The 72,089-nt window shown below is 37.0% G+C and overlaps 2 protein-coding genes across 2 annotated transcripts; both read left to right on the forward strand.

The window, feature by feature from the left end:
- The first annotated feature begins 40,497 nt into the window (after positions 1–40,497).
- LOC139854257 (uncharacterized) lies at positions 40,498–43,404 on the forward strand. Its single transcript, XM_071843573.1, has 5 exons — positions 40,498–40,543; positions 41,694–41,789; positions 41,898–42,055; positions 42,578–42,880; positions 42,982–43,404. The coding sequence occupies exons 1-5, from the start codon at positions 40,498–40,500 to the stop codon at positions 43,402–43,404; spliced, it is 1,026 nt and encodes a 341-aa protein (XP_071699674.1).
- An 899-nt stretch (positions 43,405–44,303) lies between these two features.
- LOC139854258 (uncharacterized) lies at positions 44,304–49,688 on the forward strand. The gene is made up of 8 exons (XM_071843574.1): positions 44,304–44,746; positions 45,197–45,385; positions 45,601–45,693; positions 45,778–45,960; positions 46,127–46,229; positions 46,307–46,492; positions 46,904–48,717; positions 49,125–49,688. The coding sequence occupies exons 1-8, from the start codon at positions 44,531–44,533 to the stop codon at positions 49,686–49,688; spliced, it is 3,348 nt and encodes a 1,115-aa protein (XP_071699675.1). The 5' UTR covers positions 44,304–44,530.
- Positions 49,689–72,089: the final 22,401 nt, after the last annotated feature.

The following is a 72,089-nucleotide window of genomic DNA, read 5'->3' on the forward strand; positions in this document are numbered from 1 at the left end:
CTTCTACTCCTCCTACTATCGCTGGTATTGCTGCTTCAACCACTGATTCTGTAGTGGTTGAGGAGATGATAATGGAACCTCCTCTTGCACTTGATAAGGTCATTGGTAATATTTTTAAGGAGGTTCTTGATATTGATATTTCTGGCACTACCACTGTTACTTCTCCAACTGCTTCTATTGAGGAGATTATCACAGGTAGTGACCAAGATGACATGGTGCTTACTGATGAGCTTCTCGCGGCACATGCTGCCTATACTGCACATGTCACTGGTTCTACGGAACCCACTATGGATGCTGGTACCTCTGCTACTGCCACCATTAATTCTTCTCAGGCTACTGCTTCTGCTGAAAAGAAACCATATGTGTGCCAAGTACCAGACCCTGATGAAGTTGTACCTAACTTCATCTATAGGGGAGCTTCCATCACTCCCAGAGGTGGTGGATCAGCTGACCATTGATCCCCAAAGTGCTATAGTCTTAGCGAGCTATTATCTCAGCTGGATCGACCAGCAAGAGATGAGATATATGAGAGGTTAGCCACACTACAACAAGTTAATGAGCAGCCATACTATCACTACTTTGGTATGGCTCCAGCTGCTTCTCAATGGCCTGGTACATGAAGGCCTCTCAAGTTCATCATAGATCCTGCTACTGGTAAATGTGTTATGCAGAATGTCCCTGATTCGCCAGTACTTTCTGATTCATCAGCTTCTTCCTCATCATCTTCTTCATCTAATGGTGATGCTGATAAAGGTACTGGTAAGGGCGGACCAGTCACTCATGATAATGTGACTGGTTCCAAAGATAAACCAGTGGATCTAACTGATGATGCTGATAATGATGCTGACAAGAATACCAGTGGTTCTAAACCTTCGGGTGAAGGTAAAAATGATGGTGATCATGGTGACGAGTCAGATTCTGACCTTCCACATCCACCACCCCACGGAGGTACTTCTACGTTAGCTGCTAGTGATCGTCCCTCAACCAGCAGTTTTAACGCTGATGAGGTAGCTGCCATCTCCACTCTAGCTGTCTATAAGACATTAGCCGAGGTTACGCTAGATCTCAAAAGCACCATTCGCTCTGCTATTGTCGATAGAATGACTGAGGCCATACGCAGAGCTGGGGAGGTTACCACTTCTACCATTGAAAACCAGCTCAAACAAGTATGTGCTTTTGCTGATCTAGCGGTGGATGCTATTGTCAAACAATTTGAAGAAGAGGAGGACCTCAAGAGGCGAATCATCTCTCACAATGAATAAGCTGATCATATTGCCTGTCTTCAAACTGATCTTGATGCTGCTAATCGAAGGAATCTTTTTCTGAATGAAGAGAATCGGGTATTGGCAGAGAGGTTGGATTCGCAGGAGCAGCAAATGGCTAATATGGTTCCTGTCTCTGCTTATTTTCAATTGGTGGAGACTATGCAACAAATGGCTGCCCTACAAGCAGATGTTAGGGCCACTGTTAATCAAATGGCCATGGGTGTTGCAAGAAATGAAGTTAGAACTTCAAATCTATGTCTCCGACAATATGGTGTAGATCCTGGTGCCCATCTTTCTCCTGCTGATGCTGACTGGAACAACTTTGCATTTTCAGTTCCTGAGTCAGATAGTGACCTTGATGCACATGTTTCCCCTGATCACCCTTCTGCCCCTGCTGATGACAAAATGGGGGAGAATAAGTCTAAAAAGAAGTCCAAAAAGAGAAAACAGTCTGAGGGGGAGCATGAGCATGAAAAGGCTCCTAAACAGCAAAGGAGAGATGGTGATGATGATGGTACTGGTACTGATTAAGGTGCTGGCACTAAGCCCAACAACGCTCAAACTGAAGCTGGTCTACAGGCTGCTGGTGAATCTCAACCCAGTGTGTCTACCACATCAGTGGATGATATTAGTTCTGGCAGTAAGCCCAGTGATATTTCTGAGCTGGCTGTTGCTGAATCTTTTGTTGTCTCTCAAACGATTGAAAGGAAAATGAAAAGAAAACTGGAGAGACATCAGAAGAGACAGCAAGATTTAAATGATGCTTTTAATGCCAAATGGGAGGCTTATGTTGCTCGTAAACATCACAGAATTGAACATAGAAGAAGCCTGGAACCAGACAAGTTAGATATTAATGATGAACTAATCAGCATTAAAAGGTACAAAAGAGATGCTCGTAAAGGAAATGCTAAGTACATGGTTAAGTATGACAAGAAAAGGGCAAAGCTGTATGCTGAACGAGCAGACAGGATCAAGAGAATGACCCCTGAAGAAATGAAAGATTATCTGCAATCTACTGGGTCAGGAGGAGTAAGAGCTGACGTGTTCATGAAATGGCTAGATGCAATATTAGAAACTAGCTCATCTTCTCGACCAGCATCTTCTGCTCAGCCAGCTACACAACAACAGCCAGCAGAAATAACAGACCTTGATGTAGATGATGTTAAGGGGGAGCATCTTGCTATTGTTCCCTATCTGCCTCCACAAGAACCATCAGCTGAACCCATTCCAATCGACAGACAAAGGGTAAAATCTGCTCCTAGGGACAACCAGCCCCTAAGGAAAGGACCCCTATTTGAGACAGCTGATGAAAATACTGTAACAGGTGTGCCAACTGATACTAATCAGTCAGCTGGTACTGAAGACATAGCAAGGAGTGCTGTGATAGAAGATCCAGCCAGTAGTGTGCTGCTGGGTGGAACAAGTGTTGAAGACTCGGCAAAGGTTGTTGAGCTGGGTGCTAATCGTGTTGATGATACGGCTAATACTGCTGACTTTACAGTCTGGGGTAGAGGAGATCACTTATTTGTTCAATCACCTATCTCTCCCCGGACCCTCACTTATTTTAACATAACACAGGATAATCGTGTTAATCAGTTTCCAGTGAGTTCTTCTGGCATTGCAGAATCAATCATGTATCCTCCATCTTCCCCAAAATGTCATGATAAACACACTACTTGGGAAGATGATTCAGTTGTCAGTGGTGAGCCATATCTATTTTGAATGAATCCAGATGAAAGAGAGGCTTACAGGCTAGAGATCACTGTACTAGAATTTCTTAAGCAAAGATAAGTAGCTATTAATGAAAGGATACGCCAAGTTAGATTGCTACATCATCCTCTTGATCAGCCATTCTACATCACTGCATTGACTTATGGCATTGAAATTGGTGTATATTTAAATAAAAGTGGTCAAAGGCTCTCTACTGATGAGGAGAAAGCTCAATTTCAAGAGGCTCGTCAGCTGGGTATGGATCTAAGGCAGTATCGTGCTGCCTTTAGAATTAAAGAGGGTAGAAAGATGATTGAAACAGCAAAATCCCTGAAAATTATTGCTGATGATTATCTGTTGGGCTTAGAAGCTTAAAGGCAAAGAAGGGAGGCTGCTGATGCTGAACTCGCTGAGAGGTTAAGGCTTCAGGAAGAAGAAGACAAATTGGCTACTGATAGAAAGTAAGAGGTTGAGTCCCTCAAATTAGTTAAAGCCATTGTCAAGGAACAGGATAAGGCCTTTGATAAACTAGAAGCTGCTGAGAAAGCACCTGCTACTGCTCATATAGAAACTGACCGAACCATAGAACTATCTGATCATTATTATAGGAGCAGGTATGGTGATGTGATGAACAGAAGATCAAATCCCAGGAAGATCATCAAAGTGCACAGAGGCTCAAAAAGAGCTTTCAATGTCAGCAGGGAGAATAATGTTCAAGAAAGGATAAACTATGATGAGTTACGATCCTTAGGATTCAGTGAATGGATGGAGATATTGGAGCACTTCATTGGTAAAGCTAAAAGTGGTATTAAAAAGACATTGAAGCCAGAACTCCAAGAGCTCTTCAACAAAGCAACAAAATTTGGGAATGCACCAGTAGTAATCGTAGAAGAAGTACTTTCTCAAAAACCTAAAGGAAAGAAATCTACTGGTGAAGGCCCACAAAAAAGAGATCCCATCATTCTACCTCCTCATATCCCTGTATTTAACCCTGCTGATATACCTATCCTATTTTGTGACGCCCCGTACTAAATCATCATGTACGGACCATCAACAACAGGATCATTACAAGGTTAAGTACTATATGCGTTTTCAAAACAGAGTTTACATTCATAAATAAAAGTGACGTCATAACATACGTCAATTGTTTTACAAATCAAAAGTATGCTTCGCTAAGTAGAAGCATTTAATAAGTGTGCGTGACCATAATGGTCGTTACATAACATAAGTTCATAAGTAAAAAGTTTGAATGCAACAAAAGTAGTCATGCGATAACAACTCTAGGCAGCGGGTTCTACAGCACGACTAGTAAGATAGCGGAAGCGACTTCAAGCACCTGAGAAAATACATGCTTAAAAAGGTCAACACAAAGGTTGGTGAGCTATAGTTTAAGTATAACAGTAATGTAAGTAGGCCACGAGATTTCAGTGCTACAACGAGCGTTTCAAAAGTATGTAAAAGTATATGCTTAACCGTGGGCACCCGGTAACTAACTTAACGTTTAATGTACCCCCTTAAAGTGCACTTGGCAAGTGCGTATAACCTCGAAGTATTAAACACTCGTTAAATGCTAGCGCTACTAGCCCGAGTGGGGATGTCAAACCCTATGGATCCATATCTAAGATTCGCGTTCATGGTTCAAAAACCAATGATTAAACGTTACCGAGCTAAAGGGAATGTTTATGCCGTTGTATAACCCACACATATATAAGTTTAAGTACTCGTGCCTAGTATGTAAAACATAAAATCCGCATGTATTCTCAGTTCCCAAAATAAGTTAAAGTAAAAAAAGGAATGCTATAACTCACAATGATAATGTAGTCGTAAAGTCGGTCCGGTAAAGGTGTGCAAGTGAATGGTCCGAAGTCCTCAACCTAAGTCAAATAGCACTAAGTCAATAAGTCGTCTCAAAAGGTTTATAAGTACGTAATTAAGGTCATAAGGGTCATCATCAATCATCATTAAACAAAAGGTAACAAGTAAGACTCGTTTATGAAAATCGTTTAAAACAAAGGCTGACTTCGGTCAGTCACCACGGCCTCTACCCTTACTGAATTAAGGTGAGACCAGTGGTCATGGCTCCGTCTATGAGTCCCTTAAGTGTGGTAAAATTTACAGAAGCAAACTCGTCTTGGTTTGACCGTGGCGACGGTCTAAGTGCGAGTAGGTCAGAAATTTCTGCACAACGTTAAAGGACATGGTAACGATCGGAGGGCCGTAAATCCTAAACCGTAACTCGGATTAAGACGAGTCCTATATGAAAAGTTATCTACTCGAAAAGTTCTACCTAAAAATCAAGTTTAGAACAGCCCAGGTCTGCTGGTCTGTTCCAGAAGCATCAGGTCAGTAGGTCTTGGACAGAACAGTGGGTTTTGGAGAGTTCCGGTTGTCTCGGTGCTTGATGTTCATCACGGTTCTCATTCTTGATGCGTATAGCTTCAAGTGTACAACTCGTTGATGTGTTAACATCATTTTGACCAAGGTTTGTCCATCATAACTCAAGTGTAAGTGTTGTAGGTGTTTGATGAACCAAGGTTACATGTAAGTTTATGAACAAGTTCATGAACACTAAGAAAGATCACAACCAAGTGTTGGATCCATGATACTTGCACCAAAGTGTAAGCTCTTGTTGTTTTCATGTCCTTGTTCAAATGTGTAGTAAGCAACTAACAATAAGAAATAAAGAAAATGAATGATAAGCCTAAACCAACCATGAAGGTGGTATTCTAGTAACATACAACAAACAAGAACACAAGTAACAATTATAAAAATTATAAACTTTAAATCTTTGAAATAAATAGAGTAGAAAGCTAACTAAACAAGAAGATGATTCATAGTTGCTCTTACTTTTAAAGATTCAACCCAAGTTGATCTTTAAGTGAAGTAACTTCAAAGTTACTTCAAGAACTACAAGTAAAGAGTTTATACAACTATGAACTTTAATCTTTTGAAACAAAATATGTAGAACATAACTAGATAGATTATGTTCTTGAATGTTCTTGATAAATACAAGATATAAGTGAAGAATCAAACTAAAGAGTTGATTCTTGAAACATGTAAAGAAAGACAAGTAAGTAAGTAAGTAAACAACTTAGTAATCTACAAGTAATTAAACTACAACAAGATTAAGTAACAAACAACAAAAGATGATGATGATTATGTGATGTTTAAATTCAGTTTTGGGACAAAGAAAAGAGAAGAAAAGTTGTTCATAATACTTACAATCTTTAGAGAAAAATGAGAGAGAAAAGAGAGAAAAGTATGCAAGTAATGTGTGTGTGTGTTTGAGTGGGAGATTTCAAGTGAACAAGTAATGAAGAAATGATGAAGTGTGGACTCCTTTGAGCCCCCAAACCCCACGGCTTCTGCAGCAAAAAAAGGGGGGAGAGCTTTGTTTTATGGTTACATGCATGTTAAAGTTCAAAAGTTGGTTAATAAGGGGTGTATGCATGGGAAGGTGTTGTAAGTATCATGTAACAAGATTCCAAGTCTCAAAACTAACTAGTTAGGTTCCAAGTATGATACTTGCATTAAGAGGTGGGCTAAATAAGTCCACTAAAGTGTAGGGTGGGCTTGGAAGCCCAAGTCATGAGTCCATTTCATTAATTAAAGCCCAAGTTCAATAAATCCAATAAAAGTCCAAGTTAAGCCCAAGTAACTAACTAAAAGCCTTAGTTAATTAAAATGATTAATAAAATTAATCATGAATGTAAATAATATCTTAAAATATTATTCGTGCAAGTTCCGGGTGTCACAAAGACGTTTCGGGCATTTAAAGTTCAAGTACGGGCAATCAAAGCAATATGTAAATGTAATAATATACATTCGTTTAATCACACGTATTAATAATAATAATTATTAATAAATAACGTTGGAAAAACCAGGGTCGTTACATTACCCACCTGTTAAAGAAAATTTCGTCCCGAAATTTTAAGCTGAAGTAGATGGAGGAGTCGGGAAAAGGTGAGGATATTTCCGCATCATTTGATCCTCTCGTTCCCAAGTAAACTCAGGTCCTCGTTTGGCATTCCATCGTACTCGTACAATCGGAATCTTGTTGCGTTTCAAAGTTTTGATCTCACGATCCATAATCTCAACAGGTTCCTCCACAAAGTGGAGTTTGTCATCAATAGTAAGTTCTTCCAAAGGTATGATGAGTTCGGGTGCAGCAAGACACTTCTTCAAGTTTGACACATGGAAGGTAGGATGAACTGAGCTCAATTGTGCTGGTAGATCCAAACGGTATGCAACTGGTCCAACACGTTCCAAGATCTCGAATGGACCAATGTATCGTGGGTTCAACTTTCCACGTTTTCCAAAACGGATCACACCTTTCCAAGGTGCAACCTTCAACATTACACGATCACCAACATTAAATTCAAAGTCTTTCCGTTTAAGATCGGCATAGCTCTTTTGGCGATCACGGGCAATCTTAAGTCTAGCTTGGATCTGAGCAATCTTCTCCGTGGTTTCGTGAACTACCTCGGGTCCGGTGATTTGCTTTTCACCTACTTCGGCCCAACAAATAGGAGATCGGCACTTACGACCATACAATGCTTCAAAAGGTGCAGCATTAATGCTTGAGTGATAACTGTTAATGTACGAGAATTCGGCGAGTGGCAAATGCCTTTCCCAGGCCTTTCCAAAATCAATGACACATGCACGCAGCATGTCCTCCAAGGTCTGAATCGTTCGTTCACTTTGCCCGTCAGTCTGAGGATGATAAGCAGTACTCATGTCAAGACGAGTTCCCATGGCTTCTTGCAAAGAACGCCAAAATCTGGAAGCAAAACGGGGATCGCGATCGGAGATGATTGATAAAGGTACACCATGACGAGATACAACCTCTTTGATGTACAGCTGAGCAAGTCTTTCCATTGTATCAGTTTCCTTCATCGCTAGGAAGTGTGCAGATTTGGTGAGGCGGTCAACAATAACCCAAATAGTATCGCATCCGCCCACCGTCTTCGGCAGCTTAGTAATGAAATCCATTGTGATCCTTTCCCACTTCCATTGTGGGATTTCCGGCTGTTGAAGTAACCCAGAAGGTCTCTGATGCTCGGCTTTAACCTTCGAGCAAGTCAAACACTTACCAACATAAGTCGCAACGTCCTTCTTAAGATTCGGCCACCAATACTGTTCTTTAAGGTCGTGGTACATCTTACCTGCACCGGGGTGAATCGAATATCTCGATTTGTGTGCTTCATCAAGTATCAGGCTTCGTAGATCTCCATAGTAAGGTACCCAAATTCTTCCGGCATAACATCGGAGTCCAGACTCTCTAACCTCGAATCGAGAGACAAGTATGTTCAAATGCTCGTGAGATATGTTCTCCTCCTTGAGAGCCTCAACTTGGGCTACTCTGATCTGGTTGTTGAGGTTCGAATGGATGGTGATGTTCAGAGCCCTAACACGGAGAGGTGCCGTCCTCTCCTTTCGGCTTAAAGCGTCAGCTACAACATTGGCCTTGCCAGGGTGATAACGGAGTTCACAATCGTAGTCGTTGAGCGTCTCGATCCATCGACGCTGTCTCATATTCAATTGCTTCTGATCGAAGATGTGCTGGAGACTCTTGTGATCGGTGAAGATAGTGCTCTTAGTTCCATACAAATAATGTCTCCACAATTTGAGTGCAAAGACAACGGCTCCAAGTTCAAGATCATGTGTAGTGTAGTTCCGCTCGTGAATCTTCAATTGGCGGGAGGCATAGGCAATAACCTTTGATCGTTGCATCAATACACAACCAAAACCACTCTTCGATGCATCGCAATAAACAACAAAGTCGTCACTGCCTTCAGGAAGTGATAGGATAGGTGCGGAGGTTAACTTCTTCTTCAAAGTTTGGAATGCTGATTCGTGTGTGGGTTCCCAAATGAATTTCTTGCCCTTGTGAGTCAGTGCGGTCAAAGGACGCGCAATCAGAGAAAATCCTTCGATAAACCTTCGATAATAACCGGCGAGACCTAGAAATTGGCGAATATGCGTTGGAGTAGTGGGGGTCTCCCACTTGCTGATGGCTTCAATCTTGGCGGGATCAACTTTGATACCCTGGTCGCTCACCACATGACCCAAAAACTGTACTTCCTTCAACCAAAATTCGCACTTGGAGAATTTGGCGTAAAGTTGCTCTTGTCTTAAGAGTTCAAGCACTAGCCGAAGGTGTTGCTCATGTTCTTCTTCACTCTTAGAGTAGATGAGGATATCATCTATGAAGACGATAACAAACTTATCCAAGTAAGGCTTGCAGACACGATTCATGAGATCCATGAACACGGCAGGTGCATTTGTCAAACCGAATGGCATCACGAGGAACTCATAATGACCATAACGGGTCCTGAATGCAGTTTTCATCACGTCACTTTCCTTCACCCTCAGCTGGTGATATCCGGATCGCAAATCGATCTTTGAATAAACGCTCGATCCTTGTAGTTGATCAAAAAGATCATCAATTCGTGGAAGAGGATATCGATTCTTGATAGTCAATTTGTTGAGTTCACGGTAGTCGATACACATACGGAAGGATCCATCCTTCTTCTTTACAAACAACACAGGTGCGCCCCAAGGCGAGAAGCTTGGTTGGATAAACCCTCGATCTAATAGCTCTTGTAGTTGACTCTGTAATTCTTGCATCTCGGAAGGTGCGAGTCTATAAGGTGCGCGAGCTACAGGTGCAGCTCCTGGCACTAAGTCAATCTGAAACTCTACTGCTCTCTGCGGCGGTAATCCAGGCAATTCCTCTGGGAAGACATCAGAAAATTCGTTCACAATTCGAACGTCATTCACGTTCTTCATCTCAGTTTCTACCGCTTTCACATGTGCTAGGACAGCAAAGCGTCCCTTCTTCATAATCTTTTGCGCTTTCACGCAACTAATGAGGTTCAACTTCGAGGTACATCTCTCTCCATAGATAACCAGTGGTTCGCCATCTCCTTGTGGTATGCGAAGAGCTTTATCTCCACAGATAACATCGGCCTTTATCTTGCTCAACCAATCCATACCGACGATCACGTCAAAACTTCCCAGTTTGATAGGTATCAAATCAATTTCGAAATCTGCACCAGCTATGTTGATAATAGCTCCACGACTAATATGGTCAACCTTTTCAAGTTTTCCATTGGCGACCTCGACAAGCATACTTTCCTTCAAAGGAACTAACGACCAATCTAACTTATCACAAAAATGTCTACACACATAGCTCCTATCGGCACCAGTATCAAATAGGACAGAAGCTAAAAGATTGTTGATCTTGAATATACCTGTCACCAAGTCGGGGTTGTCGCGAGCGTCCCTTGCATTAACATTGAAGGCTCTAGCACGTGGTGGTCCGCCATCCTTACGCTTGTTAGGACACTCGTTTCTGAAATGGCCCGTCTTTCCACATTCATAACACTTCTTAGGCCCATTGTTGTTGTGGTTTGGCTTCACATTCAAAGTGGTAACCTTGCAATCCTTGCCAACATGTCCAGATCGTTGGCACTTCTCACAGATAACATTGCAATACCCAGTGTGGTGCTTGTAGCACCTATTGCATTGTGGTAAGGTTCCTTTGTAGTTCGGATTGGTGCGGTTGTTGTTGTTGGGGTTGGTGTTGTTGTTGTGCATGTTGTTGTTTTGCCTGAACCCTTCATGTCGTTTTGCCGGGTTTTGATCATAGTTCCTACCCCTGTTGTTGTTGTGGTTGTTGTCCCATTTCCTCTTTTCACCACTAACAGTTTCAAACTTAGCCTTCTCCGGCTCGTCAAGGATGATTTGATTCAAGAGAGTATGCGCCATGCGCATTGCTTCGGGAACACTTGGTGGCTTGGATGAGGTAACATTACCCTTGATGGACTTAGGAAGTCCCGAGAAGTATTTCTCCAAACGCTTAAATTCGGGGGTGACCATGGTTGGACACATAAGAGCCAATTCCAAAAACCTACGGTTGTAGCTGTTAAGGTCATTCCCTACGGTCTTCAATTGCATAAATTCGATTTCCATCTTTTGAATCTCGGTTCTCGGACAGTATTCCTCGATCATAGCACATTTAAATTCTTCCCAAGGCGTAGCATACGCCTCATCAATTCCTTTCGCTTGGGCCATGGTATTCCACCATGTAAGCGCGCCATCCGAAAGTGTGCAAGATGCAAATTTCGTTTTGTTAGCCTCAGAACAGTTGCTAACCCTGAATACCGATTCCAACTTTTCGAACCATCTGGTGAGACCGACGGGTCCCTCAGTGCCACTGAAGTAGTGTGGCTTGCAGTTTTGGAATTCCTTGTAAGTACACCCATCTCGGACGACAGGTGGATTGATAGGCGGTGGTGGTGGAACTTGGGGTTGTCTTTCAGCTAGTGCAGCAGCGACTCGCTCGTTAATCATTTCCTCAATTTGTGCCGCGGTGGGGATAGATCTCCCGTTGGCCATGATGTTCTATACAAACATTTTGACTCAAGTCAAAATCCATTATGCAAATAATAATAATATAGTATATAACAACCAACATGAAAACAGCACAACACATGTTGATTAAGTAATGCAAGCATATATATAAGTACCACAAAACCATGATATGATAACGTAAATAGAACACTTGCGCACAAAGTAACAACACAAATTCCATTCATTAATGATAATAAGTTCATACATTACAATAAGTTCGTACATTACATAAGTGAAATATGAAATTACAAAAGAGATTACAATACAGAATCTAGCACAAAGTCCTACGGCGATGGTGGGTACAAGATGTCCAAAACATGAGCCAACTGCTCCTCGAGCTCAGTAACTCGAGTCTGGAGAATCTCAATCTCCCGCCTCATTTCCTCATTAGAGGAAGATGGTGGGGCAGGTGGTGCTGGCGGTGCAGGTGGAGCCGGTGGTGCTGAAGTGGATGGTCCGGCTCTGGGTGGAGACGGTAATATCAGTGGGTCGGCGGGGTACGGCACCATCCGTTTACGAGCAGTGATCCTACGACGCCGACCATAAGCGTCAGTGACAGTACGACCAGGAATTATGCCAGCGAAGCGATACCGCTTCTTCGGCGGGGTAGAAGGTGCCTGAATCGGTCGGTCAGCGGGATCCTCCTCATCACTGGAGTCGTCAGATGAGGTGTCGTCTGAATCATGCGGTGGTGGCGCGGGTGGCTCAACATATCCGAAAGCGGCCAACATCTGTCGGTGTCGGCCTGGCGTAATCACGGCTAAGCGGCCGTCGGCAGTGCGTCGGCAAGGTGTGCCCCAGTGATTGCGGAAGGGACCTTCCCCGAACTCCGCGGGGATCTCCCTGCCACCAATGCGAGCCAGTTGTCTCAGGGGTCTGGAAGAAGACGCCGGGATAGGCACACTAGAGCTAGCTCCAGAACTAGAGGCGCCGGGGTCGCCAGTAGGTGTCGGGGCCGGAATGTCAGCAGCAGCAGCAGCAGCAACAGGTGCAGCAGGGGGAGGAACAACGGGGCCTGAGCCGCTCGGGATGTCAGTAGGTGGAACGTCCGACATCTGAACAAGGAAAAATAAATTTTCCATGTCAGTATGTCATAAAGCAAGCAAATAATAGGCCAACAGTTTAAATCATGTATAACAATAAGTAGCATGGCGATATCAGTAATCGTACGAAACTAGCATGCAATCGAAAGCAAGTAATAGCATGCAGTAGTAAAATCACGTAGTAGCATACGGCATATAGCAGTAACAGTAAGCAGCAGCATGCAGTAAGTTCAGCGGGAACAAGTAAACTAACAAGTTGTAGATTAGTCCTATTAGTGAATCCTACTCGGGTCGGTCTTAGACTCACTAATGCATCCTAATTCCCTACAACCAATGCTCTGATACCAAATGTGACGCCCCGTACTAAATCATCATGTACGGACCATCAACAACAGGATCATTACAAGGTTAAGTACTATATGCGTTTTCAAAACAGAGTTTACATTCATAAATAAAAGTGACGTCATAACATACGTCAATTGTTTTACAAATCAAAAGTATGCTTCGCTAAGTAGAAGCATTTAATAAGTGTGCGTGACCATAATGGTCGTTACATAACATAAGTTCATAAGTAAAAAGTTTGAATGCAACAAAAGTAGTCATGCGATAACAACTCTAGGCAGCGGGTTCTACAGCACGACTAGTAAGATAGCGGAAGCGACTTCAAGCACCTGAGAAAATACATGCTTAAAAAGGTCAACACAAAGGTTGGTGAGCTATAGTTTAAGTATAACAGTAATGTAAGTAGGCCACGAGATTTCAGTGCTACAACGAGCGTTTCAAAAGTATGTAAAAGTATATGCTTAACCGTGGGCACCCGGTAACTAACTTAACGTTTAATGTACCCCCTTAAAGTGCACTTGGCAAGTGCGTATAACCTCGAAGTATTAAACACTCGTTAAATGCTAGCGCTACTAGCCCGAGTGGGGATGTCAAACCCTATGGATCCATATCTAAGATTCGCGTTCATGGTTCAAAAACCAATGATTAAACGTTACCGAGCTAAAGGGAATGTTTATGCCGTTGTATAACCCACACATATATAAGTTTAAGTACTCGTGCCTAGTATGTAAAACATAAAATCCGCATGTATTCTCAGTTCCCAAAATAAGTTAAAGTAAAAAAAGGAATGCTATAACTCACAATGATAATGTAGTCGTAAAGTCGGTCCGGTAAAGGTGTGCAAGTGAATGGTCCGAAGTCCTCAACCTAAGTCAAATAGCACTAAGTCAATAAGTCGTCTCAAAAGGTTTATAAGTACGTAATTAAGGTCATAAGGGTCATCATCAATCATCATTAAACAAAAGGTAACAAGTAAGACTCGTTTATGAAAATCGTTTAAAACAAAGGCTGACTTCGGTCAGTCACCACGGCCTCTACCCTTACTGAATTAAGGTGAGACCAGTGGTCATGGCTCCGTCTATGAGTCCCTTAAGTGTGGTAAAATTTACAGAAGCAAACTCGTCTTGGTTTGACCGTGGCGACGGTCTAAGTGCGAGTAGGTCAGAAATTTCTGCACAACGTTAAAGGACATGGTAACGATCGGAGGGCCGTAAATCCTAAACCGTAACTCGGATTAAGACGAGTCCTATATGAAAAGTTATCTACTCGAAAAGTTCTACCTAAAAATCAAGGTTAGAACAGCCCAGGTCTGCTGGTCTGTTCCAGAAGCATCAGGTCAGTAGGTCTTGGACAGAACAGTGGGTTTTGGAGAGTTCCGGTTGTCTCGGTGCTTGATGTTCATCACGGTTCTCATTCTTGATGCGTATAGCTTCAAGTGTACAACTCGTTGATGTGTTAACATCATTTTGACCAAGGTTTGTCCATCATAACTCAAGTGTAAGTGTTGTAGGTGTTTGATGAACCAAGGTTACATGTAAGTTTATGAACAAGTTCATGAACACTAAGAAAGATCACAACCAAGTGTTGGATCCATGATACTTGCACCAAAGTGTAAGCTCTTGTTGTTTTCATGTCCTTGTTCAAATGTGTAGTAAGCAACTAACAATAAGAAATAAAGAAAATGAATGATAAGCCTAAACCAACCATGAAGGTGGTATTCTAGTAACATACAACAAACAAGAACACAAGTAACAATTATAAAAATTATAAACTTTAAATCTTTGAAATAAATAGAGTAGAAAGCTAACTAAACAAGAAGATGATTCATAGTTGCTCTTACTTTTAAAGATTCAACCCAAGTTGATCTTTAAGTGAAGTAACTTCAAAGTTACTTCAAGAACTACAAGTAAAGAGTTTATACAACTATGAACTTTAATCTTTTGAAACAAAATATGTAGAACATAACTAGATAGATTATGTTCTTGAATGTTCTTGATAAATACAAGATATAAGTGAAGAATCAAACTAAAGAGTTGATTCTTGAAACATGTAAAGAAAGACAAGTAAGTAAGTAAGTAAACAACTTAGTAATCTACAAGTAATTAAACTACAACAAGATTAAGTAACAAACAACAAAAGATGATGATGATTATGTGATGTTTAAATTCAGTTTTGGGACAAAGAAAAGAGAAGAAAAGTTGTTCATAATACTTACAATCTTTAGAGAAAAATGAGAGAGAAAAGAGAGAAAAGTATGCAAGTAATGTGTGTGTGTGTTTGAGTGGGAGATTTCAAGTGAACAAGTAATGAAGAAATGATGAAGTGTGGACTCCTTTGAGCCCCCAAACCCCACGGCTTCTGCAGCAAAAAAAGGGGGGAGAGCTTTGTTTTATGGTTACATGCATGTTAAAGTTCAAAAGTTGGTTAATAAGGGGTGTATGCATGGGAAGGTGTTGTAAGTATCATGTAACAAGATTCCAAGTCTCAAAACTAACTAGTTAGGTTCCAAGTATGATACTTGCATTAAGAGGTGGGCTAAATAAGTCCACTAAAGTGTAGGGTGGGCTTGGAAGCCCAAGTCATGAGTCCATTTCATTAATTAAAGCCCAAGTTCAATAAATCCAATAAAAGTCCAAGTTAAGCCCAAGTAACTAACTAAAAGCCTTAGTTAATTAAAATGATTAATAAAATTAATCATGAATGTAAATAATATCTTAAAATATTATTCGTGCAAGTTCCGGGTGTCACAAAGACGTTTCGGGCATTTAAAGTTCAAGTACGGGCAATCAAAGCAATATGTAAATGTAATAATATACATTCGTTTAATCACACGTATTAATAATAATAATTATTAATAAATAACGTTGGAAAAACCAGGGTCGTTACATATTTCCTCAAGCCTGGAAAATCAAACAAGAGGAGCTATCTGAAGATGAATTAGATAAAGATAAAGATAGATAGCCCTCTTGTGATGACCCGGGAATTTCTGACTAAATTTAAACTTAATCTTTGTATGATCTCGACATGATAAGCAAAGTTTAGAATCTTAAATCTTAAAAGTTTTGAACTGTTTCATATATTCAATTGACCTTTGACTATTCCCGACGATTCACGAACAATTGTGTGTAAAGATATATATGAATATAAGTGTATATATAATTAATAATTCGAAATATAATTTGAAGTATTATATGTTGTTGTTATTAAAAATTAATAAAATGAAGATAGGATATTATAATAATTATTATTTAAAATATATCTCTATATATAAATAAAGTATATTAAAAATAAATATTAAATAATTGTAATACTCGTTTGATGTTTCGAATGATATTAAACAAGTTAAAATTCAAACTTATATGATTTTAAAATAAACGGTGATTCAAAAATGAGTTCTATAAACTTTAGGATTACTAAAAATGTATTTAGGACCTAGTTATGAAATTTTAAAACTTTTTATATTTTACTTGGGGTTGGGAGTGAATAATTAATGTAATATTTATTTAATAGTTAATGACCAAATATTATACCATAATGACAAAAATAAATAAATATAGCTAATTTAAAAAATATGGGATTCTTCTGAGAACTTTTATCCGCCACTAATTAACAACGGGGACTCAGCTGTCGGTAGTATGCAAACAAGTAAACTTCACGAGATGTAATTAGATTATTATTAATCACTGTACCTAATGGAATGTAATTGGTTACTTTTTTTATACCAGTTCTTTTCAATCTATCAAGTATTAGGATTAATTAATATATTATTACTATTGTTATTTTATTATAAGTTAGAATTAGATTATATATATGTATGCTCAGAAGTTGATGTAGAGATATCACACTACAACCTTCAAGATGCTATCATCAAAATCGCCACCACCACCTTTTACCATCAACCACCGTAAGCTTCCACCACACACTCTCTCTCTCTCTCTCCTGTAAAAATCACGACCACAGTTGCATATATTATTTTCTCTTCGCATATTTCTGCTGCATGTTTTTTTTTTTTTGTATTTGCCGTTTGTTTTTTAAAAAACTGCCACATGCCAAATACACCTCATGTTCCTGTTTTTCAGTTTAATAAGCCATCGAACACATCAGTATATTTGTTAATTATATAAACTACTAAGGGGTATCTTTTCTTTATGGCCGGCCCCCCCCCCCCCACTGAACCCATAATACCACTTGAACTTATTTGAGGTTTATTTTGCTGAGCTGTAAAGAAAAATAGGGTATCCAAGGAGTTTGTGGGACTATCGAGTAAAACTTAAATGGTGCGTAAACAGATTATGGCTACCGGCCACAAAATTTGTAGTAATAGTATTAAATGCTAGGACATTTACTAATGAAGCAAAGGTATTCATACTTTAGGGATATTAACGGTTTGATTGAAGATGATGAAACACTTGCTATTTCTTTTCATTAACGAGGAACCCACCACCAAAAAGAAACAACACCACAAATCGGGCATTATTTAAGGTTAGTAGTTATTAATAGGTTATTAATGGAGTGGTTGAAATAGGCTATGGCACATAGGTGGCATATACGATCCATATTTTTTATTTGTGATGAGTCAAGCCGAGGTTGATTATTGGATGAGAAACATAAGACACAAAAATAATTTGGATTGTGGAGTATTATTACTCGTGCTGGTAATCTGTATGGATATAATGATGAAGTGATGGCGAATGAGAAGAGGATGATGAGTTGAGACGAGAAAGATGATGACTTGATGATGATATATTAGATAATACCATTTGAGAATTTAACAAAACAAACATATCTGTTTTTGTATCGGGTTTCCTTGGGCCATTAATTAATATATGGACTTGTGAAACTACTTGGGCCAAATTCTAACTTGTTGGGCCATGAGCCACTGTTGGGCCGTGAGCTACTGTTGGACCGAAATTGATTATTGGGTCGTAACATTTGGGTTTGTGAACTTGATTATTTGTTGGGCCGAAATGAGAAAACGCGGGTTAAGTAATTTTCGGGTATGATATATTTAAGAAAGAAATGAATGGATCAATGGTCTAGAGTGTTGGTGTTTGAGCAAAGGATCTCAGGGTCGAGCCCGGGCTGTGACATTTTTTTTAGGAAGCTATTCTTTAAGGTAGTATATTTATTATTCATATTATTATTAGTATTATCTTTATCATTAATATTATTATAATTAAAATTACTAACTATAACTTTAGTTTTAAATAAAATTCGTATATAAAATATAAATATATTTTTATGATCTTAAACTAAAAAGATAGATATTATAAATTAGATACAAACCTTAAATATATAGAAGTATATATAATAAGTATACTACTTTTATTAATAAAATACTTTGTGTTCATTTACGTTTCAACATAACTCGAATTTATTAAAAATATTATCATAGTAAAAGTTATGAGTACTTAAAAAAAAATATTAATACTATGTATTTATTCAAAATATTTTAATAAAGTATATCACATATAATTATGTTAAATTAATAAAATATATAAAATAAATATATTTAAGTAATTATTAATATTAAATATAATATCACAAGTATATCACTAATATCAAAATCTATATTTTTTTGAATATTATTGTATGTGTTAATATATATATATATATATATATATATATATATATATATATATATATATATATATATATATATATATATATATATATATATATATATATATGAATGATATAGGTTCGTGAATCCGAGGCCAACCCTGCATTGTTCAATATAGTCATATGTATTTTTACTACAAAATACATTAGGTGAGTTTCATTTGCTCCCTTTTTACTCATTACATTTTTGGGCTGAGAATACATGCAAATGCTTTATTAACTGTTTTACAATATTTATATGCATGAGTTTCATTTGCCTTTTTACCCTTTATATTTTTGGGCTGAGAATACATGCGCTGCTTTTATAACTGTTTTACGAAATAGACACGAGTAAATGAAACTACATTCTATGGTTGGATTATTAAACCGAATATGCCCCTTTTTAGTCTGGTAATCTAAAAATTAGGGAACAGACACCCTAATTGACGCGAATCCTAAAGATAGATCTATTGAGCCTAACAAACCCCATCCAAAGTACCGGATGCTTTAGTACTTCGAAATTTATATCATGTCCGAAGGAGGATCCCGGAATGATGGGGATATTCTTATATGCATATTGTTAATGTCGGTTACCAGGTGTTCAATCCATATGAATGATATTTTTGTCTCTATGCATGGGACGTATGTTTATGAGAAATGGAAATATAAAATCTTGTGGTCTATTAAAATGATGAAATGAATATTTATGTTAAACTAATGAACTTACCAACCTTTTGGTTGACACTTGAAAGCATGTTTATTCTCAGGTACGAAAGAAATCTTCCGCTGTGCATTTACTCATTTTAAAGATATTACTTGAAATTATTCATGACATATTTCAAAAGGCGTTGCATTCAAGTCGTTGAGTTCATCAAGATTATTATAAAGTCAATTATAGTTGGATATATTATGAAATGGTATGCCTGCCGTCAACTTTCGATGTAATGAAAGACTGTCTTTTCAAAAACGAATGCAATGTTTGTAAAATGTATTATATAGAGGTCAAGTACCTCGCGATGTAATCAACTGTTATGAATCGTTTATAATCGATATGAACTTCACCTGGATGGATTAGGACGGGTCGCTTCAGTTGGTATCAGAGCGGTGGTCTTAGTGAACCAGGTCTTGCATTAGTGTGTTTAACTAATAGTCGTTAGGATGCATTAGTAAGTCTGGACTTAGACCGTGTCTGCATGTCAAAAGTTTTGCTTATCATTTTTGTCGGAAATCATCTGTTTATCATCCTTAGGAAATTACCTGCTTATCATTCTTAGTCTAGACACATCTTACTGCAATGATTGCATGAATAGTGTATAGACAAAATTCGTATCTTAGCGTATCTGCTAATTCATATCTTAGCATATCTGTTACTGTAGACTTTGCCTGACAACTTCCGTAGATTCCTCCGTAACTTATGGGATTTTAGTATTATACATGCATATGTAAATTATGTATTGCAGGGTACTAATCTACATCCTATAATCTAATTCTTATCGAAAGTCCTTCATCTGATCATATGAGATGAATCCCTCAACCAGTTCGAATTCCTCGAATTTCGACAGCTATTCCAATATGGATTTCCACTCGAGCTTCGAAAGCAGTGTAACCGGAATGAGTCAACCAATTAGCCATCATTTATTCTGGATGAATTGGAGATGGGTTCATAGTCGATTTAATCAATGGAGACGAGAAGAAAGCGATCTTTTCCATCAACCAATTTCACTTCTTGACGAATAACCCGAAGCACTTATCGGTGAATCAATCCGAAACACCATCTTCACCCTCATTTCCAGAGTAGCTCGACATGATTATATTCTATCCATAATTTGAAACCTTATTCATCTACTCGTTCCGACCGACAATCATCTCGGAATAATAGAAGAAGTTAGCGAACTTCGCGCTCGAGTAATCAATTCGGAGAATATGGTGCAAAATCTACCAGCTTCAGCAACATCACCGACACCAACAGTACCATCAATAACAGCACCAGTACCATCAACAATCCATGCCTCAATATCACCATTTGTACTTCGAGTATGATTTTCGTTCTACTTATCGTTCTACCTCATTTATCTTCGTTCGACATGGCGAATAAGTAATCTCTAAAGTTTTAGAGATTATTTATTCTAGTTCCAACCGAAAACTAAAAAAGTTTAATATTATGTTAACTCATAAATTCCATGATTACATCTGAAGAAAATATATATGTATATATGTTTTCATAAAGATTGTAATTAAAAATTCTTTTGTACAAACTGTTAATGGTGAAAATATTTTAACGGGTAGGTAATACCCGAGGAATATTTAGATTTCACATTAATAGGTTACACTGTACATTCTTCAAATCTGATTCAACAATCATTTACTATTCTATTTACAACCACCGATATACATATCCGTTCACCACAGAATAACCATTTTCATTTAATTTCATATTTAGATTTTGATTTATTAGAATCCAACAAGTGGCATAGTGAAGAAAACATTTGACAAAATAAAATTTATTAGAAACAAACAAAATAACTATGAGCAATTTTGTTAAGAATCCACGCTAACTGTTCCTAACTAATTGTTCCTAGCTAACTGGTTACATTTTATTTATCGCATTTTATTTATCGCAATTTTAACTCTCGCAATGTTATTTATCGTCATTTAATTTCTGTTATTTACTTTAAAAAACTTTATTTATCGTCATTTAATTTCTGTTATTTATTTTACGCACTTTAAATATCGGGACACGTATACAAGGTTTTGACATATCATATCGACGCATCTATATATATTATTTGGAATAACCATAGACACTCTATATGCAGTAATGATCGAGTTCTCTATACAGGGTTGAGGTTGATTCTACAATAATATATATAGTTTGAGTTATGATCGAGTCTGAGACGAACACGGGTCACAATACGTAATAATTAATTCGAATATTATATATTAAATTATATATGAATTGTTGAATTGCTAACTGTGGACTATCAATCGAGGACTACCAACATTGGACAATTAAAATGAATTAAAATATTGATTATAACATATGAAACTAAACAAATCTTCAAGTTTGCCACTTGATTTCATCTTAAACCTCATTTGTATCTCGACAATTACAATCTACGTTCAAACCTTTCACGATTCTTGAAAATACCTCAATCGAGAGTATGAACCAACCGCACTTCATCTACGGAAGAAGAGATTGATGCATATAGTTATGTACCTGAAAACTCTCGGAAATTGAGTAAACGTTTAACGCGCAACTGTGCTAATTCCTTTAACGTTATTATTACCGAAAATAATTTTTCAAATCTATTTTCAAATTAGTCAATTTTGTCACAGCTCCAGCAAGTCAACTTCGACCTTTCACTCGGATTAACTTATTATAACCCTGATATATAAGTTGCCTTTCATCATCGATACTGGAAAACCATTTATATCTCACTACATTAGCAGTAAACTTACCAGCAACATCATTGATCTTTGACTTTATGAAAAGTTATTATATTCATTGAAATTCTATCATCTACTCATCTACATCTGATAACGAGAATTGCCGTACCAAAACACCGAGAATCAGCAATCGATATTTTGAAATCTCGCAGCATGTCTACATCAACAGTTATATGTAAACATATAACATTTATCTCTTAGAATTATGACCTTCCATTATGAAATTCTGAAAAGCACCCAGTCTACAAATCAATACCACAAATTCTGAAAAAGCTGATTACAGCGGCAAAAACTGTACACGACCTCAACCGTCGAAAATTTGATGATAAAGAATGGAATATTGGAGACATTCAATAGAAAATTTAGTACCGAAAAGCGGATTATGCGAAACTATGAAGGAAGTCTTGGACAAATCACAAAGAATAAGTTTGACTTCAAAGAATCCAAATGATTCAATGCCTGCTAAAGTCTTTAGCGAATATCTTGCTCTTTACTCTAAACCCTTGCGGACAATAGTTTCTATCATCCTCTGATCTTAGATATTCCGAGATATTATCGTATCTTTCATTATAAATATCCTCGATATTTCTGAATATATTTCATAACTAATCTTATCTGAAATTATTAATCTCTTCGTGCTATCAGTATTACATCATATAGAAACTGTTAGTTTCTATATTCTGTAAACTTTCGAGCTTAAAATATGAATGTTATTAAAGTAATGTTGGGAACTGACGCATGAGTTAGTATAATATAATGACACTTGATCAACGTGATTATATTACAGTAAGTCATGCTGAGTTTCTAATGGGACGTGATGATTCACAGATCCTAACGTCATCATGTGCCATGTTACATAACTCTTTCATTATGCTTAACATCTGAACATATCAAGAAAGTATATTCTTGATAGTTCTATTCTCAGTGATTCTGGTAATTTGATAAATCAAATCGTGCTAATACATTAGTTCTTATTTAGAACATAATGTTTATTCAAAATTCCATACTTACGAATGTTGGACCGTTACTCGCTTTACTAGAGGTCGGGAGGATAATAAAAAGGCAAAGAGCTCCAAAATATAAGAGAAAATATAAAGCCCAACAACAACACCGAAATTACAAACTGTGGATATCAGTGCGTATAGCAATATAAAGACACGGGAGGATTATAAATACAATAATCCCTAAAGCATAGTAGAAATAAATGGATTCCTCCGGTGGAAGTTGGAAAAGGAGAATGATTGTTGCGATAATCAGGATAAGGACAAGGATCAGAACTGGATTAAGCATTTTCACGATCTTTTGAAATTTGGGAATTGAGTATTGAAGTGGTGAAAATTAATGGAACGAAAAAGGTAAAATTTATAGTGAAAATATCAGACAGAGGAATCGAGACAGATCACCGCATTTAATTATAGAAATCTAAATTTCCTTATTCGCAGGAGAATCAAATCTTTTAGATTTCGAAGATTTTTCTTAAATTCCTTGAATTCCGGAATTCAACCCTCTACGTCAAAAGCTATGACGCACCATATTTTCTAAATTCAACCCTGACTCTGTCAAAAACTAAGGCAAATCTTTATCCTTTCACTTCACTATTTTGTGATAGCTTCACTCGTACACTCCGCATAATCGAATCGTTTTATCTATATTAATCAATAATGATAAAATGATATTTATCAACTCAACTTTCGTCATGAAAACATTTTTATTATTAACCATGACCACCTCACTCAAATTTCGGGACGAAATTTCTTTAACGGGTAGGTACTGTGATGACCCGGGAATTTTCGACTAAATTTAAACTTAATCTTTGTATGATCTCGACACGATAAGCAAAGTTTAGAATCTTAAATCTTAAAAGTTTTGAACTGTTTCATATATTCAATTGATCTTTGACTATTCCCGACGATTCACGAACAATTGTGTGTAAAGATATATATGAATATAAGTGTATATATAATTAATAATTCGAAATAAAATTTAAAGTATTATATGTTGTTGTTATTAAAAATTAATAAAATGAAGATAGGATATTATAATAATTATTATTTAAAATATATCTCTATATATAAATAAAGTATATTAAAAATAAATATTAAATAATTGTAATACTCGTTTGATGTTTCGAATAATATTAAACAAGTTAAAATTCAAACTTATATGATTTTAAAATAAACGGTGATTCAAAAATGAGTTCTATAAACTTTAGGCTTACTAAAAATGTATTTAGGACCTAGTTATGAAATTTTAAAACTTTTTATATTTTACTTGGGGTTGGGAGTGAATAATTAATGTAATATTTATTTAATAGTTAATGACTGAATATTATACCATAATGACAAAAATAAATAAATATAGCTAATTTAAAAAATATGGGATTCTTCTGAGAACTTTTATCCGCCACTAATTAACAACGGGGACTCAGCTGTCGGTAGTATGCAAACAAGTAAACTTCACGAGATGTAATTAGATTACTATTAATCACTGTACCTAATGGAATGTAATTGGTTACTTTTTTTTTGTACCAGTTCTTTTCAATCTATCAAGTATTAGGATTAATTAATATATTATTACTATTGTTATTTTATTATAAGTTAGAATTAGATTATATATATGTATGCTCAGAAGTTGATGTAGAGATATCACACTACAACCTTCAAGATGCTATCATCAAAATTGCCACCACCACCTTTTACCATCAACCACCGTAAGCTTCCACCACTCTCTCTCTCTCTCTCTCTCTCCTGTAAAAATCATGACCACAGTTGCATATATTATTTTCTCTTCGAATATTTCTGCTGCATGTTTTTTTTTTGTATTTGCCGTTTGTTTTTTAAAAAACCGCCACATGCCAAATACACCTCATGTTCCTTTTTTCAGTTTAATAAGCCATCGAACACATCAGTATATTTGTTAATTATATAGACTACTAAGGGGTATCTTTTCTTTATGGCCGGCTCCCCCACTGAACCCATAATACCACTTGAACTTATTTGAGGTTTATTTTGCTGAGCTGTAAAGAAAAATAGGGTATCCAAGGAGTTTGTGGGACTATCGAGTAAAACTTAAATGGTGCGTAAACAGATTATGGCTACCGGCCACAAAATTTGTAGTAATAATATTAAATGCTAGGACATTTACTAATGAAGCAAAGGTATTCATACTTTAGGGATATTAACGGTTTGATTGAAGATGATGAAACACTTGCTATTTTTTTTTCATTAATGAGGAATCCACCACCAAAAAGAAACAACACCACAAATCGGGCATTATTTAAGGTTAGTAGTTATTAATAGGCTATTAATGGAGTGGTTGAAATAGGCTATGGCATATAGGTGGCATATACGATCCATATTTTTTATTTGTGTTGAGTCAAGCCGAGGTTGATTATTGGATGAGAAACATAAGACACAAAAATAATTTGGATTGTGGAGTATTATTACTCGTGCTGGTAATCTGTATGGATATAATGATGAAGTGATGGCGAATGAGAAGAGGATGATGAGTTGAGACGAGAAAGATGATGACTTGATGATGATATATTAGATAATACCATTTGAGAATTTAACAAAACAAACATATCTGTTTTTGTATCGGGTTTCCTTGGGCCATTAATTAATATATGGACTTGTGAAACTACTTGGGCCAAATTCTAACTTGTTAGGCCATGAAGATAGATATTATAAATTAGATACAAACCTTAAATATATAGAAGTATATATAATAAGTATACTACTTTTATTAATAAAATACTTTGTGTTCATTTACGTTTCAACATAACTCGAATTTATTAAAAATATTATCATAGTAAAATTTATGAGTACTTAAAAAAAATATTAATACTATGTATTTATTCAAAATATTTTAATAAAGTATATCACATATAATTATGTTAAATTAATAAAATATATAAAATAAATATATTTAAGTAATTATTAATATTAAATATAATATCACAAGTATATCACTAATATCAAAATCTATATTTTTTTGAATATTATTGTATGTGTTAATATATATATATATATATATATATATATATATATATATATATATATATATATATATATATATATATATATATATATATATATATAAATGATATAGGTTCGTGAATCCGAGGCCAACCCTGCATTGTTCAATATAGTCATATGTATTTTTACTACAAAATACATTAGGTGAGTTTCATTTGCTCCCTTTTTACTCATTACATTTTTGGGCTGAGAATACATGCAAATGCTTTATTAACTGTTTTACAATATTTATATGCGTGAGTTTCATTTGCCTTTTTACCCTTTATATTTTTGGGCTGAGAATACATGCGCTGCTTTTATAACTGTTTTATGAAATAGACACGAGTAAATGAAACTACATTCTTTGGCTGGATTATTAAACCGAATATGCCCCTTTTTAGTCTGGTAATCTAAGAATTAGGGAACAGACACCCTAATTGACGCGAATCCTAAAGATAGATCTATTGGGCCTAACAAACCCCATCCAAAGTACCGGATGCTTTAGTACTTCGAAATTTATATCATGTCCGAAGGAGGATCCCGGAATGATGGGGATATTCTTATATGCATATTGTTAATTTCGGTTACCAGGTGTTCAATCCATATGAATGATATTTTTGTCTCTATGCATGGGACGTATGTTTATGAGAAATGGAAATATGAAATATTGGGGTCTATTAAAATGATGAAATGAATATTTATGTTAAATTAATGAACTCACCAACCTTTTGGTTGATACTTGAGAGTATGTTTATTCTCAGGTACGAAAAAAATCTTCCGCTGTGCATTTACTCATTTTAAAGATATTACTTGAAATTATTCATGACATATTTCAAAAGACGTTGCATTCAAGTCGTTGAGTTCATCAAGATTATTATAAAGTCAATTATAGTTGGATATATTATGAAATGGTATGCCTGCCATCAACTTTCGATGTAACGAAAGACTGTCTTTTCAAAAACGAATGCAATGTTTGTAAAATGTATCATATAGAGGTCAAGTACCTCGCTATGTAATCAACTGTTATGAATCGTTTATAATCGATATGGACTTCATCCAGATGGATTAGGACGGGTCGCTTCACCTCTAGTGCTCAAATTGTATCTTTTGTTTATTTCATTTTTCATTATGATGTTCTTGCAATTACTGTATATACTCTGTTATAATGAAAGTGAAATGAGTTTATCTTCAAAATCATATCAAATTATAAGATATAGATAACTCAGCAAAAGATGCCAAAACAAACTTAAAAAGGGACAAGTTTACTGCCTATTTTTCAATAGGTCCCTCTGTGCTAGCTTTAGTGTTTTCTCTAAATGTCATAAGTTTTGTCATCATCAAATAGGGGGAGATTGTTGAGTCCCAAAAATAATTAAGCATTTAATTACGACAAAACAGTAATTTATTTGCACTAAAATGTTATGTGCAGCTAGCACAAGTTTGTTTATGTATAGATAGCAAATATTGCTGTGTCTAGTGTTTAGTATGCTGCCTGGTCTACCAGCACAAGGTAGAGTATATTCTTCGAATCAGCACAGGATGAGTACCCAGCAATTCAAGAATATTAAGTGACTCAGCATAAGAAGAACCGTTAAACCTGGTAAGCAGCATACAACACAAGACAGCCATGCTCCATTACAAGTATGGTGGTTTCCTGAGTGGTCTACATCAATTGTACTATTCAACAGAAGTCAAAGACAAAGTTGAACAGGAAAGGACACGCGTCGGCGGCTGACAAGTGACCTTACAAGACCACATGGGAATGCAGAAGCTTAACACATGTGCAGACATGTGTTATACTTTGTCAATGCCTAGGGAACACAACATTCTATTTGTTTAAACGAATAGTGGTGTCAAACCGAATTGGGGTGTTCCTGCAAATAGCTACCAAAGAGGAAAGAGGAGAGCACGCTCTCTGATGCAGTTGTCCCCACAAGTACAGACATCCTATGTACCAGTGGATAATAGAACCATTACATGGTTAATAGGACTACTATAAATTATTGTATCCACTATTGTAACATCTAGTGGTGTGGGTTTATTTATTTAGAGTACAAAACGTGTAATAGCTTTAAGGTTATCCTCATAGCTATACCTAGGTAAATCTGTATCAACCAACTATCATTCCGCCAAGGATAGTTGATCATATACATAGCATTGTATATGTATATTTTATTTGCTAAAGGCCAAAGGCAGAACTGCGCGAACTATAAGGCAAAGTTATGAAGTGTTCGCTGAAAATAAGATCAGCAGATGGATTCCCGCACTAATAAATGACTGCGGTTTAATCCGCTGAGTTTTCGCGGACAGTTAGGTAATTCGCAGACCGCGGATATCTCGAATACTATAAATAGAGAGTTTGGCCTCTCATTTATAGGTGGTTGATTCTCTGCCATTTTTCCTAAGCCTTTGTAATTTCCACTTGTGATCTTGCCCAAGGGATTTTTACATCGCGCAAAGGTGAATTATGCTAATTAACAATCAAGACCGGGTCAGAGTGGTTGATCACTTGATAGTTAAAGTGAAAGACGATCATCGGGGCCCAAAATAATCATCAAACATTCCATCCTCCATTGTAATCTTATTGCACTCAATTCGTAATTAAGTAACATCGCTAATTAAGGATTGATCAATTGGCGCCATCTGTGGGACACGTTTTACAAATTAAACTGAAAATTTTTTGTTTCGTGCCATCAAACAATTAATTCGTTGGTTTAATTTCAATCGTGATTTTGTTATGATGATTTGCAGGTGCATACATCTAAAATCGGCGGTGAATTGCTTGATTGCTTAGAATAATGAGTAATATTGGAAATGATAGTGATATAGTGGTCACTGTGCGAGCGAATGCCCAAAAAAGAGGAAAAAAGCGAAAGTCCGCTAAAATGTATCATACTTGGCAATTTGCGCCAATTAGTTTCCCGAAAATGCAGAGCGATGATTTATCTGAAATGCCGATAGTGGTATCGTGCAAAATCGCGGAAGCTGACATCACATTCATGAAAGTCCATGTCGATAACGGCAGTAGCGTTGATATTATTTACGAACAATGTTTCGCTCAGCTGCCAGAAAGTATTAAAATGAACCTGCAAACAACCGCGGTTAAGCTAACTGGTTTTGCAGGAGAATCTTCATTACCTATAGGTGTTTTGCCATTAAACATCGAGCTAGCTGATGTAAACGATGATGCTTTGGTGCGACAAGCGCGATTAGATTTTTATGTCATGCGAGCCTCATCTCGCTATCACATGCTGCTGGGAAGAACCGCTATAATTAAATTTGGAATTGTCCCGTCCACAATTCATGGCATGATTAAGTTTCCAACATATAAAGGGGTTGCCACAATATGTTCAATGAGCATTATGCCTATTTGTGCTGCTGTTAACGAAAAAACCGCAGGGCAGAAACCTGTTGATGTTGCGGATGCTATGGAAATAATTAATCCCGCATATCCAGAGCAAAAAATCAAAGTAGGACGCAATGTTAGTACGGATACTAGGAAACAAATCATGCAATTACTTGTCCAATACATGGATGTTTTTGCTTGGGGCGAAAACGATATGACTGGTGTTCCGCGTCATATTGCGGAACACAGGCTTAATGTAAATCCAGCTCTAAAACCCGTAGTGCAAAAGCGAAGGGGCATGGCCCCAGATCGTGTAAAATGGCTATGCGAAGAAGTAACAAAATTGGTGAGAGCTGGAATTCTGCGCGAAGCTCAATACCAATCATGGATTGCAAATCCAGTGTTGGTGAAAAAACCTGATGGTTCCTGGAGAATGTGTATTGATTACAAAGATTTGAATAAAGCGTGCCCCAACGATAACTATCCGCTTCCAGAAATTGATTTAAAAGTGGAATCTTTACATGCTTTTCCATATAAATGTTTTCTGGATGCGGCAAGAGGTTATCATCAGATTCCTATGGCGCAAGAAGACGCAGATAAAACCGCATTTCATACGGGTAAAGGCATATATTTTTATATAATGATGCCTTTTGGTTTAATCACTGCGGGTGCGACATATCAACGGTTGATTGATACCGCGTTTGACAAACAAATAGGGTGTAATCTTGAAGCTTATGTAGATGATTTAGTCATTAAAAGCACGACGCAAGAGCGAATCATTGAAGATATGCGCGAAACATTTGACAAGCTGCGAAAAATAAACATGAAGCTTAATCCGCTAAAATGTAGCTTTGGCGAAACTGAAGGAAAATTTTTGGGATATCTTGTTACAGAGCAAGGTATTCAAGCTAATCCGAAAAAGATCGCGGCTATAGAAAATATGACCGCGCCAAAAATGGTTAAAGAAGTGCAAAGTTTGACGGGAAAACTAGCAGCATTAACGTGTTTCTTGTCTAAAGCTGCCGAAAGGCAGTTGCCATTTTTCAAAACTCTAAAAGTGTGTTTGAAGCAAAAGAATTTTGTTTGGTCCAGTGAAGTAGAAACCGCTTTTCAAGAGATGAAAAAGTTGTTGAAAACTTTGCCTACACTAACAGCGCCAGTTCAGGGCAAAATTCTTTATCTTTATATCTCAGTGGCAAACGAAGCTTTCGGTTCAGTTTTGATCGCGGAAAGGAACAAAATATAAAAGCCGGTGTATTTTGTTAGTAAAGCTCTTACGGGAAGTGAAATAAACTATGCGCCGATTAAAAAGTTTGTGTATGCGCTTATTTTAACAACGCGAAGGCTACGAAGATATTTTCAAGGGCATCCAGTGCATGTATTAACTAATATGCCAATCAAGCAAGTCTTAACCAAACCAGAGATATCTGGTAGACTCGCATTGTGGGCAGTAGAATTAGGTGCTTATCAAATATCTTACCTTCCGCGTAGTGCTGAAAAAGGTCAGGTTATGGCGTATTATCTCGCTGAACTATCTGGAGAGTTAGAGGTGACTAATGAGCGAACCGCGCTAAAACCGGTACTCGGTGAAACTTGGGATTTGTTTACTGATGGCACTTCGTGCGCAGAAGGTGCAGGTGCGGGTTTGGTTTTGGCAAGCCCAAGCGGTGAGGAGCATACATACGCATTGCGGTTTAATTTTGATGTGACAAATAATGAGGCCGAATATGAAGCATTGCTCGCAGGCTTAAATATTGCGCGAAAAATGAATATTGTTAAGCTGCGTGTATTTACAGATTCGCAGTTAGTAGCGAATCAGTTTAATGGATCTTTTGAAGCACATAATCCCTCTATGCAAAAATACTTGCAGCCATTGAAAGAAATGGCAGCGCGATTTGAGCATTTCGAACTCGCACAAGTGCCAAGAAGCTAAAACAAAAAGGCGGATGCGTTGAGCAAATTGGCTGCTTTAACGTTCTCGCACTTTCAAAAACAAGTATGGGTTGAGGAATTACCAAGTAAATAAATAGATAGTGACTTAATGGTCGCATCTGTTACAGAAGAACAGCCAAACTGGATGGACCCAATTCTACAATATATCCGCAGTGATATTCTGCCAGATGATAGTCGCGAAGCTCGTTTAGTAAGAGAGCGAGCACCGATGTATATCATTCAAGATGATATCTTATATCGCAAATCATATTGCGGACCAATGATGCATTGTGTTGGCCCAATCGAGGCAGAAATGATTATAGAAGAAGTGCATAATGGTACTTGTGCACTGCATTCAGGCTACAAAACTATCGCAGTGAAAATTATGCGAATGGGATACTTTTGGCCATCCCTATACCACGATGTAGCGAAAATTGTTAAACGCTGTAAAAGTTGCCAAAGGCATTCTCCGCAGAATCGAATGTTGCGTCATGATATGATTCCTGTTAATTCACCATGGCCGTTTAATAAATGGGCTATTGACATTGTAGGGCCATTTCCTGCAGGGCCTGGTAATGTTAAATTCATGATTGTCGCAATCGATTACTTTATCAAATGGGTTGAAGCTAAGGCAGTTCGCACTATTACTGGTGCACAAGTGCAAAATTTTGTATGGGAATACATTGTTTGCCGATTTGGCATTCCGCGAGAATTGGTTAGCGATAATGGTGCTCAAATAGCGAAAGATCCTTTTAAGACATGGTGCACTGATTTAAATATCGTACAAAAGTTTACATCAGTGGCGCACCCACAATCTAATGCTTTATGCGAAGTAACCAACCGCGATATAGTAAGTGGTATTAAAAAGAGGTTGTGCGAAAAGCGAACTGGCTGGGTAGATGAATTATTCAATGTGTTATGGGCACATCGCACAACATTTAAGAAAAGCACAGGGGAAACACCTTTTAGTTTGGTGTATGGCTCTGAAGCAGTAATCCCCGCAGAAATTCTGGTACCGACGCATAGAATTACTAACTTTAAGGAAGAAGCAAATGATGCTGCGTTGAGTGAGAATCTAAATTTCATTGAAGAGCGGAGGTTAATGGCTGCTATCAGAGAAGCGAATAATAAACAACAAATAGCTAAGTATTATAACAAAAGAGTGCGTGCTTTATCCTTCGCTATAGGCGAATGGGTGCTGCGAAATAACGAAGCAAGCAAAGCAGAAAAGCTTGGCAAGTTAGGTCCTAACTGGGAAGGCCCTTATCAAATTATGGCAATTAATGCGGCAGGTTCATATAAGCTCGCGGATATGGAAGGGCGAACTTTGCCTAATGCGTGGCATGCTGTTTTATTAAAGCGATATTATGCATAGCTTTGCGAAAACTATCAAGGATATATGTAAAAAGTGCGAAATTAGATACAAGGCATATGGCTGATATATTTATTATGTGATCTTGTTTTAATTTTTTGCAAGTCTTGATCACGCTTGTAGAAATTTTAAGAATAGTCACTTGTAAAAGTACGCAAAAAGTATATTTGTGAAATGCGAATAGTTATGAAATGTTTTACAGTTTGTTTCATAATGCTATAGTATTTTGCAGTGTTTTAAATAGCAAAGTGATGAAATTGCCCACTTTTGCATGCGAATTATTGCGAAAGGAATTTATATCCTAAGTATTTGATTTTGCCAATGCTTAGATGCTTCGCAATGCTGATTAATTGCCTAAGGATCGTTTCGGCAGACTTAGAAGATTCATAACGTATAAGCATATACGCATACAGATTATTTCGCAAAAGTACGCATTTATTATGTGCACAATAATATATGTTAGAAATTGCAAAGGACAAGTTTGTGTTATGAATATTGTTGATAAAAGCGCTATATAAATAAAGAGTACTCGCGAATAAATATGAAAAAATAAATTTTCATTGATAACGGCGCAGAGATAGCTGCGCGCTAATTTCTACAATATTCTATTCTGGCTTAGATAAGTCAAGTTCAAAGATGTCTTTTAAAGTGGCATCATCCTGTTGACTTATTGCAGTAACTTTGTCGATTGGAATATCCGCTAAGCTTACTTGTGCAGTAGCAGCTGCTTCACGTGCTTCTGCAAGTGAACAAACGCGATCTCCAATGGCGGGAGGTAGTGGATCTGGTATGGTGCAATGTGGAGCAATTTCATCCAGAAACTCTACTCTCTCGCGCAGTCGTAAAGCAGCTGCATAAGTAGAAAACAGAACATTCACGGGACGCGAATTGAGAACCTTTTTAGCAAACTCCGGTAAGTGTTTGCGGAGTTGGGAGAACTCAAATTTCGCAGAGGCTGCGGAGGCCAGAGCATTGTCTCGCTCTGCAGTTAGCTTTGAAACCTCCTCTTGAAGCGAGGAGATTGTTGTCTGAAGATTGTTTTGTTTGTCAGCTGCAGTAGACACCTGTAGCTTCAATTCATCTACCGCGGTTTTGGCCGCGGTGAGCTCATAGGAGAGATCAACACAGCGTTTCTCGCTGTTTTCAGCCTTGATCCTCTCAGCATTGTACTTCTGCTGTTCAGCTCCAAGCACATTGAAAAATTGTTCTTGCCGGCATATCATATCGTACGCCGAGTTGAAGCACATGTAGAAGTTTTGAACAAAACTGTTGTGCGCATCAAGCGCAGAAAGTTTGGAGAATTCGCGGTGAAGCTCGCCGGGGATTGCTAACTTCATTTGTTGGCGCTGATCCAGAGCAGCGCCAGCTGATGCATAAGTATATCCTGATAGACCATCAATCCGCACCCCATAAGAGTCAGGGGGAGTGCGGAATAGCTCCGTAATTTGTGCCGCAGAATCAGGGCTAGGAAAAACTGGATTGAAAGGCGAGCCTCCTGCAAAACAATGCGATTATTATAATAGCAACAATAAATATTACAAAAACTGGCATGAATAAAAAATGATTGCGTTATACCAGTTTGTTGGTCTCCTTCATAATCCGATATGATCGGATTATCGTGTAAAGGAGTGCTTTATTTGAGTTTCTTGCTCTGCAATGATGGTGGCGTTTGCAGCGGTCGTTTTGTGGAACTTGGTTGTGATGTTGGTGATTTCGACGTCAAATCAACGATAGGAATAGCCTGTTTCTCCTGTTTGATTTGATGCTCGGTGGATGCCGACGATTTAGCCTCCTGGCTCATTAGCAACTTTGTAATTAAAGCTTTAGGATCCACCTTACGATCGACCTCGTCAATTTTCATTTTTGATTAAAGTGGAGAAGCTGTGTTTGAAGAACTTGTAAAGGTTAATAGTGAATGTATATAATTGCGAATTGTGGTAAAGAAAGCAAGTGAAAAATTAGTGATTGTGAATCACGATATATATAGGGGAAATAAGGGTGGTAACCGATTGTATTAATTATCCGTTGTGATAACTCAAACGGTAACTTTTGTCCTGCAACGGTAACTAAGTGAATGCGAAAATGACTAAGTGCGGATGATGGTTGCAAAAACTGCGCATTTTTAGAGTTTATCATGATACATCTGCTTTGCGATATGTATCATAATAAACTGGGGGGACTTGATCATATACATAGCATTGTATATGTATATTTTATTTGCTAAAGGCCAAGGGCAGAACTGCGCGAACTATAAGGCAAAGTTATGAAGTGTTCGCTGAAAATAAGATCAGCAGATGGATTCCCGCACTAATAAATGACTGCGGTTTAATCCGCTGAGTTTCCGCGGACGGTTAGGTAATTCGCAGACCGCGGATATCTCGAATACTATAAATATAGAGCTTGGCCTCTCATTTATAGGTGGTTGATTCTCTGCCATTTTGCCTAAGCCTTTGTAATTTCCACTTGTGATCTTGCCCAAGGGATTTTTACATCGCGCAAAGGTGAATTATGCTAATTAACAATCAAGACCGGGTCAGGGTGGTTGATCACTTGATAGTTAAAGTGAAAGACGATCATCGGGGCCCAAAATAATCATCAAACATTCCATCCTCCATTGTAATCTTATTGCACTCAATCCGTAATTAAGTAACATCGCTAATTAAGGATTGATCAATAGTTGTAATTCTTTGTGATTTAATCAATAAAGAATAACAGTTGAAAAATTACCTTTGACTCTATTTACATTACATGCTTGAATACTAAACCGTGTTTAATTGGTTAGTTAATTAAAAGAAATTGTATTCACCCCCCTACAATACTCATGTTGTTAATCAAGGGACCAACACTTCCTTCTAAACTGGACTATCTTACTTTTGCTTGTCAGTTGGCTTATGCTGAGTAGATTATGTTTAATCCCAACGACATATGCTACATTTGAAAATGTAACATTCCCATTTGTTAAAGTACCAAAACCCTTTGTGTAACTCAACGAATTATCTCCATATGATACAACTGGACCATCCTTTTCTTGATAGTCCATCAGCAGGGACTTACATCCGGTCATATGTCTCGAACAACCACTATCGAGATACCAGATTTGCTTGTTTTGAATGCCCTGCATAGTAGCTAAGAGATTAGTTCTTTTTGGGAACTCATCCAAGGATGGGTTCTAGAAGGGTCATCTTTGATGATCTCTTCCTATCTGCTGGTTTGCTTGAAGAGGCAGCAGCAGATGGGGTTAGGGTTAGAGTACACCGGTTGGCTAAGTGAAACTTGCTGCCACACTTGTAGCATTTTCTCACATTTGGTATCGGTGACTGGTCATATACTGAGTAAATGGGTGCAGTAAGGTCGGGTCTACTTTCAAATATGGCAGCTATGAGCTGGTCAAGCTTGACAGTCATTATCTCAGTGATAGATGACCCAGCACTTGATTCCACAATTTGGTTCACTTTAGCTTTTCCTTTAAGGGCAGCTTTCCTTTTAGAACCAGTACCATAATCATGGTATACTGCTTTACCTTTGTTCGACGAGTCAGTGTGGGAAGTTACTGACCCGTCAGCTAATGCTGGTCGATTCTTGTGAATCTTGATTGCTGCCTTTGACTTGCCAGTATTGCGTTTTGCTGGCTTGTCAGCAGCTACTGGTTGACCAGTACAATTTTCATCAGTTGGCTCAGCATCGGTGGAATTTGAACACGAAGGGGAATCAATTGATTTTAACTTTCTTTGATTGTTTTCAGTGATTTCCCTTTTAATGCATCTTTCCTTTGGAGTCATATAGTAAATGCTTGAGGGATCAGTAGTTTCATCAATTGAAGTACTGGTTTCCTTGGCTTTTACTTCATCCTCCAAAATTTCTTTCATGGACGGTGGTGGGGTCTCAGTAGGTCTGACAAACTTATTTTTTAAGACCTTTTTACCCTTAACTATCTTGGCAAAGGTATTTGGCAAGACAGCTTTAGGATCTGTTTCAAGAATGGGGTCCATGTAAGTAACTTCTGCGAGAGCAGCAGTAGCAGCATAGTCACCAGCAAAGAAAGCTTCAACTTGGGCAGGCACCTGCTCATTTACACACTTAGCTGTGCGTTGAGCAGATGTACACCATGAAGCAACAACCTTCTTGAGGTCGTTTAGCTGGTTCTTAACATCTGCTGACTCAACGTGAAGAGATTTTAAAGCAAAATTTTGTTTTTCAAGTTTTGAAATTTCATCCTTCAAGATCTTAATTTCATCAGTTTTGCCTTTAAGTTTATCATTTAAAGATTTGTTATCATTTTTCAGAACTTCTTCACGTTTACTGCCTCTACATAAATTAACTCTTAGGTAGTCAACCATTTCAGCTTTTTCATCATCAGTATAAGTTCAAAAATTATCAACCTTATACAGCATTTCAGATTTCCATTGAGGTGAATGCTTTTTCCGACCAGCTTCCCTCATATCAGCCAAAAACGTACTACCATTATCATCCTCATCAGACTCCTCGACCTCCTTGGCTATCAAACACAGCTTTTTACCAGAAGCATAACCAGCATAATCATCATCAGTATCACTGTCAGAAGATGAAGAAGATCTGGTTTCATATCAATCATGATGCTCAGCAACTAGAACCTTTTCTGGCTTCTTTCCCTTCTTATCAGCCTTTGTACTTTCCTTCATCTGAGCCTTCATGGCTTTGTGCTTGTTCTTGTACTTATCAGCTTTTGAGAAGGAGTTAGCATGTGATGTTGAAGGTTTCCTGGACATGCATGCAGCAGCAAAATGTCCAACCTTCCCATAATTGTAACACTCAGATTTAGGACCCTTGACTGATTTGCTGATATACCTAGCACTGGGTTTCTTACTCCCTTTGTATGGCTTGCTGGTTCTATTATGATTGAACCTTTTGAACTGCCTAGCCAGCAAAGCCATACCTTCAACAAATCCTTCCACATCATCTTCATCATCACTTATTTCTTCAGACCCAGTTCCACTATCCACATCATCTTCAGCTGACACTTCTTTTGCTGTCAACTTTTAAACCAGTAAAGCCTTTTGAGCTTTCTTTTTAGCAGCAGCCATAAGAGCAGTATCATCTGTTTTAGAAGATTTTGAAGTGGTGGGGGCAGACTTAAAGTTTTCTTTCAAGTTTAGTTCAAGTTTAGCTTCTGCCTTCTCATGGTTCCAAAGTGTACCATAGAGAGAAGACATGTTAAAGTTTTTTAAAGTCTGGGTGGTTCTTAGAGGGTCAGTCACTGGTTTTCATTTGGCAGACAATGAGTCAATGAATTTGTTTACTTGTTCAAAATCAGTATATGTGATTTTTAAAGTAAGCAGGTCAACAACTAAGGAGTTAAACCTAATGAAGGTTTGCTTAAGGGTCTCATTCTTATAGGCAAAGAACATTTCATACTCTATTTTCAAAGCAATAATCTTGTTCTGCCTAACCTCATCCATGTCTTCATAAGTAACATCTAGATAGTCTAACATAAGCTTAGCATTCAGCTTTCCCTTAATCAGTTTGAACAGGTGGTTAGGTAAAGTTATAGCTAACAGAGTTCTGATCTTAGGGTCAAGTCCAACACGACGTTTGTCCTCAGCATCCCATTTGGCTGAAGTGAGAACAACTTCTCTGCCAGGAATGGCAGGAGTGTCAGGAGTGGCTGGAATGCTATCAATAGTTTCAGTTGGGACAAATGGACCATCTGTGGCAATACCAGGCATAAGTGGGTCAATAGACTCCAGGTGAAGCATGAACCTTGCCTTCCAAGTTTCATACTCATCTTCATCAAATTTGGGTGGTCTATTGGATGAGCCATTTTCAAGGTAAGCTGTATTTGAGTATGCAGCCATGAGAGAATTCAGATCCAAGATATTAAATTATCAAGACTGAAGCTCTGATACCAGTTGTTGGTCCCTTGATTAACAACAGGAGTATTGTAGAGGGGGGTGAATACAATTTCTTTTAATTAACTAACTAATTAAACACAGTTTAGTATTCGAGCATGTAATTTAAATAGAGTCAAAGGTAATTTTTCAACTGTTATTCTTATTGATTAAATCACAAAGAATTACAACTATCCTTGGCGGAATGATAGTTGGTTAATACAGATTTACCTAAGTATAGCTATGAGGATAAACTTAAAGCTATTACACGTTTTGGACTCTAAATAAATAAACTCACACCACTTTTTGTTACAATAGTGGATACAACAATTTATAGTAGTCCTATTAACCGTGTAATGGTTCTATTGTCCACTGATACATAGGATGTCTGTACTTGTGGGGACAACTACATCAGAGAGCGTGCTCTCCTCTTTCCTCTTTGGTAGCTATTTGCAGGAACACCCCAAATTGGTTTGGCACCACTATTCGTTTAAACAAATAGAATGTTGTGTTCCCTAGGCATTGACAAAGTATAGCACATGTCTGCACATGCGTTAAACTTCTGCATTCCCACGTGGTCTTGTAAGGTCACTTGTCAGCCGCCGACGCTTGTCCTTTCCTGTTCAACTTTGTCTTTGACTTCTGTTGAATAGTACAATTGATGTAGACCACTCGGGAAACCACCATGCTTGTAATGGAGCATGGCTGTCTTGTGTTGTATGATGCTTACCAGGTTTACTGGTTCTTCTTATGCTGAGTCACTTGATATTCTTGAATTGCTGAGTACTCATCCTGTGCTGATTCGAAGAATACACTCTACCTTGTGCTGGTAGACTAGGCAGCATACTGAACACTTGACACAGCAATATTTGCTGTCTATACATAAACAAACTTGTGCTGGCTGCACATAACATTTTAGTGCAAATAAATTACAGTTTTGTCATAATTAAATCCTTAATTATTTTGGGGACTCAACAATTTCTTTGCAACGAAAATCTGGAGTACGGGGTCGAATAGCGGAAGCAACGACGGGTTGCTAATATCGCCGCCGGTGAATGGCGGCTCAAATGGCGGAAGCAACGACATACCGATACGAGTGGTCTAAGAAGATGATCAACACTACAGACCAGAACAAATGATTAAGAGTTTGGGCTGCTCAATTTCTCATATATGGACTGGATGTAATTTAAAGTTGGACTTGAAAAATGCACTCGTGGACTTATCAAATAACCCCTAATTCAATGGACAATAGTACATTGGTAGAAAGCCCAACAAGTTTTACACTAACAGACCAAAATCAAGAACACTCGAAGACTAATAACCTCTAGAACAACCAAGAGAAATCACTACAAAGGAGACAAAACCCCTTTGACGATCACTTGAACAAACCCTAACCCTAATTTTGTACGTGAATGTACGAGAACCATCTGGTTCGTTTTTATCGAAGTAAAACAAATTTTACACTTTTAGTCACTGTAATTTCATTTCAGCATATTTACACATTCAGTCCCTGTTTGAACAGTAGCCGATGGCTATTCCCAGTTTTCTTCATTTTTAATAGCATTTCATGGTATACGAATATAACAATATCAATGGCTTGAAAATTTCGGATATTACGTAACTGGGAAGCTACCAGTCATCACGGAGAGCATCGAGATCATCCCGATTACACACTTGCATTCTCCGATGATTGAGGATGATGCCAAAAGTGTGTTAAGAAAGGTTAGTTTGGTAACGCCCTTATTTTGTTTTTAATTAATTTTTCTTGTTAATGTTTAAATTTAAGATAAGGGTGGTAACTGTTAACTATGGTCTTGGTCAATTTATTTTTATTTGACGAATGGAATGAGTTTGGTAGTTTTGATGAATATATATGTGCAAGTATGTGATATATGGTATGTAACATCCGTCCCACATCGGTTGGAGAGGGGAACGAAGCATGCCTTATAAGGGTGTGGAGACCTTTCCTAGCATGACGCATTTTGGGACCACAAGCGCAGAAGATCCCATGAGAACTCTGCAGTTAAGCGTGCGCAGGCGAAAGCACTACCAGGATGGGTGACCTCCCGGGAAAGTGCTCGTCGTGTTTGGTCGCCAAGAAAAACCCGTGCGCCTACGGGCAAAGCGGATAATATCCTGCTATGGGGAATGTGTTACCTGGGATGTTACAGATGGTATCAGAGCCAGGTTCCGGATCAAAAGTGCACAACGAGGACGCTGTGTCCCATTAGGGGGAGGATTGTAATATCCGTGTTACATCCGTCCCACATCGGTTGGAGAGGGCAACGAAGCATGCCTTATAAGGGTGTGGAGACCTTTCCTAGCATGACGCGTTTTTGGACCACAAGCGCAGCAGATCCCGTGAGAACTCTGCAGTTAAGCGTGCTCGGGCGAGAGCACTACCAGGATGGGTGACCTCCTGGGAAAGAGCTCATCGTGTTTGGTCGCCCGTGCGCCTACGGGCAAAGCGGACAATATCATGCTACGAGGAACGTGTTACCTGGGATGTTACATGGTAGAAGTAAAGAATATGTTGGTGCTAAATTGGTTGTGAATGTTTAATGTGATTTTGAACTTGTACTTGTATGGTCAAAAGTGCACAACGAGGACGCTGTGTCCCATTAGGGGGAGGATTGTAATATCCGTGTTACATCTGTCCCACATCGGTTGGAGAGGGCAACGAAGCATGCCTTATAAGGGTGTGGAGACCTTTCCTAGCATGACGCGTTTTGGGACCACAAGCGCAGCAGATCCCATGAGAACTCTACAGTTAAGCGTGCTTAGGCGAGAGCACTACCAGGATGGGTGACCTCCTGGGAAAGTACTCGTCGTGTTTGGTCGCTCGTGCGCCTACGGGCAAAGCGGACAATATCATGCTACGGAGAACGTGTTACCTGGGATGTTACATGGTAGAAGTAAAGAATATGTTGGTGCTAAGTTGGTTGTGAATGTTTAATGTGATTTTGAACTTGTACTTGTATGGTCATAGTTGAGTTCAAAAGTCAAGGGAGTATCTTTTTCAATTTTGGTCAGATAGTTTGCTGCACAACTCATGTTTAGAAGAGAGTTTCTCCTAGTCGGGAGTTGATGATCATTCTAAAGATGTCTAAATAGATTTTAAGTTTGTAAAAGTCATCAAACACTTATGTGTTAATGTGATGATTAGTTTTGAGTCACATAGTTGATTAATGGTGATAATTATGTTCAAGTATGAAAGTATTTGAACTTGATTAATTATCTTTTAGGAACTTGTGTAATATATATTAGATTAAGTTTCAACTATTAATAGTGTCAAACCATAAATGACCATTGAATTTCAAAGTTGTATTTTGATCAGTCAAAGCTACTACCGATTTGCAGCAGAGCCGTGATGTTGACTGTGTGTTACAAAGCATGGAATGTCTAATCAACGGTCCAAGCATGATGTCTTACTGTATACATGTTTTGATTAAAACAACACATTTAGATATAAACATTAGTATGAATATTCTATTTTTACATCAATTTTTATTATTTTAGTTTGGTAAAAAATGTGTATTAGTGGATAAAAGTGAGAGCTCACAGTGTCCGGCATCAATTCTCGCCGTCGAGCTTAAACCGACGCCGAAATTGATGGTCGGTCGACACCTGGTCGGCATCGATTCCGCCGTCAGTCTTCAACCTCGAGCCAACGACGGTGGCCAAACTAGCCGTTGCACTGTTTGAATTTCAAAAACTAGCCTTTTTAACGGCTAGATTTCCTTTTTTTTCTTTCTTATAAATACTACAACATTTTTCTCATTTTACTCACACAGTTAGATATTTTTTTTTATCATTTTCTCTCTACAATATTTAAATTATCACTTTAATTATTATTTTTATATTATTAGTCACAAAATGTCGTCTTCTTCGAGTTCTTCCCACGACTCGTTCACAACTATACACTAAACCTATTTGACGATGATTTTTTTTCTGAAGAAATTTAAACTCATGTCGTTATATACGTCGTAATCATTATGAAGCACATGAACGTTTGATGGACGATTATTTTGACGAGGGTTGCAAATATACGGATGATAGTTTCAAACGAAGATTTCGAATGCCGCGACATGTTTTTCTTAGAATTATGAATGATATTCTAAGCTACTCTGAAAATCCATTGCCGTATTATTTTAGATGGTTTCATCGAAGACAAGATGCACGTGGTAAGTGGAGCTGTGGAGTACTAGTACGCATTTAAAGATCACAGCCGCACTACGCCAGCTAGCATACAGTTATACACCAGATGCTTTGGATGAGTATCTACAAAGGGTTATACAACGGGCTACTTTGCACGACATTCAACGTTTTTATGAAGGTCATGAAAGGATTCATGGTTTTTCGGGCATGCTGGGTAGTATAGATTGTATGCACCCGGCTTGGGAAAAATGTCCAATTTCGTGGAGAGGCAATATATGCGAGGCGATCACAGTCACCCAACTATTATGCTTGAAGTCGTCACCTAGTATGATAATTGGATTTGGCATGCGTATTTTGGTGTTGCGGGTTCGAACAACGATATAAATGTGCTAAACAGTAGTGATTTGTTCAACTCAATGCTTAATGAGGAAATGCCTAACGTCCCTTATCATATAAACGGTGTTTAGTACAGAAGAGGGTACTATTTAAGTGACGATATTTATCCAACATGGATCGCATTTATTAAGGGATTTTCAAGTGCCGTTGACGAAAAGCGTTCTTACTTTACAAGGAAACAAGCGGGTGCTCACAAAGATGTTGAAAGAACTTTTGGGATTCTACAAGGTTGTTGGCATATTCTTCAACAACCCACACGAGCTTACGAGGTGAATCTAATGAGACAACTTATGTATACATGCATCGTAATACACAACATCATTATCAAAGACAATGGTTACAACCTTGCTGAGAATGATTGGGTAGTTGAGTCGGTTCAACATATACAACGTACTTGGATCGAGAGGTGCGACGCTCGTGCAAGAAGAACAAGGGAGTTACGTGATAGAGGAGTGAATGAAGGCTTACGATCTGATTTGGTTGAACATTTTTGAGATCTTCGAGACGACTTATGAATTTTATGAGACGACTTATTACGTTATATAATTTATTTTATGAATGTTTTGAATAAATATAATCTAGTTTATTTTGTGAATTTTAATAAATGTAATGTAGTTTATTTTATGAATTTGAATTTAGTATTTTGTTTTTATTATATGAAAATTAATTTAAATAATATATTAAAATTAAATTAGAAAAATAAAAATTAAAAAATGAACACCGTAGACATCTACACCCATGACACTTTCAATTTGGACTTTCATTTTTACCAATAAAAAATGGACATCGAAATAAACTACGAACAGCCCTGCAAACAATTTTTACCAATAAAAAATGGACATCGAAATAAACTACGAACAGCCCTGCAAACATTATATGACAAGTTTAACATAGCTCTTCGTTACCATTTTCCAAATAAAATAAAATATACATATATAGGGGGATGATTCTCACACACTGTTTTTTGATCCTCACACACCCTTTTACCCTATTATTAGGGAGGAGTTCAAGTAAATTGGTGTGTGAGAATCAAAAAACAGTGTGTAAGAATCATCTCCATACAGAAAACATTAAAAAGGGGGAAATCATCAAAAATATAAAAAAACTTCGTAAATTCGCCAACTTTATTTGATTTTAATCTCTCTCCATCCGATTCTACCAAACCCTTTTCTCAATAATCAATCAAATTTAACGATCATTTTTTAATGTTAAATTAATTTATTAATTTCGAACCCTCACACCAATTAATTCAATCCCAACTTATTTGTTTCAATTTCCCTAATCATTTATATTATGGTGTTAGGGTTTTGTTATACCTGATTTTTTTTATCAGCTTTTTGGAATATTTTTCAACTCCGTTTTTAGGGTTTGTTTCCTTTAGGGTTCCTGATAGTAAAGCCTGGAACTTTTTGTCATGGTTGACATTCTTAGTGCCACAATCTATCATCTTTAAATTAGTTAACTTTGCCTGTTTGTATGCTAATTTATGTATGTGTATGCAAAATGTTCTTCTTTCTAGAAGAAAGTAAGAAGTGAGGGTTATTGGGATTTTGTGGTGGTGGTGTTGTTGTTGTTGTGATTTAATTTTTGTTGTAGTTAAGTAGTGTTTGTTAGTTGTGTATGGGTGAGCTTGGGGCTGGACGGTTATTACCGAATGGGCTATTGCCCAATGCTGGTCCACTGATAGATAGTTTAGATTCTGAAAGATGGTTAAAAGCCGAGGAGCGAACGGCTGAGCTTATAGATTGTATACAGCCGAATCAACCCTCTGAGGAACGCAGAAATGCGGTTGCTGATTACGTACAACGTCTTATTATGAAGTGTTTTCCATGTCAGGTAGTTTACCTTTTCTTTGATGTTTAGTGAGTGTAAGGGTGTGTTTGATTGTCTCTCAACTGAATTCTTTATTTAGTGCGCTTGTTTGTGACATCTGAATGAACAATGATGCTGAACCGTTCAACAATCCATTCATAGTTGAAATACCCTCTTTACCATTAAGCACATCCATATATTCAGAACACTTTTTACACAATTGAGTTCTTTTATGTTGAAATCATGTTAGTTTAGGACATGTTGAATCTTTGTTATTTTTTGCATGGTATTTGTCAAACTTGAATTTGATGTTGATGTTAATTTGTTGATGAGAATTTGAGAGACAATATACATACGATTTCGATAATTGGAATGTTCACATTGGGAATGCATATTTACATGCTTTATATAACAAATTTACAACGATAGTATTGTTTTAAGGTTCCTACCGTCTAATAGTTTTGTGGTTTGTAGGTTTTTACGTTTGGGTCTGTACCGCTTAAAACTTATTTACCCGATGGGGATATCGACTTAACAGCGTTTAGCAACGATCCAAACTTGAAAGATTCATGGGCTCGTGATGTTTGTAATTTGTTGGAGACCGAGGAGAAGAACGAGAATGCAGAATTTCATGTAAAGGAAATTCAGTACATTCAAGCAGAAGTACGCTTTTTTTTTTTTACATTTATAATTTAAAATTTATTTTTGTTTGCTGCAAGTTAATTATCATGTCTCCCTTGGTACATTATGAAAGCAAGTCTTGTAGTCAAATGAAATTCTGCTTTTTGATTTATTGACACATCTCATACATGTTTTGCTTATATATACATTTTCTTATACATGTTTTGCTTATATGTACATTTTCTCAACAACTGCAGGTGAAGATTATAAAGTGTCTGGTGGAAAACATTGTGGTAGATATATCGTTTAATCAACTTGGAGGACTTTGTACCCTTTGTTTTTTAGAGGAGGTTTGTATAGTGCTAGTGTTTTACTCATGGTTAAAGTTTGTGTTTTTCAGCTATTTTGATGATTATATAAGTGTGCTTGTGCAGGTTGACAATTTGATAAACCAAAATCATTTATTTAAGCGTAGCATTATACTAATCAAAGCGTGGTGTTACTACGAGAGTCGTATATTGGGTGCTCATCATGGACTTATATCAACGTACGCCCTTGAGACCTTGGTTCTCTACATATTCAACGTCTACAACAATTCTTTTACGGGTCCGCTTGAGGTTTAACTTTCTTTTTTAATTATTTTTTATTGTCTAAATTGATGATTTTGACTTGTGGTACCGAGCAGTCATATATTCCGTTCATCCTGTTTAGGGATAGGTTGGGTTGTATTCCTTTCGTGTATTTCGTATATTTTGCTTATTAATTTTGGCGTTGCGCATGCAGGTGTTGTACCGTTTTTTGGAGTTTTTCAGTAATTTCGATTGGGACAATTTTTGCGTTAGCTTGTGGGGGCCCGTACCTATAAATTCACTTCCAGATGTAACCGGTAATAGTGGTAGCATCTTTTATAAGCTGATAGCAAAGTTATATTTTGTATTGACGGATATTTAAAAAAAAATGCAGCCGAACCACCTCGTAAGGACAACAGAGAGTTGCTACTTAATAAAGTGTTTCTCAACGGTTGTAGTTCCGCGTACGCTGTCTTTCCCGGTGGTCAGGATAATCAAGGGCAGCCTTTTCTTTCGAAGCATTTTAATGTTATCGACCCGTTACGTGTGAGTAATAATCTAGGCCGAAGTGTTAGTAAAGGTACATATACATTATACTACTTTTTCTGTTCATTTTCTAAAGGAAGCAATGTTTTTTCTAACTTTTTAGTGAGTACTCTGCAACTCGGGGAGTACTCGGGTGTTGACCAAGTTTGACTTTGACCGAGTTTTGAACGATTTTCCCACTAATTGTTTTTGATCAAATGTTGACCGATTTTCCGAGTAATTCCGAGGTTGATCGAGTTTGACCAAGTGTAGTACGCTGATGTTGACCAAGGTTGACTTTGACCGATTTCCCGAGCTCACTAGTTTTGGCCAAGTTTTGACCGAATCTTGACCGATTTTCTTGAGTAATTCCAAGTTTGACCGAGTACTCGCCGAATACTTTCGAGTTCTGCAACACTGATTTTTCGTCTCTTTTTTTATGGGTATTATTCAATCATGTTGCCAGGTAACTTTTTCAGAATACGTAGCGCGTTTGCACTAGGCGCTAAAACACTTGCAAGGTTCCTTGATTGCCCAAAGGAAAACGTCGTTGCTGAAGTAAATCAATTTTTTACTAACTCGTGGGACCGACATGGGAACGGTATTCGTCCCGATGCACCCGTTGCTGATTCATTGGTTTTGGAAGTTGATGCTCGAACTAGTGATAATGTCGCTACTTCGGCTCTTGCAAATCAAGGTCAACGGAATTTTAAAGCTCATCTGGTCAACGATATTCAAAGGTCTCCATTTGCTAGAACGCGTTCGAGCCCTGAATTAACCGATACATACAAATACATTCCTTTTCAAGACCCCCGTAACAAACCTCTTGAAAAAGAAATAAACCGAAACGAGAGGAACAATGTCGAAGCTGAAAATGAGAAAAACGAGGCTTCGTTATTAAAACCTGTGCAACCTCATCGAAGTATTGAGGATCTTCATCAAGAGGAGCAAGATCTTGTAAATATAATGGCATCTTCTGCATTTCATGGTTTTAATGGGCCGGCGAATTTAGGATTCGGACATTTACCTTTTCCGGTCTCACCCTCGTTTCTAGCATCATTAGGATACACACAAAGGAATCTGGGTGGAATGGGTCCCGCAAATATGCAGTTCTTCGATCCGCAATTTTCTGGCATGCAGTTACCGCATGGTTTCGTTCCTCATTACTTCCCCGGGGTTAATATGGATTCGAATGACGAAGATTCGGTTGATCCGATAACTGAAAGTAACGATGATAATTGTAATCATGACTTTTGGCAGGAATCTGAAATTGTCCTGCAAAATGACGATAAACCGCAGTCATCGTCTACGGGGATGAATTACATCCCGCCAGGTGGGTCCGGTGGGTTAGTAAGAAGTCAACCGAAGAATAATAAAGATAAACGAGACCGCTTGAGAGACAATAATCACTTAGATCATTCTCACAGTAATTCATTAAGTAAAACGTCTTCCGAGAGTTCTTGGGATAATGTAAGAATGTCAACCAAGGAAAAACTCGGAAAGAAAACTGTTAATCATACAGAGTCATCTGTAGATGATGAGGAGCAGGAGTGGGTCCCGCCAAGTTTGGTAGGGGTCGAGTCGGAATCTCAAGTGATGGCTCCTATACATGTTCCAAGACCTCACGTGTCCGACACTGAACCGGCTCAAACTAGTGGTTCGGGTTCAGGTTCGGGATTCCCGATGGGCCCAATGATTATCGGGAACGACCCTAGGCAACGCACAATGAACGGTACTCTGTTGACGTTTTATCCAACGGGGCCACCAGTTCCATTTCTCACGATGCTTCCATTTTATAACGCTCCCTCAGAAAATGGATCATCTGATGCGTCCGCTAGTCATTTTAGGGTTGCAGAAAACGGTGATGTCGGTCACGTTTTTCACCCCGAAGGAGTTGACCATTCAGACGATTTTAGTTTAGGAGGAGCTACTCCAGGGGAGACACCAGATGAACACAAATCAGATATTCTTAATAGTGATTTTGCTAGTCATTGGCAAAATCTACAATTTGGTCGGTTTTGTCAAAGTCCACTGCATCATGGGCCTTCGATGTATCCGTCACCGGTTATGGTTCCACCTGTTTATTTACAAGGTCGGGTCCCATGGGACGGACCCGGGAGACCGTTGCCAAACATGAATCTAGTTATGAATTATGGACCAAGACTCGTTCCTGTTGCACCTTTTCAGGCTGTTCATAATAGACCTCCTAATGTTTACCAGCAATATGTTGAAGATTTTCCGAGATACCGTACTGGTACCGGAACGTATCTACCGAATCATGTAAGAATATTCTCCTTTTTTTTCGTCTGTGGTATTTCATGTGTGATTGTAACAAATCTTATAAACCATGGTTATCATCATAAGTTGAGGTATGTTTACCAAAATTTCTAGGTCAAAATGTATCTTACTACCCTCAAAACTTGGATTACTAGGTTTTTTAGTATCGCAAAATGGTCACTCTGAAATCTTGACTTAGTTGACTCGTAGCATGTGCTTATCACATGACCTTTTTCCGTTAAGTAAACTAATGGGTGTTTGTTAAGGTTAGGTTTGAAGCATATGCTTAATTCCCTGCTATATTTTGGGTATATCATTAAAATTAATTGCACCAATTGGATGAAAGTGCATGAATACTCATATAGCAATTTTGAATGAATACTTATTGGTTTTTCATTGGCTGTTTGTAGAAGGTTGGTGTTAAGGATGGTTCTCGAAGAGGGAACTACAACAACTACGAGCGAAGTGATAATCATGGTGATAGAGAAGCTAACTCAAAATCTCGTGGTTCTGGTCGTAATCAAACGGATAAATCAATCACTAGGTTAGATCGGTTGAGTTCTAAGGGTAGTCGATCTATGAATTCACACAAACATGATTCCTCCTTTTCTACATACCAATTGCAAAACGGTTTGTCACATCCTAGCTCGAGCTCGAGTCAAAATGGTCCTGCGACCAGTTTGACTTATGGTATGTACCCATTACCAGGGGTCCCATCCAACGGTTCAAATGGTCCGACTGTCATGATGGTGTATCCGTACGAGCAAAATGCTGCTTTTGCTTCTCATAATGAGCATGTTGATTTTGGAGCGTTTGGTCCTTCGGGGTTTTCCGAGCAACCGTCATCACCTCGTCATCAACGGTACTTATTATTTTCTACAATTTTTCTAACTACAACTCTTAGGGTTGTCATTAACGCACTAAAAGAGGTGTTGTACAATTCAATAATTATAATCGCTGTGTACAACTTATAATCGCTGTGTACAATACATTTATGCGCGTTAACGACAGCCCTTAAAGTTGTTAGTAAAATCCTATTTTTTTTTAATATATTAATATTATTAATTCCTTAAAACTGCACAAATTTTTGAACATGAAACTTGAAGTTTATCAACCGTTTTTCTTATAGGAGGGTATGATTATATTACACAACCTTGACTGCTCAAATTCGTTGATCGGGCTAGCGAATGAAAATTGCTACGAGGATACATAAACAAGTCTCTGATACCAATACCAGCTAATGAATCATCTATACTCGCTGATCAGTAGTGCTGATTGTTGATTTCGGATCGTGAGGGTAGCAAGCACACTAACTGTGGTAATATGTAAAAGTACGTTCAACGCTGCTCTACCTTTATATGGGCTACTACCGCCAAATGTGTAACTCGTGTACACTAACTGTAAAATTACAGGGTGTAGAAGTTTGTAGGGCTTCTCGTTGTATTAGATTTGTTGTCCATGTTTTGTTTTCTAATGATAACGCTTAGGATTTTTAGTACAGAAAACACTTGGTACCAATTTCGATGGACCCTTTTGTGATGTAGAATTTATAATATATAATTAATATTATATAATAGAATTTCTATCATTTTCTTTTGCAGTCATTATAAGGAAATTAGCGTTTTCTCATGAACCAAAGATATATAGTGCTAGTGGTTTGCCTTGCTCCATGGTTTTATTAGTAGAAACATGCGGTTTAGAATTTTTTTAGGGTAAAATTGAAAATCAAATTCAAATCAATCAAAATTGAAACTGAAACAAAAAACTGAATTTGAGATCCCCTACTTGTAGATTTATGGTATGAGTATATTGTTTGCATTACTTCAAACTAAAAGCCACAAAATTAGACAAAACCAAAACCCAAGGAAGGATTAAAAAAAAAAAAAAAATAGAAACCAAAGTGACTAAATTCAACATCCAATCCAACATATCTAGAGATGTCAAAAAGACCCATACTCGATGGGTAAATCCGAAACCCCACACTTTTGGACTGTATTTGGGTATTGGGGTGTGGACCGGGTATGAGGATGTTGCGGGTTCGGGTATGAGTAATGGGTTTTAGATTCGAACCCGCATATCCGACCGATATACTCATATATTCGACCCGAAAGGGATTTTAAATTTCATTAATTAATAACAATAATAAACTTTAGTAATAATAAAATGAGATTGTTTCACATTTATATATAGTTATTTAGATTTAATACTCATTTTAATAACATTATTGAAACAAATATTGAAATAGGTGAATGGTGAATAAGAATGATTAACAACGAGGATATTCAATACTGCGATAAAACCTGGTAACCTTAGAATTCGTAAGTAAATGGGTATATCCTTGTTTAGTGGGGAAACCCGAAAACCCGACAATTAGTAAGTAAATAAGAACCCGACGAGTATCGATCCGGATATGAGACAAGGTTTCTTAATCAGGTTAGGTCTGAGATTACTTAGACCGGCTCAAACCCACCCTAATGCCATGCATAAACATACCCCTACATCTAAGGTAAAGAATAGATGATGTGTACTTCTATTAAGAAACAAGTTTTGGAATTTGCTTAAACCATGACACACAATTAACAATTTCACAAGTAACTTCATATTATTCAATTGAATAGTAGATCAGTCGACCCTTTATATTCCTTACCTTCCACCTGCAGAACCAGGAAATATAATCAAATCAATAATCAAACTAATATTCATCTTCAACAAAAATAAGCTCACGAGATAAAACATATCTCATACTTAGAACAATTGGTCTTGTTTTTGGACTCGGGAATTTTAATCTCGATCATGCACACCTTTGGAAGATGAGAAATGTCTTTTCCACTTCGATAAAAGTCCACAACTGAAAGTGTATTCAAGAAGGAAGAATCGGGTCACAATTGTTGCAAAAGTGGGTCAGCTGAATTCTATCTTTAGAAACTGGCTGAATTCTCTCGGTCAAATCAATGGATGATCTTGTGCAATCAATTAAATTGATATCTCTCCAAGAAATTAGGGAGCAGTTTCTCCTTAATTTTAGTATTTTCAATATAATATTAATAAGAGGCTAGTTTTTCATTGCCATCATTCAGGTTGTTTCATTTTCTTGGTCTTTGTAATTGGAGACCGTGCACTTCTCGAATCGGGCCACTATCCTTTGATTCTAATAGAATCTAGCCTATTTTCATTTCTATAAATCTTGTAATTATCATTTGGTTCCATTGTCGGGAACGAATATGGTGCACAACCGGAATAACGCAGGCGACGACAGCAACCCTTTGGACCCAATCGCCGTTCAGTTAGCAACCATAGTAGCAAAATTAGAATCCATTGAAACAATGAAGGAAGATATAGCGGCGCTGAAAGCAGGAGAACACCCTCATGGAAGCAAGACTGACGAAGGGGAAAGTTCAGGGAGGGGTCGACAGTACGGTATACCCTATAACAAAATTGAGTTCCCAACTTTTAGTGGTGGCGATCCTCATGGATGGTTGTTGATAGCAGAAAAATATTTCAGATATTATCATATTCCTGATGAAGATAAGGTTGAGGTAGCTTCGATGCATTTAGAAGGTGATGCCTTGGATCTATATTCATGGATCTCTAGCAACCAACCAATCCTTGTCTGGGAAGAAATGGTCCAAGCGCTTACCAAGAATTTTGGTCCAACTGAGTTCCAGAACCCGGATGAGTTTCTTTGTAGCATCAAACAAACGGGTTCGGTCCAAGAATACCGGCAAGAGTTTGTGAAAAGATCGTGTCGAGTGTCAAATTGGCCCGATCACTGTCTCTTGGGAGTCTTCTTGAACGGTCTTAAAGATGAGTTGAAATATGATGTGCGGATTCACAAGCCACGTACAGTGTACAGTGCGTTGAGCCTAGCTTTGGAGTTTGAATCTAAACTCTCGTCTAACCGTCCAGGGAAATGTACTTCTCGGTCAATTCATCGGTTTCGGAAGTTGATTACCCAAAGGAAAACGTCGTTGCTGAAGTAAATCAGTTTTTTACTAACTCGTGGTTCCGACATGGGAATAGTATTCGTCCTGATGCACCCGTTGGAGATTCATCGGTATCGGAAGTTGATGTTCGAACGAGTGATATAAGTGGCAAAAAGTTGGAATCTGCTGACCATAGTCAACGAAATTTAAAAGCTCATTTGGTCCATGACATTCAAAGGTCTCCATTTGCTAGAACACGATCGAGCCCTGAATTAACCGATACATACAAAAACATTCCTTTTTAAGGGACTCGTAACAAACCTCCTGAAAAAGAAATAAACTGCAACGAGAGGAAGAATGTCGAATCTGACACTTAGAAAAACGAGGCTTCGTTATTACAACCCGTGCCACCTCATCAAAGTGTCGAAGATCTGCATCAAGACGATCAAGGTCTTGTAAATATGATGTCATCTTCTGCATTTCATGGTTTTAATGGGCCATTAAATTTAGTTTTTGGACATTTACCTTTTTCGATCCCAACTTCGTTTCTAGCATCATTAGGATGCACACATAGGAATGTGGGTGGAATGGGTCCCACAAACATGCTGTTTCTTATCCTCAACTTTCTGGCGTGCAGTTTCCGCATGGTTTGGATCCTCATTACTTTTCCCGGATTTTATCGGATTCGAATTACGAATATTTGGTTGATCCGTTAACTGAAAGTAACGATGATGAATGTAATCATGACTTTTGGCGGGAATTTGAAATCGTCCCGCAAAATGACCATAAACCACAGTCGTCGTCAATGGGGATGAATTACATCCCACCTCCGGGAAAAGTAAAAAGTCAACCGAAGACTTATAAAGATAAACGAGACCGCTCGAAAGACAGGAATCACTTAGATCATTCTCAATATCAAGAGAGTAAACGAAACGAGGCCGCTTATTCAGATGAACGTGCAACAAGCTCTAGATTTTCGTCTGCTGCTCACAATAACACGGTTAACCATACAGAGTCGATAGAGGATGACGAGCAGGAGTGGGTCCCAACAACTTTGGTAGGGTAGAGTCAGAATCTCACAGTGTCTGGCATTGACTGGGGTCAAAATAGTGGTTCCGGGATTTCGGTGGGCTCGATGATTATCGGGAACGACCCTAGGCAACGCACAATGGAAAATTCTATGGGTACTCCGTTGACTAGTTATGCAACGGGCCTACCAGTTCCATTCCGATGCTTCCCTAACTCCACCGACTCATCGGTCCCGACCGACTAGTTGCCGACTCGCAACCTCAATAGCCTCGTACTACCCTCAACTTGGATGACTAGGAATTTTAGTACCCTAAATTTTTTAGGGCATATGATAGTACCCTCAACTTCGCAAAATGGTCACTTTAAAATCTTGACTCAGTTGACTCGTAGCATGTGCTTATCTTATGTGCTTTCTTTTTTTTACTAATGGAGGTTTGTTAAGGTTGGGTGTGAATTTCGTGCTATATTTTGGGTATTATCATAATCTATTGCACCAATTGGATGAAAGGGCATGAATACAATATATCATCTTAATCAATTGCGCCAATTGGATGAAAGTGCATGAATACTACTGTAATATAGAATTATGGATGAATACCAATGTACCAATTGCATGAAAGTTCACCAATTAGATTAACACTTTACTGTAAATGAAATAAAACTGAGAAGATGATAAAAGGATAGAAATGTGTGTTAAACCTAACCCGAACAAACGTCCGTTAATTCACCCAACTGAAAAAGGGTCATGTGATAAGCAGATGCTCGAAGTCAACATTCGCCAAGTTCAGGGTACTATCGTATACCCTTAATAAGTTAACTGAACAAAAAAATACAACGAGCCTAATCAAAAAAGATGCCGTGTTATGAACTTTAAAGTTACCCAGTAATGTAAAAACTTTTTAAATTGTTTTTAATGGTATATCATATGATTTACACGGCATAAAATTGTCATTTTTATGCGGAAGAATCACTTGACACATAAAAGAAATAGTATTAAAAACATTTTTTAATGTTTATACGCTCAACGTTTTCCGTCAAAAATAACAAATAAATCACACGTCAAGCTGCCCAACATTTTGCGTAAACCCTGAAGGCAACTCTTCATGCTTAAGCCCTTAAGTAAGCATGTGAGCAGCACACGTGCCACGTTGACGTAAACCACAATGTCAGTTACTAGGGCCGGTCCCGAGAATTTATATACCTAGAACGAGGTAGGAAAAAAAGGCTATTAGGCTCTAATGAATAATATTAGTGAAATGACCCATGAAATCACGTGTTTGTTTAAACGAAAAAATTTTATGATATGTTTTAGGTATTAAGTGAATGTAAAACAAATCTAAAAGAACATAACATACGGATATCATAATATAGTTTATACATGTGGCTTCTTTGTTCAAGCCAATTAGAAGCATCAACTTAAGTTACTGCACCTACATGAATTACATAAAATAATAAATTAAGAGATGCCAAAGCTATAAACCCTTTGAAATAAACTTTGTATAGCCCATGACTACACCTAAATCTGAAAAATTGAACACTGGAATACAAAATATCACCACGAGTCATGACCAACACCACCAATTGTACCAAATGCAGAGCCAAAAACCCTATTACAGTTGCCAACACATTTCTCCAATTAAATTCCAATTCCTAAACTAATACATTAAAAGGATTCAAAACTCATATTCACATGATAACAATTTTTATAATACACATGATGTTCATGTTAAGAAAAGCGATACCGAATTATAGCAAACCGCTATTAATAATTGAAATAGCGACAATAAAGAGACACCGAGATTTAACGTGGAAAACCCCAATAGGGTAAAAACCACGGGCAAGGAAAGAAACGTTTCACTAATAAGAATAATAGAAATTACACTTCTCTCTAATTACAAGGATAAGCACTAATCTTTATATCTCTTGTAATTAGGAGACTAACACTCACTAACTCTCTAATTAATCTTTTAGTACAAGAATGGAGAATGAATTATGGGATGAGAAATGAGCATGGTTAAGGCTCATATTTATACTACTAGAAATGTGGTAGGTGAATGTGTAAGGAAGTTTACCTAGTCAAATTTGTCTACACAAATTGTAGGCACCAACTTATTACCACAATATACATGTGGTGTTTGACCAAATGTATCAACCACCCACCTTTCACCATTAAAATTTCAACAATCTCCCACTTGAAGATTTGATTGAAGCTCAATAAATCTTCACACGATAATCCTTCCTTGCCAATGATGTTGCTTACATTTCCGCTAGGCCGCATGAGGAACGACACCAAATAAACTTATCACGGTTGATTGACTTTGTTAGAAAATCAGCCACATTATTATCAGTATGAATTTTCTGCACATCCACGGTTCCTTCTTCCACTTTCTCACGAACGAAGTGATACTGAACTCGTATATGCTTTGTCTTTGAATGAAATGCCGGATTCCTTGCAAGATGCAAGGCACTCTGGTTGTCACAAAATAGAGTGATATTCTCTTGTTTGTGCCCGAGTTCCTCCAACAACATCTTTAACCATACTGCCTCTTTAGTAGCGTGAGTAGCTGCTACATATTCTGCTTCTGTTGTTGATGTCGCCACAACTGACTGCAGTTTTGAAACCCAGCTTACTATTCCACCACAAAGTGTGAAAACATATGCAGTGGTAGATTTACTTTTATCGATATCACCTGCATAATCTGAATCAACATACCATTTGACAATAAATTTCGGTTCCCCATAACATATTGCAACATCTAAGGTTCCCTTGATGTATTTAAGGATCCTCTTTACCGCATTCCAATGCTCTTTACCAGGATTCGCCATGTACCGACTAACTACTCCCACTGCATGTGCAATGTCTGGTCTTGTACATATCATTGCGAACATTAAACTTCCCACTGCTGATGCATACGGTACGCGAGACATCTCCTTCCTCTCGTATTCACTGCTAGGACACATAACGGAGGATAACTTGAGATTAGTAAGAAGTGGGGTTGAGATTGGCTTACTATCTTGCATATTGAAGCGCTGCAAGACTTTCTTCAAATAATTCTTTTGAGAAAGCCAAATCTTCCTATTATCTCTGTCTCGGTGAATTTGCATCCCTAGAATCTTGTTTGCGGCACCCAAGTCTTTCATTTCAAACTCCCTAGCCAATTGAGCCTTCAGCTTATTAATACGATCTTTGTTGGGGCCTGCAACCAACATGTCGTCTACATATAACAGCAAAATAACAAAATCATTGTCCCTAAACCTCTTGAAATATGCACAAGGGTCTGCATAAAGTCTGTTATATTCAAGGCTCATTATGAAAGAATCAAATCTCTTGTACCAACATCTCGGCGCCTGTTTGAGACCATACAGAGATTTCTTTAACCTGCAAATCAAGTTCTTTTTTCCTTGTAGTTCAAAACCTTCTGGTTGAAGCATATAAATTTCTTTTTCAAGATTTTCATGAAGAAATGCAATTTTCACATCTAGCTGCTCTAGATGCAAATCAAATGTAGCACACATCGCTAGAACTACTCGAATTGTTGTAAGTCGAACCACATGAGAAAATATTTCATTAAAGTCTTTACCTTCTTTCTGAGCATATCCTTTAACCACCAGTCTTGCACGATACCGCTCCACCTGATCATCATCATTTCGGTTGATCTTATACACCCATTTATTTCCAATAGGTTTTCTACCTTTCGGCAATGACACAAGTTCCCATGTTTTATTTTTATGAAGAGCTTCAATTTCTTCCTGCATAGTTGTCATCCACTGAGATGCATCTGAATGATTTAGTGCCTCGCGAAGAGTTGTTGGCTCTCCTTCCTCTGTTAGAAGATAATATGCAACATTGCTTTCCATAATATAATCTGAGTGCCACCCTGGACGTTTCCTTTCCCGATTAGAAATACGAGTCGTTGGAGCTTCATCAGCGACTACTTGATTTTCATCGTGCTCTGGTACTGCTTCAGAAGAATCTTTATGAAATTCGTTACCCACCTGTATCGGTATAGTTTCTTTTGAAGTGCTAACATCTTCAAGATCTTTGTCTTCTGTAAAGACAACATCTCTGCTGATGACTACTTTGTGGGCAGTGGGGTCCCACAAGCCCCCCTTAACTCCATCAGCATACATCAAGAACAAACACTTTCTGGACTTCGGATCCAACTTTGTCGTTTCTTGAGAATTGTACATTACGTACACAGGACTTCTAAATATATGAAGGTCAGAATAATCAACTAGTTTTCCAGTCCACATCTCCATCGGCGATTTCAACTCAATTGCAGTTGATGGTGACCGATTTATCACGTAACAGACAGTACTTACTGCTTCTGCCCAGAATGATTTTCCCAAGCTTGCAGTTGCCAACATCGCCCTTGTTCTATCTAACAAGGTTCTGTTCATCCGCTATGCCACTCCATTTTGTTGAGGAGTGTATGCCGTCGTGAACTACCTTTTGATACCTTCTTATTTGCAGAACTTATCAAATTCATCACCAGTGTATTCTCCTCCATTATCTGTCCTCAAACACTTGCTCTTTTTACCAGATTCAAGTTCAACCCGCGCTTTGTAAACTTTGAAAATTTCAAACACATCTGCCTTTCTCTTGATTGGGTACACCCAACATCTCCTAGTGTAATCATCAATAAATGATACAAAATACTTTGCTCCTCCTAGGGATTGAATTGGTGCTTGCCACATATCAGAGTGAACTAATTCTAGAATCAATTTACTTCTAGAATTTGATGTGTTAAACTTGAGGCGATGCTGCTTGCTGATTACACAATGCTCACAGAAAGGTAGCGATAACTTTGTAAGACCAGGAATAAGATTTCTTTCAACAAGAATCTTCATACCTTGCTCAGACATGTGTCCAAGCTTTTGATGCCATGTCATAGCAACTTTATCACTTGAACTATTCGAAGCAATAGATGCTTCCGATTCCTGTATCGTCTCGCCTTTCAGAATGTATAAATTAGCACCCACCTTTTCTCCTTTCATAAGTACAACCGCGCCTTTCTTGATTATCATGATCTTCTCAGGTATCACCATCTTACAACGAAGGTCATCCAATTGTCCTAAAGACAATAAGTTCTTCTTCAAACCCTCCACGTGTCGTACACCTTGAATAGTACGAATTGTACCATCGTGCATCTTCAGAATGATATCTCCAATTCCAATGATCTTTAGTTCATGATCATTGCAACTATATACATATCCTCCTGATATACGTTCATATAGTTTGAACCATTCTCTTCTAGGGGTCATGTGAAAAGTAGCTCCCGAGTCAAATAACCAGACATCAACAAATGTATTTCTGCCTTCATTTGCTACCACTGCCTCACTAACCAAAGCAGTCCCATCATCTGAAGTGCTTGCAATATTTCCTTGAGGATTTGAGTTATTTAAACTTCGACAATCCTTCTTCAGGTGACCTTTCTTGCCACAATCGTAGCATGTATAGGTCTTCTTATTTTTAGACTTCGGTTTACCATGATTATGACTCCCACTTGGGCCACGTTTAGTTGATCTCCCTCCTGATACCACCAAGGCCTCCACTTGTCGTGAACCGGCCTGTTTGTCCTCCTTGTTATTGCGCCGGTTTTCTTCTTCTAGAATAGCAGCCGCAACTTCATCATAGACTAGATACTCCGAGAGAACATTATTGGTTAAGTTAATAATAAGTAGATCATACGAATCAGGTAGACTCTGAAGTAAAAGTTCAGCACGTTCTTTTGGCTCTATATTGCAACTTAATGAAGCGAGTTGAGAAAATAGAGTATTCAAAGAATTAATGTGTTCATTAACTGAAGTAGATTCATTCATGCGTAGCGCATAAAGTTTCCTCTTAAGGAATATCTTGTTGTGGAGTGATTTGGTCTCGTACAATTTTACGAGGTGATCCCAAATCTCTTTCGCCGTCTTCTTTTCTTCAATGCTAGACAAAATGCCATCTGCTAGTGCCAGATGAAGATTTGCGATAGCCTGGCCGTCTATCTCTTCCCATTTTTCATCAGTGACTTCGGCGGAACGTCCACTGATGGCCGCCAAACACTTGTCCTTTCTCAGGATAGCTTTCATCTTTAGTTTCCATAACGAGAAGTTACTCCCGTTGAACTTTTCAATTTCAAATTTCGTAGACATTGCTATAATCACAATCTTCTTTTCGACAATACTATTTTTTTGAGAAATAGTACCCGAGAACTTTTATCGAGTGAAATTAATCTTACTTATTTTCTGATGTGGACGATCCACTCCCGTGGCAACCACAGAGCATACGATAAGTAGATTAATACACACTAGATATTAGAACCGTAGCTCTGATACCACTTGTTAAGAAAAGCGATACCGAATTATAGCAAACCGCTAGTAATAATTGAAATAGCGACAATAAAGAGACACCGAGATTTAACGTGGAAAACCCCAATAGGGTAAAAAGCACGGGCAAGGAAAGAAACGTTTCACTAATAAGAATAATAGGAATTACACTTCTCTCTAATTACAAGGATAAGTACTAATCTTTATATCTCTTGTAATTAGGAGACTAACACTCACTAACTCTCTAATTAATCTTTTAGTACAAGAATGGAGAATGAATTATGGGATGAGAAATGAGCATGGTTAAGGCTCATATTTATACTACTAGAAATGTGGTAGGTGAATGTGTAAGGAAGTTTACCTAGTCAAATTTGTCTACACAAATTGTAGGCACCAACTTATTACCACAATATACAGGTGGTGTTTGACCAAATGTATCAACCACCCACCTTTCACCATTAATATTTCAACAGTTCATACCTTAAGTATAACTAAAGTAGTCACAAAAGAATGAACACTTACGTACTAATACACTTACACACCAACATCATATAACTTATAGTTTCTTGCCATTAAATCATAGATCTTTTTAGCCGCAATAGAGACAAACTTATATAAACTATTTTAAGAAAATTATACTCCGTATATGATATGAATGAAATCATATTTTCATGTATAAAACCCCTTATGCCCATGGTCTGTATAGTGAGCAGCACCTACTAAAAAATGAATCAAGCTTGCAACACCACATGTCCATTATTTTAGTTGAACCCATAGAATCAAATAATTGGATAGATAGACACCTTTGTCCAATTTATCCTTAGTTTCAATTTACATAAATCACACAAAGATTTGTATAAATTTAGACTACTTATTTCTTGGTCTAAACCTCATAGCAAGATATGTTCATGTTGCTAAAAATCGAAGCAAAGAGATCCATGATACAATATTCCATAAAGATCCATAAGATATATAAATGAAATCATTACTTGTTTATATTAAGAGAACTAAATGAGAATAAAAGGGAACCTGGTCAAGCCTAAAACAATGAAAATAAGCATTTTAAGATAGTTAATAAATGAACTAACAAACTAAATGGGCTGCATAGCATATTGACAAAGTTAAACACATAAAAAGTTATAATTTTTAGAATAGGAACCTTACCTTCTAACCATTAGCATATGGACCATGGTATTTATTTTGATCATGTTTCAAAATAATTTTACTCCCTCATGAAAGTTGCTCCCTGAATAAAGATTAAAGAAGTCCCTGCCAATTACCGAACAAATTTTTAGAATACCTTCCGACTGTGCAAAACATTTAAGAAAATGTCACTCTTTGTTATGAGTTTTCAGATCAAACTTTAAGTCCAACTCCAATGTATCTACTGCCCCTTCCCTTCTCCCCCATTTCAGATATATCAAGGACCTTTTATAAAAATAAGGCCACATCATTGATGTTGCCCTTTTTAACTAAAAGTTCCTAAAACACGTATAACAAATATATTGAGCTAACATATCGTTCTTTCATACCTTATCACTGTAGGATTAATGTGCAAGGTACAACATATAACTATATGGCCAACCTCATTTGAGCCTTCGGGGTCACACACATATACACCGAGACGTCAAATAAAATATATATATGATGTATATATATTACTCAAGTAACAAAATAGTAAATCAAAATTAATTCATTTACTATTCATATGAATAGTAAATGAATCGAAATTAATTAATTTACTATTCACATGAAAGCGACATGATAGAAATTATTAATTATAAGTTACATAACATACCCCTGAAGTATTTGAGAAATACGACTTTATGATATATATTCGTTCTAATTTGGATTCACGGATTTTTCATAAAGGTTCACGGGTGTTTTGAAAAAAAATATCTTTATATATTGCACCAAATTAGTTCATATCGTATTCTTTCAGTGAACTAAAAAAAACACATATTACATATTTTGATTTCATAATATTAACCAAAGGTTGATTAATATTACTTGGGTTTGGACTAGCATCCATTGACGGTTGTTTGAAGTGTAGTGTGAACTATCCAAAGAGACGGTCATACTTTTGATCGTAAGTTTCTCTCCATCTCATCAATTCTTCAAGAAAGGTATATCGTTAACTCCTCTTTTATTTTATATTCATGATAATTATTATGATGTAACTAGATCATTGGGAAAGATTAATCGTGTGCATGTTTCATTAAATAAGTGAAAATTTAATCTTGTTAAATTTTGTTCATAAAATAATAAAAGATTATTATTTTAACTATCCGCTGCGTTAATCTGTTTTGGTAAAAGTACACACGATTTTCCATCAGTGGTATCAGAGCCGCTTTTACACCATCTTAATTGTCGCTTGATTTTTTTTAGATTTAGCTTTGTGGTGAATTGGTAACAGTCAAAACCTTTATGGTTTTGAAAGTCAACTTTGTTGATTACCTCATGACGCACGAATAAGATCTGAAAAAAATCACTGTTATAAATTTTGAATTTATTTGTTATGGCTTGAATATTTATTATAATTGTTGATTGTTTTATTCCATGGTTATACACATGCATTGTAACCATAGACAAGCCATATTTAAGTTTTAATAATGTAGTTATTAAAATTATGATTGCACACATTGCTCATAATGCCCCGACCTATGTATGATTGTTGTGATTGTTGATTACGGCAATATTATGTCATGTTGATTATTTGTATTATTAGAAAGGCCATTTTGAAGTCAAAGTTGTATTATATTTATTTTTCATTTTCATAGTATTGTATTTAAGTTTATTTCAATTTGTAAAAGTACTAGTTTAGTTGTATTTTCAAATTTAAATAAATGTAACAAGATGAAGATTGAAGATAAAATACAACATGCTTTTGGCTTAGAAGATGGCGAACAGGTGATGTTTGTCAAGTTTTCACTTGATTCTTGAATCAAGTGGGAGCTACGATATTACCCTTAGTTTGACCTCTTGATCCCATGTCGGCTCATGAGATCAAGCATAGGATTTTTGGGCTAGGCTATGTGTGTGTGATGCATGGTATGGTTGTGTTTTATTTTTCTGTATTTATATTTAATTGTTGATTATAATATATGTTAAATGTTTTTGATGAAAACATCAAATAAAACTAGTAACGAGTTTCAAAGGTTAAAATTGATGATTTTAAAAAAGTTAAACTCTAACGAGTTTAAAGTTAAATATTTTTTTTGAAACTCAAATAATATATATGAGCGACATCTTTTAAAAATGTTTTAAAATGATACACAATGTGTGTTTGTTATTTTTCATATAAAATAAAATAACAAACTAGATGCATAAACACGATCAACATATATAAAATTGGTTAGAATGATTTTTAACAAAAAGTGTAGCGAATCTTGTGTGCATGCATTATTCGTTAACACAAATATTTTCAAAATACCCATCAAATTTAAGTCATGTCATCCAATGAGTTTGCAAACACTCCTCGTTATTTTTTGATTACGGTGAGACCTAATCGAATTATAGCCACGAGGTGGATTTTCAGTTACGAGTGAGACTAGGCTGAATTTCCACTGTTTCCAAATTGGACGACTTAATCGTATTCACGATGAAATCTGAGTTCGAGGCAAGGATGGGACAAACATGCCAATAGATAATAGTGGTTTGTTAGACTACACATATCTCAAAGTCCCATAAAGATATAAGAGTTGCACCTGTGATGCAATTGGTACTCGCTACCTACCAGTAGACTCTATAACTGCTAGCTGATCAACATATGTAGTTATGGAACTTCTATGTGGATCTTAGGCTTTCGTAAGTTAATTGTTTTTAAATATATTAAAACTTGGGTAATTAATTTATTAAAGTATTATATCGAAAATACTAAAATTGAAACTTGTTCTTTTGTAGATGTCAAACAATCAAAACGTAAACCAAAACACCCTCCGTTCTTTGTTAGAGAAGGAGAAACCCAATGGTTCAAACTTCCTTGATTGATACCGCAACATGAGAATTGTTCTCAAATATGAAGGGAAGTTGAACAAAATTGAAGAACCCTTACCCGAAGCTCCTCCTGAGACAGCTACTGCTGCTCAAAAGAATGCTTATTAGAAGTTTTTTGATGAGCAAGAGAAGATATCTTTAATCATGCTTGCTAGTATGACTTCTGACCTCCAAAAGGAAATGGAAGATCGTACAGCATATGATATGATGACTGAGCTGAAAAATATGTTTCAAAAACAGGCTAGTCAAGAGTTATATGAAACTTATAAGCTTCTTCAAACATGCAAAATGGAGGAGGGTCAATCAGTGAGCTCTCATGTCTTGAAAATGAAAAGCTACATTGACCGATTGGAAAAACTTGGAACTACCTTGCCGCCTAACTTGGCTGTGAACACGGTTTTGGTTTCACTACCAAAATCGTATCACCAATTTGTAATGAATTACAATGTGCAAGGTTGGGAGAAATCTCTGGCAGAGGTGCACTCGATGCTCAAAACTGCTGAACAGGATATTCCATATAAGGTTTCCAATCCAGGTGTCCTGATGATTAGGGATGGTAAGGTGAGAAAGAATAAGCCGAAAACTTGGGGAAAAGGAAAAGGCAAGTCAATTGCTAAGAAAAAGATTCCACCACCTCCCAAGAAAGAAAACCCAGCGAAAGATGCCGAATGTTTCCACTGTGGAAAAGTTGGCCACTGGAGGAGGAACTGTACTTCCTACCTATCTGAGTTGAGAAAAGGCAAAGCTGGCCAGACCAGCAAATCAGGTATATTTCATATACAGTTATATACTTTTTCTAGTGATTCCTGGATTTTTGATACTGGTTGTGGTACTCACATCTGTAACAATATGCAGGGAATGAGAAGAAGTAAGAGACTGAAGAACAACACACTAGACTTAAGAGTGGGGAATGGGGCTCGAGCTGCTGTCGAAGCTATTGGCACCTATGATCTTACTCTATCTAGTGGTCTTATTATTTTGTTGGACCAATGTCATTATGCTCCTAGTATTACGAGCAATGTAATTTCAGTTTCTCTTTTGAAAAATGTTGGTTTTAAACTTACTTTTACGTACCTTGGTATTTCAGTTTCTAAGAATAATGTATTTTATTTTAATGCTATTCCATGTGATGGTATTTTTGAAATTGATATGCATGGTGTGATTTCAAATAATAATTCTGTATATACCTGTACTGCCAAACGAGTCAAGAGAGACTTGAATAATACCTATCTATGGCATTGTCATCTTGGTCATATAAACAAACAACGCATTTCAAAACTCCAATCTGATGGGCTTTTGGAATCAACTGGCTCTGAGTCATTTGATGTATGCGAGTCATGTTTATGTGGAAAGATGACAAAGGTTCCTTTCTCCGGTTTAGGTGAAAGAGCTAAAGATCTTTTAGGACTAATACATACTGATGTATGTGGCCCTTTTAGAACTATGTCTAGAAATGGTGAATCATACTTCGTTACATTTACTGATGATTATAGTAGATATGGTTATGTTTACTTGCTGAAACATAAACATGAAGTTTTTGAAACATTCAAAATCTTCCAAAATGAAGTAGAGAATCAACTTGGAAACACCATTAAAGCCCTTCGCTCTGATCGGGGAGGGGAATATATGAGTCAAGAGTTTTTGGACCACCTGAAGAATTGTGGGATTGTCTCACAGTTCACTCCACCTTACACACCACAACACAATGGTGTGTCGGAGCGGAGGAATCGAACTTTACTTGATATGGTTCGATCTATGATGAGTCTAACTACTCTGCCGATGTCTTTTTGGGGTTATGCATTAGAGTCTACTGCACGCATACTCAATATGGTTCCAAACAAGAAGGTAGAAAAGACACCATATGAATTATGGCATGGAAAGAGTCCTAAGTTGTCTTATTTGAAACTCTGGGGTTGTGAAGCGTATGTGAAACGTGACACTTCAAACAAGTTAGAACCCAGAGGTATCAAATGTCACTTTGTGGGATACCCAAAGGAAACAATGGGTTACTACTTTTACTACCAAGATGAAAACAAAGTGTTTACTGCTCGGTTTACTGAATTCTTTGAAAGAGATCTTCTCTTACAAGAAGTCAGTGGGAGTAAAGTGGATCTTGAAGAAATTCAAGAATCACAAAGTAACATACCTTCTGAAGGCACTAGCCAACCGCACGTTGAAGCTGAACACACTGTTGGTGAGCCAGAACATGTTGCACGTATACTTCGTAGATCTAGTAGAACTCTTCATCAACCTGAGAGGTTAAATCTTCTGATTAATTTAATGAACCTCATCTAGGGGATTATGATGAACCCTCTAGCTATGGTGAAGCCATGTCAGATCCACAATCTGACAAATGGGGAGATGCTATGAAGGCAGAGATGCAGTCCATGAAAGATAATCAAGTATGGGACTTGATTGATCTTCCACCCAATTGCAAGACAGTGGGGTGTAAATGGGTCTTTAAGAAGAAGGCTGACATGGATGGTAATGTAAATACTTTTAAGGCTCGGTTGGTGGCAAAAGGTTATACTCAAACTCAAGGAATTGATTATGAGGAAACTTTTTCACCAGTCGCGAGCATTAAATCAATTAGGATACTTATTGCCATGACTTCTTTTCATGATTATGAAATATGGCAAATGGATGTCAAAACCACTTTCCTAAATGGCAACCTAAGCGAGGATGTATATATGGTTCAGCCGGAAGGGTTTGTGAATCCTATGCATCCTATTAAAGTATGCAAGCTTCTAAAATCCATTTATGGATTAAAGCAAGCATCCAGGAGCTGTAATCTTAAGTTTGATCAGAAAATTAAAGAGTTTGGTTTTTCTCAAAACCAAGATGAGCCCTGTGTTTACATTAGAGCTAGTGGGAGCAAAGTTATCTTCTTGATCTTGTATGTTGATGACATACTACTTATTGGAAATGACATTCCAACTATGCAAGATGTCAAATCTTGGCTTGGAAAATGTTTTGCCATGAAAGATCTTGGAGAAGCTAAGTATATTCTGGGAATCAGGATCTATAGAAATAGATCCAAAAGGCTTATTGGTTTGAGTCAAAGTACATACATTGACAAAATCTTGCGAAGATTTAACATGCAAAACTCCAAGCGCAGAGCATTGCCCATGCAAAAGGGCATAACCTTGAGCAAGTCTCAAAGTCCTATCACACCTGATGAGATAAGACGAATGAAATGTGTTCTGTATGCTTCAGCTATAGGATCCATTATGTATGCCATGTTATGTACTAGACCTGATGTCTCGTTAGCTTTGAGTTTGACGAGTAGTTATCAACAGAATCCGGGTGAAGAACATTGGATTGTTGTTAAGAGCATTCTTAAATATTTGCGGAGAACTAAAGATATGTTCTTAGTTTACGGTGGTTTGGAAGAAGAGTTGAGTATTAGATGTTATACAGATGCAAGTTTCCAAACTGATCGAGATGATTCTCAATCCCAGTCGGGGTATGTCTTTGTCATGAATGGTGGGGTAGTTGATTGGAGAAGCTCAAAGCAGAGCACAGTTGCACAGTCTACAACGGAAGCAGAATACATTGCTGCCTCAGAAGCTGCTCAAGAAGCTGTCTGGATTAGGAAGTTTATTGCTGAACTCGGAGTAGTTCCCAGCATTGAATCCCCTATGGAAATGTACTGTGATAATTCAAGTGCTATTATACTTGCGAAAGAATCACGTGTACGTAAAGGTAGCAGACACATTCTTCGAAAGTTTGACTACATTCAAGAAGTCGTTGAGAGGAATGATATTAGTATTCTTAAGGTTCATACAGACGATAATGTGGCTGACCCGTTCACGAAGCCCATGACACACAACAAAGCATGATGATCATGCTAGTAGTATTGGACTTCGTTATGCTGCCGATCTTTTTAATTTGTAATTTAGTATTTGGATATTTTTGGAACATTAAGCAGTTTTATCTTAATGAATTGATATATAGTTGGTATGATCAGTTTCATTTATATCACTGTGTTCTATATTAGCATGTTTAATCCATGAATAATTGTTGATTATTCAAAATCTCCATAATCAGTTATGTTATGGGAATAACATGAATTAAGATTAATATGAATTTTTGGTTATATTCATTGATGATGAATAGTTAACTTATTGAGACCAAAATTCATATGTATTCATTGATGATGAATATTGGAATGACCCAATCATGAGATGTCACTACATGGATCGTAGTCAGTAGTGAATCTTTTAGTGATTATGTTTTTATGTCCTTAGACTTGAGATGCACGCCAGTTTTGATGTGTGGAACATTGTACTTTGATATGGTTAAATGCTGTTCTGAATAAGGCTGTTATAAAGGCCATTATTGGGTATAATGTAAAGCTCGTGATAGACACGTGTATGCAATATAGGATTTGTTCCTCTAAAATGTTTGGAGTTAGATACTTTTTGAGCTCCTCGATGAATGAATAAGATAATTGTGTGGCCGCACCCAAATGTAATTAGGATGATACTTAATTAGTTTGGTGATCTAATTCAGTTCTAAGATCGAGAAACAAAATTGTTAAACAAATGAGAATGACCGATGATCCATATCTCAAGTTTAACTAAAGTATCTGAAACAAAAGGACGAATGACATTTAAAACTTACCATAAAAAGTTTCGAGAAACTACCCTCACATGAATTTGGGGACAATGACGTGTTCCTAGACGCTTACCATTGTTTGTATAGTTACTTGGTGTTGTACCATGCACAAGTGGGAGTATGTAGGATTAATGTGCAAGGTACAACATATAACTATATGGCCAACCTCATTTGAGCCTTCGGGGTCACACACATATACACCGAGACGTCAAATAAAATATATATATGATGTATATATATTACTCAAGTAACAAAATAGTAAATCGAAATTAATTCATTTACTATTCATATGAATAGTAAATGAATCGAAATTAATTAATTTACTATTCACATGAAAGCGACATGATAGAAATTATTAATTATAAGTTACATAACATACCCCTGAAGTATTTGAGAAATACGACTTTATGATATATATTCGTTCTAATTTGGATTCACGGATTTTTCATAAAGGTTCACGGGTGTTTTGAAAAAAAATATCTTTATATATTGCACTAAATTAGTTCATATCGTATTCTTTTAGTGAACTAAAAAAAACACATATTACATATTTTGATTTCATAATATTAACCAAAGGTTGATTAATATTACTTGGGTTTGGACTAGCATCCATTGACGGTTGTTTGAAGTGTCATGTGGACTATCCAAAGAGACGGTCATACTTTTGATCGTAAGTTTCTCTCCGTCTCATCAATTCTTCAAGAAAGGTATATCGTTAACTCCTCTTTTGTTTTATATTCATGACAATTATTATGATGTAACTGAATCATTGGGAAAGATTAATCATGTGCATGTTTCATTAAATAAGTGAAAATTTAATCTTGTTAAATTTTGTTCATAAAATAATAAAAGATTATTATTTTAACTATCCGCTGCGTTAATCTGTTTTGGTAAAAGTACACACGATTTTCCATCAATCACCTTCAAGACCGAATTACCAGTTTGTAAAACTCAAAAAGGGAGAGCTATTGGGTCCTTGATCCACACGTTATTGATATGATGTGTAGATCATCTGTAAGCAATCAATACAATATACACAAATGATAGTCATTACCCACTGATATGGTAATAGGATTAATGTTTTACTCTGAAACTTCATATTGAAAAGTAAATGTCACCTAAACCAACACTTAAAGCTTATCTATGTCATCGTAATCACTGATAAATTGGTGATCATATCATACTTGTTGACCTGAGATATCATGTTGGACATGATGGTTAACAAAATAATATGAATTATGATGTAAAAATACAAAGAACGTAATAAATTAATGGGATGATTTTTTACACCTCTAATACATAATCTTAGAACAAATGTTCAAGAACTTACATGTTGAAGCATTACCGAAGCTTTGTTCATAGGAATATTTCAGAATTCACATATTTTACATCCTCCATATCGAGTTTGAGATGACATTAGTGATATGAATTAGTCATCTAGCTATGTTTAATTTCAATAATCTCAAGCTGTCACACATCTAAATAAGATAGCCATTTGGCAAGAGAAGTTTGTTAAGTTTTTAATTACTCAACCAACTTCTCAATTCATCAACATACAAAAAGCACAATTTCAAAAATCAATGAACCAATTGGCGTTATGAGTTATGATCAATAATTATCTTTAATGTGGGTAAATTAAGGTTTTAAATATTTCTCAAGATCAAGATCTTCGTCACTAATACATATATACATTATTTGAAACTAAGCACAAATCAAGGATATACAAACACAAATTCAAAGCATATCCAATAACATAAAGAGTGAAAGTAATTGCGTGTGATATTACCCAAAATCATCTTCTTTGATTTGGTTAAGAACCCCAAATTTCAATTTGGGGATATCCAATATCCGAAATCATGTTCGTTGATTGATACTTCAATTATTTCTATCAAATCAATTCAACATACTTTCGAGTCTGAGTTAAAACACGAGTTTTTCTGTAACTTCATCATCAACTTCATTATTAACTTGAATACATATAGTGTTAGGTCAACTTGTCCAACGCACCCACACTAGCGGAAGCGAGGATATAATTGTTTGAGATAAACTTGCGAGAAATAATATAAAGCAAAATAAAGTAACTGATAACACAACGATTTAACGTGGTTCGGCAAAACCCTGCCTACGTCCACCCCCAAGAGTCTCCTTTATTCTTATAATATAAAAGAACATGTTACAAGAAAAAGTATACTATGAGTTAACCCAAACCCAAGCCCCTTAGATTTTAGTATAAAATCTAAGTTTCTCGTAAACTCTTTTACACTCCTTACAAGAATAAACTCTTAATTATATCCTCACAAATAACACTCTCGTTGATATATGAATCAACTATGTTCTTCTAATTTGTGATATCAATTCTACTCTGCATGAACCTCTCTTTATACATGCACATATACATGTGAAAACATGAAATGAAATGCAGCCTTCTTTGACTTGGAAACCTTGTACGTTCGTTTTGTAAGAAGCAAAAAACCAATTTTGCCAAATCTATTTACTAATTAGTCTCCCATGCAAAAAACCAACTTGTACATGTATGCCTACCTCCATGTGAAATTAAAGAGACGTACACAAGTTTCACTTTTCTTTTCAATTGACTTCAACAAAGTTAGGCAACTACAATTAAAAATAGAAAACCACTTGTTTAGCATGCAAATTCCAATTTGACAATTAAATGTTTGTCAATTATTTGGATTCCATCCAACAATCTCCACCTTGACGAACATTTATATTCTTCGTCATCGAAAATACTATCACCTAGTACTTTCATCATTGTCCTCCGTTATCACCGCTACACACACCTTGAATCACCTCAGTCCTGAACCTGATTCAAATAAAACGGCCAATAATCATGTGCAGCTGACCCCGTCAACTTACATAGTGTAGTGACCCGAACTTTTCCATGTTTATATATATTAATTGAGATTGATATTTACATGATTAAATGTTTCCAACATGTTAAGCAATCAAACTTGTTAAGACTTGATTAATTGAAATATGTTTCATATAGACAATTGACCACCCAAGTTGACCGGTGATTCACGAACGTTAAAACTTGTAAAAACTATATGATGACATATATATGGATATATATATATATATATATAGTTAACATGATACTATGATAAGTAAACATATCATTAAGTATATTAACAATGAACTACATATGTAAAAACAAGACTAATAACTAAATGATTTTTAAACGAGACATATATGTAACGATTATCGTTGTAAAGACATTTAATGTATATATATCATATTAAGAGATATTCATACATGATAATATCATGATAATATAATAATTTAAAATCTCATTTGATATTATAAACATTGGGTTAACAACATTTAACAAGATCGTTAACCTAAAGGTTTCAAAACAACACTTACATGTAACGACTAACGATGACTTAACGACTCAGTTAAAATGTATATACATGTAGTGTTTTAATATGTATTTATACACTTTTGAAAGACTTAAATACACTTATCAAAATA

The sequence above is a fragment of the Rutidosis leptorrhynchoides genome, chromosome 6 (genome assembly GCF_046630445.1).
Source record: "Rutidosis leptorrhynchoides isolate AG116_Rl617_1_P2 chromosome 6, CSIRO_AGI_Rlap_v1, whole genome shotgun sequence".
Classification (NCBI taxonomy): Eukaryota; Viridiplantae; Streptophyta; class Magnoliopsida; order Asterales; family Asteraceae; genus Rutidosis; species Rutidosis leptorrhynchoides.

What these genes read in the sequence shown, in the direction of transcription:
- LOC139854257 (XM_071843573.1), top strand. Translation starts at nt 40,498, where the DNA reads ATGGGGAATGTGTTACCTGGGATGTTACAGATGGTATCAGAGCCAG. An exon ending in GCCAAACTAGCCGTTGCACT is followed by an intron (nt 42,056 to 42,577) that starts GTTTGAATTTCA and finishes ACGCATTTAAAG; the next exon opens with ATCACAGCCGCACTACGCCA. An exon ending in TGCGTATTTTGGTGTTGCGG is followed by an intron (nt 42,881 to 42,981) that starts GTTCGAACAACG and finishes AACGGTGTTTAG; the next exon opens with TACAGAAGAGGGTACTATTT.
- LOC139854258 (XM_071843574.1), top strand. Translation starts at nt 44,531, where the DNA reads ATGGGTGAGCTTGGGGCTGGACGGTTATTACCGAATGGGCTATTGCCC. An exon ending in TTCACTTCCAGATGTAACCG is followed by an intron (nt 46,230 to 46,306) that starts GTAATAGTGGTA and finishes AAAAAAATGCAG; the next exon opens with CCGAACCACCTCGTAAGGAC. An exon ending in GAACGTATCTACCGAATCAT is followed by an intron (nt 48,718 to 49,124) that starts GTAAGAATATTC and finishes GGCTGTTTGTAG; the next exon opens with AAGGTTGGTGTTAAGGATGG.